The 72,089-nt window shown below is 46.0% G+C and overlaps 1 protein-coding gene across 2 annotated transcripts; it reads left to right on the top strand.

Annotated features, from left to right (window-relative positions):
* The first annotated feature begins 21,982 nt into the window (after positions 1–21,982).
* On the top strand, positions 21,983–49,477 carry LOC138663394 (zinc finger protein 773-like). 2 transcript variants are annotated; one of them, XM_069749571.1, is made up of 7 exons: positions 21,983–22,028; positions 38,358–38,508; positions 38,640–38,816; positions 38,899–39,022; positions 39,102–39,199; positions 39,395–39,485; positions 47,175–49,477. In XM_069749571.1, exons 2-7 carry the CDS (start codon positions 38,431–38,433, stop codon positions 48,101–48,103), a joined length of 1,497 nt encoding a protein of 498 aa, XP_069605672.1. In that variant the 5' UTR covers positions 21,983–22,028; positions 38,358–38,430; the 3' UTR covers positions 48,104–49,477. The 2 variants fall into 2 exon arrangements, with proteins under 2 accessions (XP_069605672.1, XP_069605671.1); XM_069749570.1 differs by lacking the exon at positions 21,983–22,028 and having other exon boundaries at positions 38,432–38,816; positions 47,175–48,238.
* The last annotated feature ends 22,612 nt before the right edge of the window (positions 49,478–72,089 follow it).

Here is a 72,089-nt window from a genome sequence, read left to right as displayed (position 1 = left end):
TCACACATAGCGACGCTTGAGCGATTCCGACAACGATACGACCTGTCAGGGATCGTTGCTGCGTCGCTATGTGGTCGCTGGTGAGATGTCAAACAGTGAGATCTCCCCAACGACGCAGCAGCGATGCGGCGACCTGTACAACGATGCTATTTCATGACGATTCAATGGGACGTCCTGTCAACGAGGTCGTTGGTAAGGTGTCAAACACAGCGATGTGTGCTACCCAGCGGGACCTCAACGATCAAAAAACGGTCCAGGCCATTCCGACACGACCAGCGATCTCACAGCAGGGGCCTGGTCGCTGCTACGTGTCACACATAGCGAGATCGCTACTGAGGTCGCTGTTGCATCACAAAACTTGTGACTCAGCAGCGATCTCGCTATGTGTGACGGGGGCTTTATTCGCTCCTCACCCAACCGCCTCCAAGACTTCTCCGGAATATCCCCCATCCTCTGGAATTCTTTGCCCCAACATGTCCGACTATCAACCACTTTCGGATCCTTCAGATGGAACCTGAAAACCCACCTCGTCAGGAAAGCTTACAGCCTGCACTGACCCCGCTGCCTCACCACTACTGCAGCTACCGCCTCACCACTACCGGAGCTCCTGCAACCCTCGTCCTATTGTCTCAATCCCCACCATCCTGTAGAATGTAAGCCAGCAAAGGCAGGGTCCTCGCCCCTCTGTATCAGTCTGTAATTGTTAGTTTGTTTACTGTAATTTGTATGTATCCCCTTCTCATGTACAGCACCATGGAATCAATGGTGCTATATAAATAAATAATAATAATAATAATAATGAATAGCTCCTATGTTGTTAGATCATTGACAGATTACTTGCCAGTTTGGGAAAAAAGAGGCTATGTAGATTCTTCTAATAAGACTTTTGTACATAGTGATATGCTGAAAACAAGTTTTGAGATAGCATCAAAAAACCCTAATGGTTTCGCTATTGCAAAGTCCCTGCCCATAAAAAATCTGATGATGAATTATCTGTTGGAAATGCCACCACAGATATTTTTGCCAAAGAGGCAGCCTGACAGGAGAAGAAGTGTTTGAACCTGAACCTCTAGAGGTTTCAGCTGTTCAAAGAACAAACACGATTATCCCTTCTTTTGTGGAAAAACAAGAAGACACATCTCTTGTTGCTTACCGGGTTTATCCAAAACCTCCCTTTGTTTGTGAAAACGGTGTTTTGTGTCATGACTTAAATAGGGAGTTGTGTCCTGTTGTACCAAAACATCTGCAAGTTGAGTTCACAAGATATAATCATGAAAGTTTGGGTCATTTGGGCCAACAGAATTTGTTAGGCATTCTCAGAGAGAAATTTTACTGGGAAAAGATGGAAGAGACAGTACAAAGTATTGTTCAATCATGTTTCATTTGTGCCCAAATTATTCCAAGACCAAAAGGAAAGAAACTACTCTGAACTGCATCTGCAGATGGTCCACGGTCTATGTTACAAATCGACTACATTGGTCTGTTACCATCAGGTAAAAATGGTCTCGGGTATGTATTGGATGTAGTAGATATTTTTTCTAAATGGATAGAAATTTTACCTGTCAGGAAAGATGATGCTTTGTCTACAGCTAGAGCATTAGTTAATCATGTCTTTTGTACTTGGGGGATCCCAAGAATGATCTCCTCTGATCAAGGAAGTCACTTTACAGGAAAAATCATGCAAGTATGTACTATTCTAGGGGTACAACAACAGTCCCATGTACAGGGCCGCCATCAGGGCATTACAGCCGTGACTGGCGTAAGGGGCCCGGTGAGCAGAGTGGGCCCGCATCGGGCCCCCTCTTACCTGCTCACCGGGCCCCTACCGGCAGCCGCAAGCTGAACCGGGCCCTTAGCGGCGGCCGGCGCTACAGCTGTTTAACGCTATTGACGTGCGGGCCCGCGCCCGCACGTCAATAGTTAACACCAGCCGCAGAGTGCAGGTCGCCGGTGTCTGACGTCATTGTTAGTCACCGGCGAGTGCACGCTGCAGCTGCGTGGAGAGAGCAGGAGCGCGGCAGCCGGCAGGTAAGCAAAACTTCTTTTTTTTTTTTTTATTGAGAGCGGCGATCCGTGGACACAGGGGGGGGGGGGGGGCGGCAGAGAGCTGGACACAGGGGGGGCAGAAAGCTGGACACAGGGGGGGCAGAAAGCTGGACACAGGGGGGACAGTAAAGCTGGACACAGGGGGGGCAGTAAAGCTGGACACGGGGGGGCAGTAAAGCTGGACACAGGGGGGGGCAGAAAGGTGGACACAGCGGAGGGGCAGAAAGCTGGACACAGGGGGGGGCAGAAAGCTGGACACGGGGGGCAGAAAGCTGGACACGGGGGGCAGAGTGCTGGACAGAGATGGGGCAGAGTGCTGGACAGAGATGGGGCAGAGTGCTGGACAGAGATGGGGCAAAGTGCTGGACAGAGATGGGGCAGAGTGCTGGACAGAGATGGGGAAGAGTGCTGGGCACTGATGGGGCAGAGTGCTGGACACAGATGGGGCAGGATTGGACAGAGATGGGGCAGAGTGCTGGACAGAGATGGGGCAGAGTGCTGGACAGAGATGGGGCAGAGTGCTGGACAGAGATGAGGCAGGATTGGAAACAGATGGGGCAGAGTGCTGGACAACGACGGGGCAGGATTGGACACAGACGGGGCAGAGTACTGGACACAGACGGGGCAGAGTGCTGCACACAGATGGGGCAGAGTGCTGGACACAGATAGGGCAGAGTGCTGGACACAGATGGGGCAGAGTGCTGGACACAGATGGGCCAGAGTGCTGGACACAGATGGTACAGGATTGGACACAGATGGGGCAGAGTGCTGGACACAGATGGGGCAGGATTGGACACAGATGGGGCAGAGTGCTGGACACAGATGGGGCAGAGTGCTGGACACAGATGGGGCAGAGTGCTGGACACAGATGGGGCAGGATTGGACACAGATGGGGCAGAGTGCTGGACACAGATGGGGCAGAGTGCTGGACACAGATGGGGCAGGATTGGACACAGATGGGGCAGAGTGCTGGACACAGATGGGGCAGGATTGGACACAGATGGGGCAGGATTGGACACAGATGGGGCAGAGTGCTGGACACAGATGGGGCAGAGTGCTGGACACAGATGGGGCAGGATTGGACACAGATGGGGCAGAGTGCTGGACACAGATGGGGCAGAGTGCTGGACACAGATGGGGCAGAGTGCTGGACACAGATCGGGCAGGATTGGACACAGATGGGGCAGAGTGCTGGACACAGATGGGGCAGAGTGCTGGACACAGATGGGGCAGGATTGGACACAGATGGGGCAGGATTGGACACAGATGGGGCAAAGTGCTGGACACAGATGGGGCAGGATTGGACACAGATGGGGCAGGATTGGACACAGATGGGGCAAAGTGCTGGACACATGGGGCAGAGTGCTGGACACAGATGGGGCAGAGTGCTGGACACAGATGGGGCAGGATTGGAAACAGATGGGGCAGAATGGAGACAGATGGGGCAAGATTGGAGACAGATGGGGCAGGATGGGGAGATCATATGGGGCAGAATGGATACTCATGAGGGCAGGATGGGAGAACATATGGCTGGAGCCTGGAATGAGACACACGGGGGCTAGGATGGCGAATATTACCATAGGGGCTAATTAAGGGATATTATTATTGCAGTGATGTATTTATTTTATTTTTTGAGTATACTGTTTTAAATGGGGGGGCGGTCCTGTTACTGTGCAGAGTGATACTATGTTGCCTTCTTCATGTGGTGTAATGTAGAACTTGGTTAAATTAAGTAATGTGTTCTACAAGCGGAACTCGAGATAACTGTTTTATTTCCTGCACCTGCAGAGACGAGTCCTGGCTGGATGAAGTGATGGCGGTCTGTGCTGGATGAAAGATGAAGGACTTCACCTAGAGATGTCACTGGTGAGTCAGTGTTACCTATACACTGACACTATACACTTTATACTATATACAGAGGTCCTGTGTACAATGTCACCAGTGATCACTGTATTACCTATACATTATATACAGAGCTCCTGTGTGTAATGTCACCGGTGATCACTGTATTACCTGTACACAGGCACTGCTTACTAATTACAGATCTCCTGTGCATAATGGCACTGATGGTGATAGTATTGTGTTTTTTTTTATTACTGATCAGTATTGTATTATTCAGTCATTGGTGGTAATATGTGGTCTGGTCATGGTGTAGCGGTATTTGTTCCTTGTATTTTATATTATTCGATCACTGTGGTGGTAATATGTCATCTGGTCATAGTGCTGTGGTATTTGTTCCTTGTATGTAGTATTATAGGTCATTTTAAAAATTGAAAAATAAATAAAAATATACCTAAATTGTATTGCATATTTTAACAAATATTTAGTAGGTTACAGTAGAGTAGGGCCCGGCCAAAAGTGTCTACCGTGTTATGGTGGCGGCTTAAAAAATCTTTTGGCCAAAACAAAAGCTGCCGGCTATATGTGGTCTGGTGATGGGAACTGTCAATGTGTGATAGGTGAGAAGTGGAGATTTTCCAAGAGAGAGCGATGGGACTGTGGACAGTTTGTGGGGTGGAGCATGGAGGCGGAGCTGGGGTGGAGCCTGGGCGGAGTTTCAAGGGGGCCCCGAAAATTTTGCCAGTATGGGGCCCCAAAATTTCTAGTGGCAGCCCTGCCCATGTACATTACCATCCACAGTCTGCTGGTATTGTGGAAAGGATGAATAGAACAATAAAATCCAGAATTGCCCAATTGTTATTGGACAAAGGCAATACTTGGGTCGATGCCGTACCTTTTGTACTGTTGACTGTGAGAGGAACAACTTCTTCCACAACTCAATTTACTCCTTTTGAACTAATGACAGGAAGAAAAAATGCCATTGATTTTTCCACATGAACCATTTTTGTCCACACCTCAAAAAGATGCTGTTGCAAGGTCCAAATGGTTGCAATTGTTGCCGGAAAACTATTCTTCCACATGTTGCATCAAGAATGCAGAGAATGGAGCCACCATATGAATCCAAATTCAAGAAAGGGGCTCTAGTGATGACTAAAACTTTCAGGAAGAGTGGACCATGGGAAAGTAACTAAGAAGGTCCCTTTGAGATAATCGAAACCATGGAACAAGGTATGATTCTTGTACGACGATCATCTAATATGGTTAAAAATACCCGCAGACAACTAACAGTGTGGGTACATGTCGATCAATGCAAATTGTATGTTGCAAAATAATGATACTGCATTTCTTTTAGGAAGAAATGGATTCCAATAAGAGTTGGAATATGAAACACCATGTCCTTGATGGAAGGGATTCAACATCAATCCTTCAGGAGAAGAAGGCATTTCCCAGGAAAAGCTACTATCTGATGGGAATTAAATTTCTGCTTCTTTGTACTATTTCAACTGTGATCTATGCAGAAGATATTTTACATCATGGAACGAATACTAGTGAAATGAATGAACCTTTCAAAAGAACTCTACGTTTACAGAAACCAAGAGGATCTAGTCTACTAAACCTAATAGATAAAGAAATACTGGACGATTCAGTAGATATTACCGGAAACATTTGCATGGGTTATGGTGTAAAATGCTGTATTGAGCTACACTTCATACATGACACTGACATAATATTACATGCTACCACAGGACCTAAGACTGGGTTTATACAGTTACAATGAGATTATATACACAATAATAAGACAGGCACATGGGAATGTAATCCTACAGATCTGTTATTCTGGAATATAGAGGTAAGAGGTGAAGACAAAGCTGTGTGCTCAGGTAATATTACAAATAATATGATCACAAAACGGAAAGATGGAAGATCCAAAACAAATATTTGGTTAATGACTAGTGTTGAGTGATACCTTCCGATATTTGAAAGTATCGGTATCGGATTGTATCGGCCGATATCCGAAAAATATCGGATATCGCCGATACTGATATCCAATACCAATACAAGTCAATGGGACACAAATATCGGAATGTATCCTGTAATGGTTCCCAGGGTTTAAGGAGAGGAAACTCTCCTTCAGGCCCTGGGATCCATATTCATGTAAAAAAATAAAGAATAAAAATAAAAAATATCGATATACTCACCCCTCCGACGGCCCCTGGCTATAAGCGGTGTAACCGGCAGCCTCTGTTCTTAAGAATGCAGGGTGAAGGACCTTCGATGACGTCGCAGCTTGTGATTGGTCGCGTGACCGCTCATGTGACCGCTCACGCGACCAATCACAAGCCACGACGTCATCGCAGGTCCTTCACTCGCTCATTCTTAGGAAGGGAGGCTGCCGGTTACAACCAGGGCGCGTCCAAGGGTGAGTATATCAATATTTTTTATTTTTATTCTTTATTTTACACATGAATATGAATCCCAATACCGATTCCCGATATCGCAAAAATATCGGAACTCGGTATCGAAATTCCGATACCGCAAATATTGGCCGATACCCGATACTTGCGGTATCGGAATGCTCAACACTATTAACGACACAACTTTTTTGGAAGATTTTTATGCTTCATTACTTTCTGTTACAGAAGGAGATGAAGATTGGGTAAAAACATCGAAATTACAGAGAACCAGTACAAGTACAGGTATCTGTAGTTTTTACAGTAACAAATACTCTTGCTCCAGAAGTAAGGGTTACGCCACAAGCAGTACATAGTCAAGAAAATATATCTCCTTTGTTATTAAAATGCAACACAAGGTTAGAATTACCTTCAGAATCTCTGTTGACATGGACCAAAGACAGATTATTTTTGGGAAGTTTTTCAAATGGTCCAATAAATGTTATTCACAGAGGTGAATCCGGTAATGTGAGTTGGTTGAATAAGAATTTTATTTTTTCTGTAGATAATCCACCTCCTTAGGATTCTGGACTTTACCAATATTGCGTTGTCAGTAAAAATAACTACAAACAATGTAAAGTGGATGGTCAGCAGTAGACAAGGTTTCAACCATCTACTCCTTTCCAAATCAATCAATTCCAATCTAAACCTTTATTTCGAGATGGAGTGTTTATGACTATGATATGGACTTTTAACATGTCTAACTGGAAAATATCTTCTAGATATCCCCAGTGTCAATCACATCTCATTAACATGGAAATGGGAATAGAACAATGGTTGTCGGGAAGAGAAGAAACCCTGGTTCCTATAACTGTTCTGGGAATTCCTGTTAGTCCAACACAATTGCTATATTATCAATTACAGGACACAGATTTTGCATTTGATGGCACAAACACTGAACAATTAGACATTTCATCATGCTTAAATGTTGTTTCTAAGGTAATGGGTCTACCTGGACAGGATAAAGTCATTATTATTCATGTTTCCATAATCATACCTCATAACCTGCCAGAGTGGAGAATGGACACACGATCCAGGACTTGGGGACACCAGTAAGCGCTAACAAGATTTGTTTCCAAGTCATGGCAGAAAAAGTTGTTTCTGCATTCTTTTCATCTTGTGTACAAGCCGAAAGTCTGACAATAGGTTTATATTGTATTGAGGAAAATGTGAAAACTCTCAAAAAAGGAAGGAAGTTTAAATATTACATCAACAGGCACAGGAAATCTGAAAATCCTCCCGATTTTCAGTTTGTTCAGTTTGTTTCAGTTTGTTCAGTTCAGTTCAGTTTGTCACAAATAAATAATTTTCCCTGGGATATGTGGACAAATGAGATTAAGAAAGACAAGGGTTTGTTAAAGGGAACCTGTCACCCCCAAAATTGAAGGTGAGCTAAGGCCACTGGCATCAGGGGCTTATCTACAGCATTATGTAATGCTGTAGATAAGCCCCCGATTTATCCTGAAAGATAAAAAAAGAGGCTATATTATACTCACTCAGGGGCAGTCCCTCTGTGGTCCGGTCTAATGGGCGTCGCGGTCCGGGGCCTCCCATCTTCTTACGATGATGCCCTCTTCTTGTCTTCACGCTGCGGCTCCGGCGCAGGCGTACTTTGTCTTCCCTGTTGAGGGCAGAGCAAAATACTGCAGTGCCCAGGCGCCGGGAAAGGTCAGAGAGTCCTAGCATGTGGGCGCTGCAGTACTCTGCTCTGCCCTCAACAGGGAAGACAAAGTACGCCTGCGCCGGAGCCGCAGCGTGAAGACAAGAAGATGGCGTCATCGTAAGAAGATGGGAGGCCCCGGACCGCGACGCCCATCGGATCGGACCGCCCGCCCAGGTGAGTATAATCTAACCTCTTTTTCTCATCTTTCAGGATACAAAGGAGGCTTATCTACAGCATTGCAGAATGCTGTAGATAAGCCCCTGATGCCGGTGGGATTAGCTCACCTTCGATTTTGGGGTTGATACAAAGTTTTCAGAATAAAGAATGAATGTGATATGAATGGTGAGAGAATGAGTTTAGGATTGATTATAATATTTCTCAAATCATAATCAGGGGGACTTCAAAATATCTATTTCAATAATTAAAAAATATAGATTACTTAACATATGCAGTTAAGTCTAACTCTGGTTAGTGGGCGACTGAGTTATTCTGAGGACTTTGGTAGATACAGCTGTTCTCTGTCAGAACATATGTGTCTATTTGGAGATAGTAAATGGTTCCCAAAGGTCATAGGCCATAGGCTTAAGTATTTCAAAATGAAGTAATGTGCAAATAATTAAAAATCATATTCCTTAAGTTACTAGTGTTGTTCTAATATGGTAGAGGCTATGACTATAGCAGCAAATCGCCATATGTGGTTATGAGACAGGAAAAAGAGCAACCAATGTAAGTCTATGGGTCAAAATAGTACATAAGCCGACCTAACTCCTGTTCAGACAGAGCTCTCATACCTTGAGAATCTCCAACCCAGACCACAACAACCTCAAGACCATATGTAAGAACCAATGAATGCTTGTTTTCTCTTCTATAATCTAATACATATTTTTGGGTGCTATGAACTTACTTTTCTTCATTTTTCTAATCAATTTTTTGAATGAACTTTAACCCCTTTCTGCCATTAGACGTACTATTCCGTCCATGTGGGGTGGGCCCTACTTCCCAAGGACGGAAGACGGAATAGTATGTCATAGGCGATCGGCCACACTCACGGGGGGAGCGCGGCCGATCGCGGCCGGGTGTAAGCTGCTTATCGCAGCTGACATCCGGCACTATGTGCCAGGAGCGGTCACGGACCGCCCAAGGCACATTAACCCCCGGCACACCGCGATCAAACATGATCGCGATGTGCCGGCGGTGCAGGGAAGCATCGCGCAGGGAGGGGGCTCCCTGCGGGCTTCCCTGGGACCCCCACAGCAACGCGATGTGATCGCGTTGCTCCGGGGGTCTCCTACCTTCCTCTCTGCAGCAAGTCCCGGATCCAAGATGGCCGCGGATCCGGGTCCTGCAGGCAGGGCCGCCATCAGGGCATGACAGCCGTGACTGGCGCATGGGGCCCGGTGAGCAGAGGGAGCCCGCATCGAGCCCCGTCTTACCTGGTCACCGGGCCCCCCCTGCAGGCGCTGCGGCAGCAGCACACTATTGACGTGCGGGCCCGCGCCCGCACGTCAATAGTTAACAGCCGCCAGCCAGTCTGAAGCTGGCAGCTGAATAGGGCCGCAGTGCGCACTCGCCGGCGTTGCCGGCGTCTGACGTCATTGTCAGCCGCCGGGCCCGGCGAGTGCGTCTGTGTGGACCCTGGGGGGATCTTCACCCGGCGCAGGAGCATGGCCAGGTAAGAAGTCGTGTTTTGTTTTTTTTTCTTTGAGAGCTGCGATCCCGGGTGGCAGGATGATGGACACACAGGGGCAGAAATGCTGGACACAGTGGGGCAGAATGCTGGACACACAGGGGCAGAAATGCTGGACACAGTGGGGCAGAATGCTGGACACACAGGGGCAGAAATGCTGGACACAGTGGGGCAGAAATGCTGGACACAGTGGGGCAGAAATGCTGGACACAGTGGGGCAGAAATGCTGGACACAGTGGGGCAAAAATGCTAGACACAGTGGGGCAGAATGGTGGACACAAAGGGGGAGAAATGCTGGACACAGTGGGGCAGAATGCTGGACACACTGGGGCAGAATGCTGGACACAGTGGGGCAGAATGCTGGACACAGTGGGGCAGAATGCTGGACACAGTGGGGCAGAATGCTGGACACACAGGGGCAGGAATGCTGGACACAGTGGGGCAGAATGCTGGACACAGTGGGGCAGAATGCTGGACACAGTGGGGCAGAATGCTGGACACACAGGGGCAGAAATGCTGGACACACAGTGGGGCAGAATGCTGGACACAGTGGGGCAGAATGCTGGACACAGTGGGGCAGAATGCTGGACACAGTGGGGCAGAATGCTGGACACACAGGGGCAGAAATGCTGGACACAGTGGGGCAGAATGCTGGACACACAGGGGCAGAAATGCTGGACACAGTGGGGCAGAAATGCTGGACACAGTGGGGCAGAAATGCTGGACACAGTGGGGCAGAATGGTGGACACACAGGGGCAGAAATGCTGGACACAGTGGGGCAGAATGCTGGACACAGTGGGGCAGAATGCTGGACACACAGGGGCAGAAATGCTGGACACAGTGGGGCAGAATGCTGGACACACAGGGGCAGAAATGCTGGACACAGTGGGACAGAATGCTGGACACAGGGGCAGAAATGCTGGACACTGGGACAGAATGGTGGACACAGTGGGGCAGAATGCTGGACACACAGGGGCAGAAATGCTGGACACAGTGGGACAGAATGGTGGACACAGTGGGGCAGAATGCTGGACACAGTGGGGCAGAAATGCTGGACACAGTGGGGCAGAATGGTGGACACACAGGGACAGAAATGCTGGACACAGTGGGACAGAATGGTGGACACACAGGGGCAGAAATGCTGGACACAGTGGGGCAGAATGCTGGACACAGTGGGGCAGAATGCTGGACACAGTGGGGCAGAATGCTGGACACACAGTGGGGCAGAATGCTGGACACACAGTGGGGCAGAAATGCTGGACACACAGTGGGGCAGAATGCTGGACACACAGTGGGACAGAATGCTGGGCACACAGTGGGACAGAATGGTGGACACACAGTGGGGCAGAATGCTGGACACACAGGGGCAGAAATGCTGGACACAGTGGGGCAGAATGGTGGATACAGTGGGGCAGAATGCTGGACACAGTGGGGCAGAAATGCTGGACACAGTGGGGCAGAATGGTGGACACACAGGGGCAGAATGGTGGACACACAGGGGCAGAAATGCTGGACACAGTGGGGCAGAATGCTGGACACAGTAGAGCAGAATGCTGGACACAGTGGGGCAGAATGCTGGACACAGTGGGGCAGAATGCTGGACACACAGGGGCAGAAATGCTGGACACAGTGGGGCAGAATGCTGGACACACAGGGGCAGAAATGCTGGACACAGTGGGGCAGAAATGCTGGACACAGTGGGGCAGAAATGCTGGACACAGTGGGGCAGAATGGTGGACACACAGGGGCAGAAATGCTGGACACAGTGGGACAGAATGGTGGACACGCACAGGGGCAGAAATGCTGGACACAGTGGGGCAGAATGCTGGACACACAGGGGCAGAAATGCTGGACACAGTGGGGCAGAATGCTGGACACACAGGGGCAGAAATGCTGGACACAGTGGGACAGAATGCTGGACACACAGGGGCAGAAATGCTGGACACAGTGGGACAGAATGGTGGACACAGTGTGGCAGAATGCTGGACACACAGGGGCAGAAATGCTGGACACAGTGGGACAGAATGGTGGACACACAGGGGCAGAAATGCTGGACACAGTGGGACAGAATGGTGGACACACAGGGGCAGAAATGCTGGACACAGTGGGACAGAATGGTGGACACAGTGGGGCAGAATGCTGGACACAGTGGGGCAGAAATGCTGGACACAGTGGGGCAGAATGGTGGACACAGGGACAGAAATGCTGGACACAGTCGGACAGAATGGTGGACACACAGGGGCAGAAATGCTGGACACAGTGGGGCAGAATGCTGGACACAGTGGGGCAGAATGCTGGACACAGTGGGGCAGAATGCTGGACAGAGTGGGGCAGAATGCTGGACACACAGTGGGGCAGAATGCTGGACACACAGGGGCAGAAATGCTGGACACAGTGGGGCAGAATGGTGGACAGAGTGGGGCAGAATGCTGCACACAGTGGGGCAGAAATGCTGGACACAGTGGGGCAGAATGGTGGACACACAGGGGCAGAATGCTGGACACACAGGGGCAGAAATGCTGGACACAGTGGGACAGAATGGTGGACACACAGGGGCAGAAATGCTGGACACAGTGGGGCAGAATGCTGGACACAGTGGGGCAGAATGCTGGACACACAGTGGGGCAGAATGCTGGACACACAGTGGGGCAGAATGCTGGACACACAGTGGGGCAGAATGCTGGACACACAGTGGGGCAGAATGCTGGACACACAGTGGGGCAGAATGCTGGACACACAGTGGGGCAGAATGCTGGACACACAGTGGGGCAGAATGCTGGACACACAGTGGGGCAGAATGCTGGACACACAGTGGGGCTGAATGCTGGACACACAGTGGGGCAGAATGCTGGACACACAGTGGGGCAGAATGCTGGACACACAGTGGGGCAGAATGCTGGACACAGTGACTGGGGCAGAATGCTGGACACAGTGACTGGGGCAGAATGCAGGACACAGTGACTGGGGCAGAATGCTGGACACAGGGGCAGAATGCTGGACACAGTGACAGGGGCAGAATGCTGGACATTGGGGCAGAATGCGAGACACAGTGGGGCAGAATGCAGGACACAGTGGGGCAGAATGCTGGACACACAGTGGGGCAGAATGTTGGAGACAGTGGGGCAGAATGGTGGAGACAGTGGGGCAGAATGCTGGACACAGTGGGGCAGAAATGCTGGACACAGTGACAGGGGCAGAATGCTGGACACAGTGACAGGGGCAGAATGCTGGACACAGTGACAGGGGCAGAATGCTGGACATTGGGGCAGAATGCGAGACACGGGGCAGAATGGAGATACGGGGCATGATTGGAGACACGGGGCAGGATGAAAGACATGGGGGCATGACTGGAGACAGATGGGGCAGGATTGGAGACAGATGGGGCAGAATGGAGACACAGGGGGCATGATTGGAGACAAGTGTCAGGATTGCAGACATGGGGGCATGGTTGGAGACATAGGGGGCAGAATAGAGACATGGGGCATGATTGGAGACACTGGGGGCAGAATTGGAGACAGATCGTGCAGGATCATGGGGCAGGATGGATATGATGGAGACAGATGGGGCAGGATGGAGAGATCACATGGGGCGATCATATGAGGCAGGATGGGGAGATCATATGGGGCAGAATGTATACTCATGAGGGCAGGATGGGAGAACATCTGGCTGATGCCAGGAATGAGACACACGGGGCCAGGCTGGGGGATATTATTAATACCATAGGGGCTAATTTAGGGATATTATTACTGCAGTGATGTATTTATTTTATTTTTTGAGTATACTGTTTTAAATGGGGGGCGGTCCTGTTACTGTATAGAGTGATACTATGTCGCCTTCTTCATGTGGTGTAATGTAGAAGTTGTGAAAAATTAAGTAATGTGTTCTGCAAGCGGAGCTCGAGATAACTGTGTTATTTCCTGCAGAGAGAAGTCCTGGCTGGATGAAATGATGGCGGTCTGTGCTGGATGAAAGATGAAGGACTTCACCTAGAGACATCACTGGTGAGTCAGTGTGTTACCTATACACTGACACTGTACACTGTATACAGAGCTCCTGTGTATAATTTCACTAGTGATCACTATATTATCTGTACACAGACACTGCATACTAAGTACAGATCTCCTGTGTATAATGGCACTTATGGTGATAGTATGGTGCTTTTTTTAAATTACTGATCAGAATTGTAGTATTCAGTCACTATGTGGTGGTAATATGTGGTCTGGACATGGTGTTGTGGTATTTGTTCCTTGTATGTGATATTATTCGATCACTGTGGTGGTAATATGTGGTCTGGTCATGGTGTTGTGGTATTTGTTCCTTGTATGTGATATTATTCGATCACTGTGGTGGTAATATGTCATCTGGTCATGGTGTTGTGGCATTTGTTCCTTCTATGTGATATTATTGGTCATTTTAAAAATTGAAAAATAAATAAAAGTATACCTAAATTGTATTGCATATTTTAACAAATATTTAATAGGTTACAGTAGAGTAGGGCCTGGCCAAAAGTGTCTACCGTGTTATGGTGGCGGCTTAAAAAATCTTTTGGCCAAAACAAAAGCTGCCTGCTATGTATGTGATCTGGTGATGGGAACTGTTAATGTGTGATTGGTGAGAAGTGGAGTTTTTCCAAGAGAGAGCGGTGGGACTGTGGACAGTTCGAGGGGTGGAGCATGGAGGCGGGGCTGGGGTGGAGCCTGGGCGGAGTCTCAAGGGGGCCCCGAAAATTTTGCCTGTATGGGGCCCCGAAATTTCTAGTGGCAGCCCTGCCTGCAGGGAGGGAGGTGGCTTACCAAGTGCCTGCTCAGAGCAGGCACTTGGTAATGCTGCAGCGCTCTTTCACAGATCGGTGATCTGTCAGAGTGCTGTGCAAACTGGCAGATCACCGATCTGTATTGTCCCCCCCTGGGACAAAGTATAAAAGTTAAAAAAAAAATTTACAAGTGTGTAAAAAAATTTTTTTTAAAAAATCCTAAATAATGAAAAAAAAATATATATATTATTCCCATAAATACATTTCTTTATCTAAATAAAAAAAACAATAAAAGTACACATATTTAGTATCGATGCGTCCGTAACAACCCGACCTATAAAACTGTCCCACTAGTTAACCCCTTCAGTAAACACCGTAAGAAAAAAAAAAAAACGAGACAAAAAAACGCTTTATTATCATACCGCCGAACAAAAAGTGGAATAACACGCGATCAAAAAAGACGGATATAAATAACCATGGTACCGCTGAAAGCGTCATCTTGTCCTGCAAAAAACGAGCCGCCATACAGCAACATCAGCAAAAAAATAAAAAGTTATAGTCCTCAGAATAAAGCGATGCAAAAATAATTATTTTTTCTATAAAATAGTTTTTATCGTATAAAAGCGCCAAAACATAAAAAAAGATATAAATGAGGTGTCGCTGTAATCGTACTGACCCGAAGAATAAAACTGCTTTATCAATTTTACCAAACGCGGAATGGTATAAACGCCTCCCCCAAAAGAAATTCATGAATAGCTGGTTTTTGGTAATTCTGCCTCACAAAAATCGGAATAAAAAGCGATCAAAAAATGTCACGTGACCGAAAATGTTGCCAATAAAAACGTCAACTCGTCCCGCAAAAAACAAGATCTCACATGACTCTGTGGACTCAAATATGGAAAAATTATAGCTCTCAAAATGTGGTAACGCAAAAAATATTTTTTGCAATAAAAAGCGTCTTTCAGTGTGTGACGGCTGCCAATCATAAAAATCCGCTAAAAACCCGCTATAAAAGTAAATCAAACCCCCCTTCATCCCTCCCTTAGTTAAGGAAAAATAAAAAAATTAAAAAAATGTATTTATTTCCATTTTCCCATTAGGGTTAGGGCTAGGGTTAGGGCTAGGGTTAGGGTTAGGGCTAGGGTTAGGGCTAGGGTTAGGGCAAGGGTTGGGGCTAGGGTTGGGGCTAGAGTTAGGGCTAGGGTTAAGGCTACAGTTAGGGTTAAGGCTACAGTTAGGGTTGGGGCTAAAGTTAGGGTTAGGGTTTGGATTACATTTGCGGTTGGGAATAGGGTTGGGATTAGGGTTAGGGGTGTGTCAGGGTTAGAGGTGTGGTTAGGGTTACCGTTGGGATTAGGGTTAAGGGTGTGTTTGGATTAGGGTTTCAGTTATAATTGGGGGGTTTCCACTGTTTAGGCACATCAGGGGCTCTCCAAACGTGACATGGCGTCCGATCTCAATTCCAGCCAATTCTGCGTTGAAAAAGTAAAACAGTGCTCCTTCCCTTCCGAGCTCTCCCGTGTGCCCAAACAGGAGTTTACCCCAACATATGGGGTATCAGCGTACTTAGGACAAATTGGACAACAATTTTTGGGGTCCAATTTCTCCTGTTATCCTTGGGAAAATACAAAACTGGGGGCTAAAAAATAATTTTTGTGGGAAAAAAAAGATTTTTTATTTTCACGGCTCTGTGTTATAAACTGTAGTGAAACACTTGGGGGCTCAAAGTTCTCACAACACATCTAGATAAGTTCCTTGGGGGGTCTAGTTTCCAATATGAGGTCACTTGTGGGGGGTTTCTACTGTTTAGGTACATTAGGGGCTCTGCAAACGCAATGTGACGCCTGCAGACCATTCCATCTAAGTCTGTATTCCAAATGGCGCTCCTTCCCTTCCGAGCCCTCCCATGCGCCCAAACGGTGGTTCCCCCCCACATATGGGGTATCAGCGCACTCAGGACAAATTGTACAACAACTTTTGGGGTCCAATTTCTCCTGTTACCCTCGGGAAAATACAAAACTGGGGGCTAAAAAAATAATTTTTGTGGGAAAAAATGTTTGTTTTATTTTTACGGCTCTGCATTATAAACTTCTGTGAAGCTCTTGGTGGGTCAAAGTGCTCACCACACATCTAGATAAGTTCCTTAGGGGGTCTACTTTCCAAAATGGTGTCACTTGTGGGGGGTTTCAATGTTTAGGCACATCAGTGGCTCTCCAAACGCAACATGGCGTCCCATCTCAATTCCTGTGAATTTTGCATTGAAAAGTCAAACGGCGCTCCTTCCCTTCCGAGCTCTCCCATGCGCCCAAACAGTGGTTTACCCCCACATATGGGGTATCAGCGTACTCAGGACAAATTGTACAACAAGGTTTGGGGTCCATTTTCTCCTGAAACCCTTGGTAAAATAAAACAAATTGGAGCTTAAGTATATTTTTTGTGAAAAAAAGTTAAATGTTAATTTTTATTTAAACATTCCAAAAATTCCTGTGAAACACCTGAAGGGTTAATAAACTTCTTGAATATGGTTTTGAGCACCATGAGGGGTGCAGTTTTTAGAATGATGTCACACTTGGGTATTTTCTATCATATAGACCCCTCAAAATGACTTCAAATGAGATGTGGTCCCTAAAATAAAATGGTGTTGTAAAAATGAGAAATTGCTGGTCAACTTTTAACCCTTATAACTCCCTAACAAAAAAAAATTTTGGTTCCAAAAGTGTGCTGATGTAAAGTAGACATGTGGGAAATGTTACTTATTAAGTATTTTGTGTGAGATATCTCTGTGATTTAATTGCATAAAAATTCAAAGTTGGAAAATTGCGAAATTTTCAAAATTTTCGCCATATTTCCGTTTTTTTCACAAATAAACGCAGGTAATATCAAAGAAATTTTACCACTATCATGAAGTACAATATGTCATGAGAAAACAATGTCAGAATCACCGGGATCCATTGAAGCGTTCCAGAGTTATAACCTCATAAAGGGACAGTGGTCAGAATTGTAAAAATTGGCCCGGTCCATAATGTGCAAACCACCCTTGGGGGTAAAGGGGTTAAACAAGATTTGTTTTATCCACACAATTCAATATTGTTTTCATTTCTATCCTCACTGTGCTCTTAGTTAAAAAGTAAGAAATTGTTATTTTTTCTAACAGGTGCCTTTAAAGGGAACCTGTCACCTGAATTTGGCGGGACTGGTTTTGGGTCATATGGGCGGAGTTTTCGGGTGTTTGATTCACCCTTTCCTTACCCGCTGGCTGCATGCTGGCTGCAATATTGGATTGAAGTTCATTATCTGTCCTCCATAGTACACGCCTGCATAAGGCAAGATTGCTTTGCGCAGGCATGTACTATGGAGGACAGAGAATGAACTTCAATCCAATATTGCAGCCAGCATGCAGCCAGCGGGTAAGGAAAGGGCGAATCAAACACCCAAAAACTCCGCCCATATGACCCAAAACCAGTCCCGCCAAATTCAGGTGACAGAGTCCCTTTAAGAAGATCTATCAATGGCGCGGCTGTTATGGCGAAACTCAGAATGAATAGCAGATAGTACCCCACAATTCCAAGAAACGCCCTCACTTGCTTCTTGGAAAGTGGTTGCAGCCACTCTTGAATCGCCTCGATCTTGTTTATTTTTAGCTTAATTTCGCCCCTCCAAACGACATAGCCTAGGTACTTGGCATATTTTTTCAGAATTATGGTGAACCCCGCATTTCTTAAAGCATCCATAACTGTACTTTTGGCTGATGACTAGCCCAGTCAGGGCTAAAGGCCACAATGTCATCGATGTACGCTACGGCATACTTATGCAGAGTCAGGATCCGATCCATCGCCCTTTGGAAGGTTACCTTGGCCCACTGAAGACCGAAGGACATTCTGGTGTATTGAAAACATCCATCAGGCATCGAGAAGGCCATCTTCTCCTTGACACTATGGGACATGGGGATTTACCAATAGCCCTTCGTCAGGTCTAGCGTTGTAATGTACCTTGAGGGACCAAGTCTCCCAATGAGCTCGTCCACATAAGACATTGGGTATGCATCAAATCTTTAGACTTCATTCAGCTTGCGGTAGTCGTTTCAGAACCGCCACTCACCGTCAGGCTTTGGCACGAGGAAGACTGGACTCGATCATCCAATTTTTGTCTCCTCTATCTCCCTGAGATCTAGCATCCTCTTCATCTCATTTGAAATCACCTCCTGACGTGCTTCTGGAATTCTGTAGGGCTTGAGGTTCACCCTGACATGCGGTTCTGTTAACATGTCATGCTCTACCACCTGAGTATGCCCTGACAGCTCCGAGAACAGGTCATGGTTCTGCTGCAACAGCTCCCGACACCGTTGCCTCTGGGTGGGTGTTAGAGTCTATGCAACAGTGACATTGTCCACTGTGGCTTTGGGACTGGCTCCCAGGCAAGGGACGTCCAGTGATTCTCGGTCTCGCCAAGGTTTCAGCAAGTTCACATGATAAGACTTGGTGCGGCTTCCTTTGGCCCAGCTGTGTACCTTGTAATTAACGTCACCCAGTTTTTCCACCACCTCATATGGGCCTTTCCACTTAGCTAGGAACTTGCTCTCCGCCATACAGATAAGCACTATTATTATTTTATTATTATTATACATTTTTATAGCGCCATTTAATCCATGGCGCTTTACATGTGAAAGCACTAGCATGGGGTTCCCGGGCTGGAACTGCCTCAGTCTCGCTGATTGGTCATAGACACTTGCCTGTGCCTGGAGAAGATCCTACTTCATGATAGTCATTACTTTCACCATTTACTCCTGCAGCTGCGGAACACAGAATATTAGGAAGAAGGAAAAAGACGCAAGACGATAATACACAGATAGGAATAATAGAGAGGAAATATTGGAAAACAATACATGTAATATAGAGATGGATCCAATCATTCTTTTATAAAAAAAAATCTACTTATTAAACGAAAAAAGCTCCGCTCCATACACACACGGCTCCGCTCCATACACCTCATGCACACAGCTCTGCTCAGTACATGTCGTAGACACACAGCTTCGCTCTGTACAAACATGGCTCCTGTCCATACACAAACAACTCTGCTCTGTACACACAGTACACTCACAGCTCAGCACCGTACACCCTGTACACACACAGCTCCACTCAACACACCCTGTACACAGGCGGCTTCACTCCATATATCACACATGGCTCTGCTCCGTACACACATGGCTCCGCTCCGTACACACATGGCTTCGCTCCGTACAAACATGGCTCCTGTCCATACACAAACAACTCTGCTCTGTACATAGAGTACACGCACGGCTCAGCACCGTACACCCTGTACACACACAGCTCCACTCAACACACCCTGTACACAGGCGGCTTCACTCCATATATCACACATGGCTCTGCTCCGTACACACATGGCTCCGCTCCGTACAAACATGGCTCCTGTCCATACACAAACAACTCTGCTCTGTACATAGAGTACACGCACGGCTCAGCACCGTACACCCAGTACACACTAAGTATATATCACAGTATACCCACAGTTGATCATAAATCCACCATATCACATATAAATGTATAGAAAAAAATATATAGAGATAATATAAAATACTGGGTTAAAACCAATGCAATACAACATGGACCAAAATCCAGAAAAAATATATAAGCATGGGAATATTAAAATATAGCTTTATTATTAGGAATGGCAATGATTAAATAATCAAAAAATATAAGTGTATAAAAACATACAAAGGGTGTGCGCAGGTACAGGATTCAGCCCCCCAGGTACATGTAACGTATTTTTGCTGTACTATCTCACAGTTATATGTTTTCAGCATGTGTTGGCACCATCTAATAACCTCTTGGCAGGTCCCTGCACTTTACATTCTGAGTGTTATATAATAAAATCAGATACTATCTGATATTGTGCACTTGGTCACTTTATTTTGCGAAACTGGGCATATTTGTGCACTAATTTATTTGCTTTTTATATATTTTTTTTATATATATTTTTACACTATTTGTTTTTCATATGAAACCCCCCTTTTTGGTTTGGGAAAAAAAAATTCACGTACAGCATAAACTAGATAATCCTGGTATTGTGGTGGGGATTCTGTTGGGAATTATATACAATTTTATAATCCTGTTGTTGCGCAAAATTTGTATGTTTTTATACACTTCTATTTTTTGATTATGTAATCATTGCCATTCCTAATAATAAAGCTATATTTTAATATTCCCATGCTTATATATTTTTTCTGGATTTTGGTCCGTGTTGTATTGCATTGGTTTTAACCCAGTACACACGCAGCTCCACTCAACACACCCTGTACACAGGCAGCTTCACTCCATATATGACACATGGCTCTGCTCCGTACACCTCGTACACACACGGCTCTGCTCCGTACACCTTGTACACACATGGCTCTGCTCCGTACACCTCGTACACACATGGCTCTGCTCCGTACACCTTGTACACACACGGCTCTGCTCCGTACACCTCGTACACACACGGCTCTGCTCCGTACACCTTGTACACACACGGCTCTGCTCCGTACACCTTGTACACACATGGCTCTGCTCCGTACACCTTGTACACACACAGCTCTGCTCCGTACACCTTGTACACACACAGCTCTGCTCCGTACACCTTGTACACACACGGCTCTGCTCCGTGCACCTTGTACACACATGGCTCCGCTCCGTACACACATGGCCCTGCTCCGTACACCTCGTACACACATGGCTCTGCTCCGTACACCTTGTACACACACGGCTCTGCTCCGTACACCTCGTACACACACGGCTCTGCTCCGTACACCTTGTACACACACGGCTCCGCTCCGTACACCTTGTACACACATGGCTCTGCTCCGTACACCTTGTACACACATGGCTCTGCTCCGTACACCTCGTACACACACGGCTCTGCTCCGTACACCTTGTACACACATGGCTCTGCTCCATACACCTCGTACACACACGGCTCTGCTCCGTACACCTTGTACACACATGGCTCTGCTCCGTACACCTCGTACACACACGGCTCTGCTCCGTACACCTTGTACACACATGGCTCTGCTCCATACACCTCGTACACACACAGCTCTGCTCCGTACACCTTGTACACACATGGCTCTGCTCCGTACACCTTGTACACACATGGCTCTGCTCCGTACACCTTGTACACACATGGCTCTGCTCCGTACACCTTGTACACACATGGCTCCGCTCCGTACACACATGGCTCAGCTCTGTACACCTCGTACCCACACAGCTCCGCTCCATACACCTCGTACACACACGGCTCCACTCCGTACACCTCGTACACACACGGCTCCGCTCTGTACACCTCGTACACACACGGCTCCGCTCCGTACACCCTGCACACACACGGCTCAGCTACATCCACACTGTAAACCCCTCCTGACCCCACACATAAACTTCCCCTCATCCAGCACCATGACAACCAGCACAGCACAGTTCTGCATACACTGAGGCCCCTGATCATGTGACCCCTGACTCCTCCCCTCCTGTGACCTCATCACAGGTCCTGTGCGCACAGAACTGCCATATATGTGGTGTGCGGCTCTGCAGGTGAAGGTATGTGGAGATTCCCCATTACTGGCGCATTAATATTAGAAATATATTGCTTGGTCTTCCAGACCTTATCTTGACCTCCACTGTTCCTGGTAACTGCTATTTATTAATTACATTTCACCCTGAGGAAAGGGCAACTTGTAAACACTTTGTTATCTTCTTCTATCCTCCTCCTGCTTTGTGGCCTCCACCATTTTCAGAGCTCGGCAGCTGCTTAGAACCCATGGCTGCTGTTTTTTGGCACAAGGTTAGAGGAGGCTGGGTTTTTACAAAGCTGGGAAATTTGCATCACCTGACCTTTCCTAACAATGATAGCGAACAAGCGATAACCCTAACAGGTTAATTAAGGTGTGAAACCCGGGTCAAAGTTATCTGAGCGCACACCTCTCCAAGCCTGCCCAACCTTTTTCATCACGGCCTTTTCCTTTTTGTACTTTTTAAAATGTAAAAAATGCAAATATATATACCGTATGTTAGGGGTCGAGTTCCCGCTTCTGCACAGGGGGAATCTCGAGCCTCTTCCGCTGCGGTCTCCCATTCTTGTCCAGCCGCAGTGGAGCCTGCTCAGCAAGGACGTCGGTCCCAGCGTCTTGCTCATTCTCACTCTGTTCTGAGAGTTACTGCTGCTTCTCCAGTCTCTGCCATTAAAGTCAGTGCTGGTCAGCAGCGAGCGGACTTCTCTGGGACTAAGTCCTTGTCTGCATGTACTGAGCATGCCCAGCGTAAGGTCTCCCGTTGGAGATCGAGGGTCATGTGCTCAGGCTCAGCAGCACATTCCATTGGTCCTCTTGGCAGGTCCTAGAAGGGCAAAAGTGCTGTGGCCACTTCCTGTGCTGCTGCTATATAAACTGCGCATGACCGCACGGCCATGCGCTAGTATTATCTGACAATTGCTTATGTGTGTATGTTGTGAGTGCAAGTCGTCCTTGGAAACCCCTACCCTATTGAATGTCTGTTCGCGGAAGGTGTATGGCTGCTATCTAGCGCCCGACTTAGCCTACAGCACTAAACACACATCTCAGCGTCCTGTAGCTGTGCCTGCCAGTACGCGCCGTGCGCCTGCCTTGCGCTTTCCATACCCGAGTCTGGGTGGTTAGTGGCGTCCGTTAGTGCGGCATCGCTCGCACTCTTGTGCACATTTATTTCTTGAGGTTCTCTACACACCCAGTTGCGGTGTTACGCCAGCAAGGGTCTAATCGGGCTTCAATCCCTTCTGGGGTTAAGTCCGCTGACCACTTGCTCGCGCACTAGTGCGGTACTGCGGTCCTGTGAATTAACAGGATCGCTTTCTTCACGCTGGGTGAGGTTTAACCCACGCGTGTATACTTTAGTGTACCGCCATATTGTCTGCAAATTGCTAGCAGCAGGTTCTCACCTGCACGGTGGACCCCGGACTGCGAACGCACCTTTATCATCTGTCTTGGTTCGTTCCGCCAGTCCTAACACCGTATATACTCGAGTATAAGCCGAGATTTTCAGCCCAAATTTTTGGGCTGAAAGTGCCCCTCTCGGCTTATACTCGAGTCACGGTCGGCGGGTGAGGGGGAGAGAGGTCTGTTGCATACTCACCTGCTTCCGGCGCTCCTGGCGCTGTCCCTGCCTGTCCCATGGTATTCTGGTGCCGCAGCTCTTCCCATGTTCAGCGGTCACGTGGTACTGCTCATTAAAGTTATGAATATGGACTCCACTTCCATAGAGGTGGAGCCGCGTATTCATAACTGTAATGAGCGGTGCCAGTGACCGCTGACTGAGGAAGAGGCTGCAGTGCCCGGAGACCATCTGTCCGGGATAAGGTGCCAGGGACGCCGGGAGCAGGTAAGTATGTCATGTTTATTGCAGCAGCAGCATTATATATGGGGCACAGCTTTATATGGAGCATCTTATGGGGCAATAATGAACGGTACAGAGCATTGTATATGGCACAGCTTTATATGGAGCATCTTATGGGGCAATAACGCTTGTGCAGCATTATAATGGGGCAAGTGACTGTACGGAGAATCTTATGGGGCCATAAAGCTTGTGCAGCACTATATGGGGCAAGTGACTGTATGGATGATCTTATGGGGCCATAACATTTGTGCAGCACTATATAGGGCAAATATCTCTATGGAGCATCTTATGGGGCCCGTATTACCCTTTATGCAGGATTATATGGGGCATATTTTAATATGGAGCATCTATTAGTTACATAGTTATTAAGGTTGAAGGAAGACTATAAGTCCATCTAGTTTAACCCATAGCCTAACCTAACATGCCCTAACATGTTGATCCAGAGGAAGGCAAAAAAAACCCATGTGGCAAAGAGTAAGCTCCACATTGGGGAAAAAAATTCCTTCCCGACTCCACATACGGCAATCAGACTAGTTCCCTGGATCAACGCCCTATCAAGGAATCTAGTGTATATATCCTGTAACATTATACTTTTCCAGAAAGGTATCCAGTCCCCTCTTAAATTTAAGTAACGAATCACTCATTACAACATCATACGGCAGAGAGTTCCATAGTCTCACTGCTCTTACAGTAAAGAACCCGCGTCTGTTATTATGCTTAAACCTTCTTTCCTCCAGACGTAGAGGATGCCCCCTTGTCCCTGTCTCAGGTCTATGATTAAAAAGATCATCAGAAAGGTCTTTGTACTGTCCCCTCATATATTTATACATTAAAATAAGATCACCCCTTAGTCTTCGTTTTTCCAAACTAAATAGCCCCAAGTGTAATAACCTATCTTGGTATTGCAGACCCCCCAGTCCTCTAATAACCTTGGTCGCTCTTCTCTGCACCCGCTCTAGTTCAGCTATGTCTTTCTTATACACCGGAGACCAGAACTGTACACAGTATTCTAAGTGTGGTCGAACTAGTGACTTGTATAGAGGTAAAATTATGTTCTCCTCATGTGCATCTATGCCTCTTTTAATGCATCCCATTATTTTATTTGCCTTTGTAGCAGTTGCCTGACACTGGCCGCTAAATGTGAGTTTGTCATCCACCCATACACCCAGGTCTTTTTCATTGACGGTTTTGCCCAGAGTTTTAGAAATAAGCACATAGTTATACATCTTATTACTTCTACCCAAGTGCATGACCTTACATTTATCCCCATTAAAGCTCATTTGCCATTTATCAGCCCAAGCTTCTAGTTTACATAAATCATCCTGTAATATAAAATTGTCCTCCTCTATTGATTACCCTGCAGAGTTTAGTGTCATCTGCAAATATTGAAATTCTACTCTGAATGCCCCCTATAAGTTTATTAATAAATATGTTAAAAAGAAGAGGGCCCAATACTGACCCCTGTGGTACCCAACTGCTAACCGCGACCCAGTCCGAGTGTGCTCCATTAGTAACCACCCTTTGTTTCCTATCCCTGAGCCAGCTCTTAGCCCACTTACACATATTTTCCCCTATCCCCATTATTCTCATTTTATGTATCAACCTTTTGTGTGGCACTGTATCAAAAGCTTTTGAAAAGTCCATATACACTACATCCACTGGGTTCCCTTGGTCCAATCCAGAACTTACCTCTTCATAGAAACTGATCAAATTAGTCTGACATGAACGGTCCCTAGTAAACCCGTGCTGATACTGGGTCATGAGGTTATTCCTCTTCAGATACTCCAGTATAGCATCCCTTAGAATGCCCTCCAGGATTTTACCCACAGTAGAGGTTAAGCTTACTGGCCTATAATTACCGAGTTCAGTTTTTGTCCCCTTTTTGAATATTGGCACATTTGCTATACGCCAGTCCTGTGGCACAGACCCTGTTATTATGGAGTCTTTAAAGATTAAAAATAATGGTCTATCAATGACTGTACTTAATTCCTGCAGTACTCGAGGGTGTATCCCATCCGGGCCCGGAGATTTGTCAATTTTAGTGATTTTTAGACGCCGCCGCACTTCCTTCTGGGTTAAGCAGGTGACATTTAATTGGGAATTTTTATCACTAGTCATATTGTCTGCCATGGGATTTTCTTGTGTAAATACTGATGAAAAAAAGTTATTTAGCATATTGGCTTTCTCCTCATCCTCATCCACCATTTCACCCAGACTATTTTTAAGGGGGCCAACACTATCATTTTTTAGTTTCTTACTATTTATGTAGTTAAAGAATATTTTGGGATTATTTTTACTCTCTCTGGCAATGAGTCTCTCTGTCTCAATCTTTGCTGCCTTGATTTGCTTTTTACAGAATGTATTTAATTTTCTGTATTTATTTAATGCCTCATCACTACCTACTTCCTTTAATTCTCTAAATGCTTTCTTTTTGTCACTTATTGCGCCCCTTACAGCTCTATTTAGCCATATTGGTTTCCTCCTATTTCTAGTATGTTTATTCCCATACGGTATATACTGTGCACAGGTCCTATCCAGGATGCTAATAAACGTCTCCCATTTTCTTTGTGTATTTTTGTGTCTCAGGATATCGTCCCAGTTAATTGCACCAAGATCCTCTCTCATCCATTGGAAATTTGCCCTCCTGAAGTTTAGTGTCCTTGTAACCCCTCTATTACACATCTTTTTAAAGGATACATGAAAACTTATTATTTTGTGATCGCTATTACCCAAGTGACCACCAACCCTTATATTTGATATGCGGTCTGGCCTGTTGGTTAATATTAGGTCTAGCAGTGCCCCCCTTCTTGTTGGATCCTGAACCAGTTGTGAAAGGTAATTGTCTCTCATAGTTGTCAAAAACCGATTACCTTTGCTGGAACTGCAGGTTTCTGTTCCCCAATCTATTTCAGGGTAGTTGAAGTCCCCCACAATAATGACTTCTCCTTGAGTCGCAGCTTCATCTATTTGCTTTACGAGGATATTCTCCATTGCTTCCATTATTTTTGGAGATTTATAACAAACCCCTATCAGTAATTTATTATTTTTTCCCCCTCCCCTTATCTTCACCCACAAGGATTCTACATTTTCATTAGATTCACCTATATTATCACGCAGGATGGGTTTTAAGGACGAGTTTACATATAGACACACCCCAGCCCCTCGCTTATCTGTACGGTAATTTCTGAACAGGCTATAGCCCTGCAAGTTAACAGCCCAGTCAGGGCTCTCTTCCAGCCATGTCTCAGATATCCTCACCATGTCATAATTATGCTCCAACAACATTAATTCTAATTCGTCCATTTTGTTGGCGAGGCTTCTGGCATTAGTATACATACATTTTATGTATCTCTCTGTACCTCTATTCTTTCTTAAATTATTAACTGTTCTAACCCCACCCCCCATGCCACCGCCACCCCCAACTTCCTCATTTGTGCCCAGGTCTCTGTCTGCACTATCTTCCCCTCCTATAAATTGAATACCCTCTCCCCCCCAATCCCTAGTTTAAACACTCCTCCAACCTTCTAGCCATTTTCTCCCCCAGCACAGCTGCACCTTCCCCATTGAGGTGCAGCCCGTCCCTAGCATAGAGCCTGTAGCCAACTAAGAAGTCGGCCCAGTTCTGCAGGAACCCAAACCCCTCCTTCCTACACCAATTCTTGAGCCACTTATTAACCTCCCTAATCTCCCATTGCCTTTCTGGCGTGGCACGTGGTACAGACAGTATTTCGGAAAATACCACGTTGGAGGTCCTTGCTTTCAGCTTGCAGCCTAATTCCCTGAAATCATCTTTAAGGACCTTCCACCTACCTCTAACTTTGTCATTTGTGCCAATGTGCACCATGACCGCTGGGTCCTCACCAGCCCCTCCCAGTAATCTGTCAACCAGATCAGCGATGTGTCGGACTCGATCGCCAGGTAGGCAGCACACCGTTCGACGATCCCTGTCTTTGTGACAGATTTCCCTATCTGTTCCCCTAATAATTGAGTCCCCCACTACCAGCACCTGTCTGGCCTGCCCTGCTCTATTTCCCTCCTTACTGGAGCAGTCACTCCCCCGGCTTTCAGAGGACATGCCTGGCTGCAGCAGTGCTACCCCTGCACTGACACCCCCCTCATCTGCCAACTTAGCAAACTTATTGGGGTGTTCCAGATCAGGACTAGCCTCCCTAGCACTCTTCCCTCTACCCTGCTTCCTATCTGTCACCCAGCTTGCTACTTCATCGTCCTGCAGCTCCATCCTACCACCCCCCTCATCTATCCCATTGAGCGTCTGCTCTGTGAACAGAAGACTCCTCTCCATATTGTCTATGGATCTCAGTGTTGCCAGCTGCACATTTAGATTCAGAATCCGGGTTTCCAAATGCACAACGTGCTCACATCTCGCACAGCAGTATGCACCCTCGATCGGCTGATCAAGGACTGCATACATGTGGCAAGATGTGCACTGGATGGCATTAACAATAGTGGAGCACATTTCCTAATGGGGATTGCACCAGACAGAAAAGTTAAATAAAAAAATAAAAAATAAATACAAAGTATTAATAAAAAACAGACAGCAATGCCTCCCTTGGAAACTCCCTGAATCCAAAGTCACTGAATCACAAGTCCCACTTACCGCCGTCCACACTTAGGCTCAGGTCACACTCAGCTCCCTCACACTCGCTATGCTGAAGATTTATAGATTTTTTTTTTCTCTAGTTCCCCTTAACAGCAATCCACCTTGCTGTTCAAATTCACTTCCAAAAACCTCCTGTGAAGCACCTGAAGGGTTAATAAACTTCTTGAATGCAGTTTTGAGCACCTTGAGGGGTGCAGTTTTTAGAATGGGGCCATATAGACCCCTCAAACTGACTTAAAATGAGAGGTGGTCCCTAAAAAAAATGGTTTTGTAAATTTTGCTGTAAAAATGAGAAATCGCTGGTCAAATTTTAACCCTTATAACTTCCTAGCAAAAAAAAATTTTGTTTCCAAAATTGTGCTGATGTAAAGCAGATATGTGGGTAATGGTATTTATTAACTATTTTGTGTACCATAACTCTCTTGTTTAACAGAATAAAAATTCAAAATTTGAAAATTGCGAAATTTTCAAAATTTTAGCCAAGTTTCCATTTTTTTCACAAATAAACGCAAAAGTTATCGACCTAAATTTACCACTAACATGAAGCCCAATATGTCACAAAAAACAATTTCATAATAGCTAGGATCCGTTGAAGCGTTCCTAAGTTATTACCTCATAAAGGGACACTGGTCAGAATTGCAAAAAACGGCCAGGTCATTAAGGTCAAAATAGGCTGGGTCATGAAGGGTTTAAACACACGTGATAATTAGTTTTCCAGGTGATTCTAATTAAATCCCAGCCCCCCAAGGAAGACATTGCGAAACGCGCGTCGGGGCGCGTGGCTACAGATGGACATCTACAGTACAGACCAAAAGTTTGGACACACCTTCTCATTTAAAGATTTTTCTGTATTTTCATTACTATGAAAATTGTAAATTCACACTGAAGGCATCAAAACTATGAATAAACACATGTGGAATTATATACTTAACAAAAAAAGTGTGCAATAACTGAAATTATGTCTTATATTCTAGGTGGATGACTATATGAAAATAGTCGTGCGTTCAGGCTTCCACTATGTGCGCCTAATGGATCCTGTGCCTCGCGCAGGTATTGTCAATCCACAGGATATTAACTTAAATGTGACCCGACTAAGGTGCTCTGCACACTACAGGGTATGGGTGTGTGGCGTATATATGCACACATGTAAATTGTGTAAACCACATACACCGGTAGGGCCGGCTGAGGACTCAACAGGATCCAAATGAGTTGTGGATGTGGTTCTGCTTTATATGTTGCTGCCTGAAAAGATCCGTGATGGCGGTCCTGGTGTTCAGATGGCAGGAAGGCGGATTAGTGGCAGCCGCGGCACAGCAGGAATGCAAAGAAGCTGCGTAGAGCCAGGGAGAGCCCCGGCCGGTGGCGTCCGTGGATACGAGCGGGGGAAGAGTGGCCGTGGGAAAGCGTGGCGTGTGATGGAGCAGTGCTGAGGCCAAGAGGGTATCCGATGCGTTTCGAAGGAGTAGCATCCTTCTTCATCAGGGTTACCGCTAAATGACACCTCAGTCGGGTCTCATTTAGGTTAATATCCTGTGGGTTGACAATACCTGCCCGAGGCACAGGATCCACTAGGCGCACTTAGTGGAAGCCTGAACGCACGACTATATTCATACAGTCATCCACCCCTAAACTGCTAGGGTTTTTGTTACAGCCGCACCTGTTCTGTCCTTGCGGTGTACATCTATGTTCTGGGGTCCAAAAGAGTTTATTTAAAAACAAATGTTTAGCATGTTAAAAATAATAGAATGTGTCTTCTGCTTTATGTTTTTTTTTCTTCTTCCAAGAATTGTTAGTGTCTATTTTCTCGTTTTTTAAACATTTTAATATTTGCTTTTTTTTCTGGTGTCTTTCTTGTAATGTAGGAAAACCTAAGGCCAGAAATAAACCCCATAAAACACTGTATATGGAGACTTTGCTGTCAAGTACCATATTTTTTGGACAATAATATGCACTTTTTCCCTCCAATAATTTAGAGAAAAGGGTGCGTCTTATAGCCCAGATGTACTTTATAGTGGCTATGGGCAGGGGGGAAGTGGCAGAGACAGAGGAGCAGGTTACAGGAGGCAGGAGCCAGCAGCTGCGGCTAACACGTTTGCCCACTGTTAACCCCTTCATGACCCAGCGTATTTTGACCTTAAAGACCTTGCCGTTTTTTGCAATTCTGACCAGTGTCCCTTTATGAGGTAATAACTCAGGAACGCTTCAATGGATCCTAGCGGTTCTGAGATTGTTTTTTCGTGACATATTGGGCTTCATGTTAGTGGTAAATTTAGGTCAATAAATTCTGCGTTTATTTGTGATAAAAACGGAAATTTGGCGAAAATTTTGAAAATTTCGCAATTTTCACATTTTGAATTTTTATTCTGTTAAACCAGAGAGTTATGTGACACAAAATAGTTAAGAAATAACATTTCCCACATGTATACTTTACATCAGCACAATTTTGGAAACAAAATTTTTTTTTGCTAGGAAGTTATAAGGGTTAAAATTTGACCAGCGATTTCTCATTTTTACAACGAAATTTACAAAACCATTTTTTTAGGGACCACCTCACATTTGAAGTCACTTTGAGGGGTGTATATGGCTGAAAATACCCAAAAGTGACACCATTCTAAAAAATGCACCCCTCAAGGTACTCAAAACCACATTCAAGAAGTTTATTAACCCTTCAGGTACTTCACAGCAGCAGAAGCAACATGGAAGGAAAAAATGAACATTTAACTTTTTAGTCACAAAAATTATCTTTTAGCAACAATTTTTTTATTTTCCCAATGGTAAAAGGAGAAACTGAACCACGAAAGTTGTTGTCCAATTTGTCCTGAGTACACTGATACCTCATATGTTGGGGTAAACCACTGTTTGGGCGCACGGCAGGGCTTGGAAGGGAAGGAGCGCCATTTGACTTTTTGAATGAAAAATTAGCTCCAATTGTTAGCGGACACCATGTCGCGTTTGGAGAGCCCCTGTGTGCCTAAACATTGGAGCTCCCCCACAAGTGACCCCATTTTGGAAACTAGACCCCCCAAGGAACTTATCTAGATGCATATTGAGCACTTTAAACCCCCAGGTGCTTCACAGAAGTTTATAACGCAGAGCCATGAAAATAAAAAATAATTTTTCTTTCCTTAAAAATGATTTTTTTAGCCTGGAATTTCCTATTTTGCCAAGGGTAATAGGAGAAATTGGACCCCAAATGTTCTTGTCCAGTTTGTCCTGAGTATGCTGATACCCAATATGTGGTTTTAAACCACTGTTTGGGCGCACGGCAGGGCTCGGAAGGGAAGGCACGCCATTTGGCTTTTTAAATGGAAAATTAACTCCAATCATTAGCGGACACCATGTCACGTTTGGAGAGCCCCTGTATGCCTAAACATTGGAGATCCCCCACAAATGACCCCATTTTGGAAACTAGACCCCCAAAGGAACTAATCTAGATGTGTGGTGAGGACTTTGAACCCCCAAGTGCTTCACAAAAGTTTATAACGCAGAGCCATGAAAAAAAATAAAAAATTATTTTCTCAAAGATGATCTTTTAGCCTGCAATTTTTTATTTTCCCAAGGGTAACAGGAGAAATTTGACCCCAAAAGTTGTTGTCCAGTTTCTCCTGAGTACGCTGATACCCCATATGTGGGGGTAAACCACTGTTTGGACACATGCCGGGGCTCGGAAGTGAAGTAGTGACGTTTTGAAATGCAGACTTTGATGGAATGCTCTGTGGGCGTCACGTTGCGTTTGCAGAGCCCCTGATGTGGCTAAACAGTAGAAACCCCCCACAAGTGACCCCATTTTGGAAACTAGACCCCGAAAGGAACTTATCTAGATGTGTGGTGAGGACTTTGAACCCCCAAGTGCTTCACAGAAGTTTATAACGCAGAGCCATGAAAATAAAAAATAAAAATTATTTTCTCAAAAATGATCTTTTAGCCTGCAATTTTTTATTTTCCCAAGGGTAACAGGAGAAATTGGACCCCAGTAATTGTTGCGCAGTTTATCCTGAGTATGCTGGTACCCCATATGTGGGGGTAAACCACTGTTTGGGCACACGTCGGAATTGAGGGAGCACCATTTGACTTTTTGAATACAAGATTGGCTGGAATCAATGGTGGTGCCATGTTGCGTTTGGAGACCCCTGATGTGCCTAAACAGTGGAAACCCCTCAATTCCAACTCCAACCCTAACCCGTAACCCTAATCCCAACTGTAGCCATAACCCTAATCACAACCCTAACCCCAACCCTAACCCTAAGGCTATGTGCCCACGTTGCGGATTCGTGTGAGATTTTTCAGCATCATTTTTGAAAAATCCGCGGGTAAAAGGCACTGCGTTTTACCTGCGGATTTTCCGCAGATTTCCAGTGTTTTTTGTGCGGATTTCATCTGCGGATTCCGCACGGTATTTTCCGCACCATGGGCACAGCGGATTTGGTTTTCCATAGGTTTACTTGGTACTGTAAACCTGATGGAACACTGCTGCGAATCCGCAGCGGCCAATCCGCTGCGGATCCGCAGCCAAATCCGCACCGTGTGCACATGGCCTAATTCTAAAGGTATGTGCACACGCTGCGGAAAACGCTGCGGATCCGCAGCAGTTTCCCATGAGTTTACAGTTCAATGTAAACCTATGGGAAACAAAAATCGCTGTACACATGCTGCAGAAAAACTGCACGGAAACGCAGCGGTTTACATTACGCAGCATGTCTCTTCTTTCTGCGGATTCCGCAGCGGTTTTACAACTGCTCCAATAGAAAACCGCAGTTGTAAAACCGCAGTGAAATGGGCAGAAAAAACATGGTAAATCCGCCATAAATCCGCAGCGGTTTAGCACTGCGGATTTATCAAATCCGCAACGGAAAAATCCGCAGAGGACCAGAATACGTGTGCACATACCAAAACCCTAACCCTAGCCCTAACCCTAGCTCTAACCCTAGCTCTAACCCTAGCCCTAACCCTAGCTCTAACCCTAGCCCTAACCCTACCCCTAACCCTACCCCTAGCCCTAACCCTAGCCCTAACCCTAACCCTAACCCTACCCCTAACCCTATTCTAACATTAGTGGAAAAAAAAAAATTCTATATTTTTTTATTGTCCCTACCTATGGGGGTGACAAAGGGGGGGGGGTCATTTATCATTTTTTAATTTTGATCACTGGGATAGATTATATCTCAGTGATCAAAATGCACTTTGAACGAATCTGCCGGCCGGCAGATTCGGCGGGCGCACTGCGCATGCGCCCGCCATTTTGGAAGATGGCGGCGCCCAGGGAGAAGACGGACGGACCCCGGCAGGATCGGTAAGTATGATGGGGTGGGGGTGAGCACGGGGGGGGGGGGGATCAGAGCATGGGGGGGTGGATCGGAACGCGGGAGGGGTGGAACGGAGCACGGGGGGGTGGAACGGAGCACGGGGGGTGGAACGGAGCACGGGGGGGTGGATCGGAGCACGGGGGGGTGGATCGGAGCACGGGGGGGGTGATTGGAGCACGGGGGTGAGCGGACAAGAGCACGGGGGGGAGCGGAGCACAGGACGGAGGGGAGCGGGGCAGTGTACCGGGCAGATCGGAGGGCTGGGGGGGCGATCGGTGGGGTGGGGGCACATTAGTATTTCCAGCCATGGCCGATGATATTGCAGCATCGGCCATGGCTGGATTGTAATATTTCACCCGTTATAATAGGTGAAATATTACAAATCGCTCTGATTGGCAGTTTCACTTTCAACAGCCAATCAGAGCGATCGTAGCCACGGGGGGGTGAAGCCACCCCCCCTGGGCTAAACTACCACTCCCCCTGTCCCTGCAGATCGGGTGAAATGGGAGTTAACCCTTTCACCCGATCTGCAGGGACGCGATCTTTCCATGACGCCACATAGGCATCATGGGTCGGATTGGCACCGACTTTCATGACGCCTGCGTGGCGTCATGGGTCGGGAAGGGGTTAAAGAACATGAATATTCACTGCTCCCCACGCCCATAGTCCCTCTCGCCCACAATCCCTCTCACTGGGCCTGTGGAGCAGTGAATATTCATTCTCTTTAATAGCGGGCACACATGATCGCCCACCCACTATTAAAGAAAATGAATATTCACTGCTCACCACGCCCAAAAATATGGGCGTGGGGAGCATTGAATTATTCTGGAAGCTGACCTCGGCGTTTGGAGACTACTTACACGTTGTGCGCTGCTTGCACTCTGAAATCAGCTGATTGAATCGAACATGGAGCTGAGCAGAGGGAAGGTGCGTAAAATTGTTTATTTTTTGATGTGAGCAGCGTGATAGGGCCATGTTTACCAGGATTGGGTGGCATCTATACCATGATAATGATGTGAGCCATGTTTACCAAAATGGGGATAGTAGCCATGTACTGTATATGAGGTTGGGGATAGGGGCCACGTATAATATAATGATGGAGATGGGGGCCATGTATACTAGGATGGGGATGGTGGCCATGTAAACCAGGATGGGGTGCCATGTATACCAGGAAGGGGTGCTATGTATACCGGGATGGGGCCAGCCATATATACCAGGATGGTTAACCATGTAAACCAGGATGGGGGTGGGGGCCATATACACCAGGATAAGGGGCCATGTATACTCAGTGGGGGGCACGTATACTTGGATTGGTGGCCAAATATAACTAAATGAGGACATACATACCATGATAGATGTTATATATACCTGAATGGAGCCACTTATATCAGGAATAAAACATATACAGCTCTGGCAAAAATCAAGAGACCACTGCACAGTTTTCTAAAAAATCACCATCTCTACATGTCTGACAGCCATTCCATTCCAGGGTCAGTTCATTGCCAACCAAAGTACACCTCATTCTCCTTAAGGTGCTTCTGATTTGGTGATCACCTGAACCAAATCTTATTTAACGAGGGAAAGTATAAAAAAACACTGTTGTGGTCTTCACAATCCTCTTGCAATAGGACAAGCTGGATGACCAAACAAGTGCTAGAAATAGTCCAAAAGTACGGTAATTTGAATGAAAAAATAATTTGTAACCATGTCAAAGAAGTTGAAAAGAAAAGTCTTGAGTGAGGAAAAGATGGGCTCAATTCTGGCTTTACTAATAGACGGACTGTAGTCCATTACAACAAAGTCAAGCAGCAGACAGTGGAGACAACAAAGCTACAGACCGGCAGAGGGTGAAAGCGACTCTCCACTGACCGGGATGACTGTCCTCTTATTCGAATGTCACTCAGCAACCCCAGGATGACATCAAGTGACCTACAAAGGGAATGGCAAATAGCAGCTGGGGTGAAGTGTGCGGCAAGAACAGTTCATAACAGACTCCTAGAGGCAGGCCTCAAGTCATGTAAAGCTAGAAAAAAGCCTTTCATCAATGAGAAGCAAAGGAGAGCCAGGCTGAAGTTTGCCAAAGACCCTAAGGATTGGACCATAGAGGACTGGAGTAAGGTAATCTTCTCTGACGTGTCTAATTTTCAGCTTTGCCCAACACCTGGTCGTCTAATAGTTAGACTGAGACCTGGAGAGGCGTACAAACCACAGCGTATTGCACCCACTGTGACATTTGGTGGAGGATCGGTGATGATCTGGGGATGCTTCAGCAAGGCTGGAATTGGGCAGGTTAATCTTTGCGAAGGAAGTATGAATCAAGTCGCATACAAGGTTATCCTTGAAAACCACTTGCTTCCTTCTGCTCAGGCAATGCTCCCTTACTCTGGGGGCTGGTTTTTCCAGCAGGAGAATGCCCCATGCCATACAGCTAGGTCAATCAATGTGTGGATGAAGGAGCACCACATCAAGACCCTGTCATGGCCAGCCCAATCTCCAGACTTGAGCCCCATTGAAAACCTCTTGAATGTAACCAAGAGGAAGATGGATAGTCACAAACCATCAAACACAGAACTGCTTACATTTTTGTTCCAGGAGTGGTATAAGGTCACCCAAAAGCAGTGGGAAAGACTGGTGGAAAGCATGCCAAGACGCATGAAAACTGTGATTAAAAATCATGGTTATTCCACCAAATATTCATTTCTGAACTCATCCTAAGTTTTCTTTGCATTATTTGAGGTTTGAAAGCACTGTTTCTTTTTTATTATTTTGTCAATTTCTCATTTGCTGAAAATAAATACAACATTTTTAGCTTTAAATTTCGGAGACATGTTGTCAGTACTTTATAAAATTAAACAGTGTACATTTTCCTCAAAAAACATACCTATAAAGAGAAAAATCAGAGAAACTGAAAATTTTGCAGTGGTCTCGTAATTTTTGCCAGAGCTGTATATTATATAAAATTTAAAACCTGGGTGCGTCTTATGGTCCAGTGTGTCTTATAATCCAAAAAAATATGGTCATTTCTGACCATGGTGTTTTCAAAAACAATTTTTTTTTTTTTTTTATAAAAGCCTCAAACTTATGTGTGTAAATCAGGCATGAGATCTCACGTGATAAAAGATTACAGTGCAGGGAAGACTGGAAACATTCATATAGACGCCTGGTGGTGATGGAGTCATGTAGTATGTTCCTAGAGCCATAGTAGAAGATGAAGATGTCGTCCTCATCATGAAGTAGTTATTTCTCCTGTCACGTGTAATGGATATCTCCTGCAGTATTGCTAATGCCGATTTCAGGGTCTGTAAATGAGACGAGAATTAGCGTTATGGAAGATGAGTCTATGAGAAACGTATTCATCTGCCGACTCCGAGGAACAAACTATTTGTTGTCTGTGGCCTAAACTTTATAGGTTTTATTAGTAGATGTCAGAGAAAAAACAATGTTGTAAAATAATAAAAATATACCATTTTTCGGACTATAAGACGCACCGGACCATAAGACGCACCCCAAATTTACAGAAGGAAAATAGGGAAAAAAATGTGTCAAATGGTGGTCCGTCATACAGACCGAATTCAGCTTACCGTGGGAAATCGGTAGCGCTGGTGGAGGGTAGTCACAGGGGGTGTTCGGTGGTCCAGCAGTGATATGACTCCTATCGCAGACTGATGTGGTAGGTTCTGTGGTTCTCTACTGGTGCGGTAGCTCCTCCAACATTTTCTGAAAGCCCGGAGCACCCGCACATCCATTGCTGTGAAGCAGTAGCCTCTGGGAAATCCCATCCCAGGCTGACGCGGCAGGTTTGTCGGTGCTCAGGGTGGCGGGGACTATGCTGTCATTTTGTGAAAGCCCTCGAACCCCGCACACCCCCACTGCTGCAATGCAGTGGCCTCCGGGAAAATGGCCTCTGGGAAAATGATGCTGCAAACTGAGATCTCGGCTCCAAGATCTCATCTCCTGAGATCTCAATGTGTGCATGTGCCAACCCGGTGGCTTTTTTCCCAGAGGCCATTTTATCAAGGGCTACCGCATGGCAGCAGTGTGGATGAGCAGTGCTTCGGGCTTTCCAAAAATGTTGGCGGAGCCCCGCACCACTGCACACCGCCAAATACTGCCGCACCAGCCTAGGAGGGGAGTGTGATCTGCCTGCAGTGTCGGTCCGCCGTAGAATCACCCGACTCCTACTGCCGTCACACTAATTGTAAGTATATTCCGACTAGAAGACGCACACCCATTTTCCACTCAAACATTTTTTGCGAAAAAGTGCATCTTGCAGTCCGAAAAATATGGTAATTGCTGCTTGGGTCCCCGCCAGACTCTGTATTTCCTGGTCTGTCCCAACGAACTTGTGATTCCTACAGCAAATGAATTGCCAAAGCAGTGAGTAACATAGCCAGTGATTGGTTGCATGGAGAAGATGTCTTACTCAGTAACTCAGCTTATGTTCCAGTCCATACAAGACTAGAGAATACAACATCTACACGTTCTGTCTTCTGAAATGTTTCCCTTGTTATCTCCAGTAATTTTATTATTATTCATATTCTTTAGAATGATTCATCGTCTCATCGTCTTCCTATTCAGGTCCCTACAATATCCGATCCTTTCAGTAGACATCTTCTATATTAAGAGAATTTTTCCTAACTACCCATCAAGAATGGATATTAAGAGGGACAAGATGGCAGAGAGGATATTACACCTCACCCTAGAGATCCTCTTCCGTCTTACTGGAGAGGTGAGAGATTTTCATAGCGTCACATTACATAATTCTTATTTATGGCAATAAAACTGTTGGACAGAACTCAAGAGGTGAGGAATCTGGAAATGTCTGTAGAGAGATTTATTAATGTGTCTCTCCATTACCAGGATTACATAGTAGTGAAGACCTCTAGTGAACGCTGTCAGGCCCCTGTTTCTGAGGGATACGGAAGACCCCTGAGCCCAATCATGGGGCCTCCACCTCACCAACTGATACATGAGGACATCAGTGACCAAAAGATCCTAGAACTTACCTACAAGATGATTGAGCTGTTGACTGGAGAGGTGACACTGCTGGGAATGCTGGGACATTATACAGTAAAACTATGAAGGGATCGGGGGGTGACTGTATCATTGTATGTGTCAGGTTCCTATAAGGTGTCAGGATGTCGCTGTCTATTTCTCCATGGAGGAGTGGGAGTATTTAGAATTACACAATAATCTGTATGAGGACATCATGATGGAGGTTCCCCAGCCCCTTACATCACCAGGTAATAGGATTAAATACACACAGCCTATAATCATCTGTATGTAAGGAATGAATTCAGTCCCTGTGTGTGTTTCCTCCAGATCTATCCAGTAAGAGGACAACACCAGAGAGATGTCCCCGTCCTCTTCTTCCACAGGACTGTAAACAAGAAGATCCCAATGTTCCTCAGGATCATCAGGTAGATGGAGAGAAGGTGTCCTGAGATCTCTCCTATGATGTGTAGACGGTGGTGAAGGTCTTGTACTCAGTCTTGTTTTATCCACCAGTATTACATGTTTCATACTGGTTTCATGAGAACGGTGGAGATGGCAGGATTAGAGCTGATTATAGATGTGACTTTCTCCAACTGTCTGTGACTTTTACAATATTTCAGGGTGAAGAGCTGACCCATATTAATACTACAGAGACATATGTGAGGGGTGATGAGCGTTGTAAAGAGGAGACTCCTACATATGAATACCCAGGTGAGTAGTGACCACTAACTACAGAGAAGTCACAGATTCTTCTCAGTCACCGGCTGTGGCTGCTTTATCAATGGTGTAGTTCGGACGTGGCATCATGTGATCCCCATTTTGCGGGTAGAGCATAACATTCTCCTCCATCCGAAAATGTTTAAATGGCTTTGTGAAATTGTGAAAACTCTTTTGTATAGCGCTTACAACCTGCAAGTGTAAGGCGGCCAGGGTGGTAGTCGTGGCAACGAACTGTAGTGTTTCCACACCCTGGCGCCCCGCAGATGAAATACAAAATTCTTTCTGGTGTGTGTGTGTGTTTGTGTGTGTGATGTGTGCAGCAGAGTACTCATTTCAGTTCCCTCGGTTTCTTTCACTCCAGCTTCAGGATTCCAGGTTCCATAAAACACTGCAGCGTCACAGTCCTTTTCAAACAGTTCGACTTTACTGATAACATGGGCACCCATCACTTTTGCAGCACATTTCACACAAAGCATCATATCTTGCACGTTCCCTGCCTTCTGGGCAGACTCCATTTCCTCTATAACCTCTCCTTCTTCTCTCCCGGCAATCCATGCAATTTCTGTGGACAATCTGCGCCCCTTCCGTACTACCTGCATCACCAGCTCCCTGTCAGCCTCTTGTCCGATTCCATCTTGCAAAGGTGCCAGGAGTTCCATCTTACTGACTCCAGCCCCAGTCGTAGACCCCAGAACCGCCCTGAGGATGATCCTATTGAGCTAATGCCCGACTGTTCTATTCTCCAGCCTGGGGCCCCTTATTGCCATCCGCATCTTTACCCCCAAGACCTGTAGCTGTCTCATACACTGCATGCATCCTGCCCTTGGCAAGGCTGCCCGGGTGTCTGTCTCTAATCAAGAAGTATCCTGATTATACTTCCCTGCTCCTTGCTGTACCTCCCCTTTAGTTAACCCCTGTGCTGCCTATCTCCTGCTCTATTCTATGATATCATCTATCACTACTGTGCCCCCATCTATTCTAGCCCCACTACACTTCTAGCCTATCCTGTATCCTATTCTAGCCCCAATCCTATAAACACTACCCATTGAGTATATTTACATATAAATATATATACAGTACAGACCAAAAGTTTGGACACACCTTCTCATTTAAAGATTTTTCTGTATTTTCATGACTATGAAAATTGTAAATTCACACTGAAGGCATCAAAACTATGAATTAACACATGTGGAATTATATACTTAACAAAAACAAAGTGAAACAACTGAAAATATCTTATATTCTAGGTTCTTCAAAGTAGCCACCTTTTGCTTTGATGACTGCTTTGAACACTCTTGGCATTCTCTTGATGAGCTTCAAGCGGTAGTCACCGGAAATGGTCTTCCAACAATCTTGAAGGAGTTCCCAGAGATGCTTAGCACTTGTTGGCCCTTTTGCCTTCACTCTGCGGTTCAGCTCACCCCAAACCATCTTGATTGGGTTCAGGTCTGGTGATTGTGGAGGCCAGGTCATCTGGCGTAGCACCCCATCACTCTCCTTCTTGGTCAAATAGTCTTTACACAGCCTGGAGGTGTGTTTGGGGTCATTGTCCTGTTGAAAAATAAATGATGGTCCAACTAAATGCAAACCGGGTGGAATAGCATGCCTGCAGGAGATGTGTTGGCATGACTCGAGTCCTGGTTTCATAGATTCACTCCATGTCATAAATTACATTATGTTTTCAATCATAAGAAATTCAGATTACTGCACAATCTCTCCTGAAATGGGGGCGCTAATACTTTCTCTACTCTTCTGGTCAGGACTCAGTAGCTCCAATGGTCCACCATAAACGAGTGCAACTCCAGTTTAGTGTTGGAGTTCTTCCCTCGTCCATACTTTTTTGGGGGAGATGTAACTGGAGCGCCCCCAGACACAGGGCCACAGGTTACTTGGTACCGGTCCTTTCTGTCTCAGTTCTGGGGTTGTCACGGTGGCTGGACCCGGTCCGTGACCCTGCTAAGGGGCGTCCAATAGAGAGTGATGGGGCGTAGTGCGAGGAATAACGAGGACACAGGGTTCAGTTTCTTTACCTTTTACTGAAGGTTTCAGGATCCTCAATCCAGGGCACTTTCAACAGGGCTGTCTGAGACCGGCCGGTCCGAAGGCACATCCAGAGTTCCCTTTGCAGGCGGAAATCAGTGTCTACCCACTAGCGCCTGTGTGTTGTAGTGCTTCCCTGCTGAGCATTCAGGATAGTCCTCACAACTTCTGTTCTCGGTCATTCTGGATCTTTCTCTTCTCCGTCCCCCAGGTATGTTATGGCTAGGACGCACCTTTATGACAGGTAGGCCTGGAGTTATTCTGGAACCCTAGTGTCGCCCCTCTCCCACGATTGCCTCCTATGTCCTTCTTAGGTGTCGTATGGTAGACAGCCAACCTGTAATTAACTGTCTTGCCGCTGTTTGAAGTAATGCGTGGAGACTGTTACTTCTTCTGTGCTCCGGCCACCGACTATGCGCCTCAGTAAGATGTTGCCGTTCTCGGGGCACGACTCCTACTGGATCTCCTTTATGCTGATCTCGTTTCTCACTGTTCCACAATATCCTTCCTTTCTTGTCTCTTTCTTAGATTACCGCCGCAAGGTTGTGCAGGCGTGGTTCAGTAACAATCTGTCCTTTCACTAGGTACCTGCCAGATTTCCCAGTTCTGACAGGTCCTCCCTGGAGCTCTCCCAGGTCTCGTTCTCCCTAACTTCCTGTCCGACCCCTAGTTTTACCAATGTGAGAAGTGGCCCAGTAAATAAGCCTTTTGCTCCCCCTAGTGGCCGGAGAGTGAAGTGTAGTGTGTGCTTGTTGATACCTGGTCAGTAGAACTCCTTTAGTGCCATCAGACGTACCATCACTCCCCTTAGTGGCAGAGCGACGTTACTGCAACGACCAGATCTCTGGGGCGCTGCATAACATATTTTTTGTTCAATGTTTTTTTTTTTTACATGTTCATTCTGGTTGATACTTTGATTGTGGTAGGATCAGCCTGCCTCAGTTAGGTGAGTTTGTAAGTTTGGAACTCCCTGGTATCTTTTTTTTTTTTTTAAAGTCTCCATTACCTCTTCCAAATGTGCGAGATCTAAATTGAAGATGCCCCAGCTCTGCAGTATTATAAAAAGTTCTCTTTAAATGTCTAATATTTTTTTCTTGAATCTCATCTGATAGAAAATATTGGCCTTATGATAGTTTAGATTGCCAAGAGCCACCGAGCACCATACTCTAATTACTCCAGAGAGTTGATACCACTACTCATATTTTACTGATGAAGACTGTTGAGTTTGAACATTTTGAAAGATGTTATTGTCCATAGTCACAGTTTTTGACTACAGTAGTTACTGCCCAACATACTCCCATTTTTCACATCTGACATGTCGCTTTTTGTGGTGATAAGTTTAGAATTCTTCACAAAGGATAATAGGAAACAAATGGACCTTACAAATTATTTTCCAACCTCTCTTGAATCCAACAATACCCTGTATACGGTTGTACACTACTGTCTGGGCACATGGCAGGGTTAAGAAGGGAAGGAGCACCATTTAGCTATTTGAATGCATATCTTGTTGGAATAGATTCCAGACACAATGTATTGGTTACCTGGCAGCTCAAAATGTGGCTACCACAATCAGGCTTGGCACTATCTACTCAGCTTTGAAGATCCTAAGGATTGCCTTGCTCAACATTCTTTACATGGATCTGTTCTTACACAAAGATCCCTAGGCTTGGGCCATGGTGTTACCTGCTGTTCTGTGGAGTGAGGTGGGATGACGAATAGTCAAGTAGTTGGGTCAGATCCACGAGGGCAGAGAAAATACAAAATCATAAGAAGCAAGATTAAGGGGTCACAGCAGCTTAGCACAGAGAGGACTGAACCAGAGGAGAACAAGGCTGTATCTGGCATCTTCCTGCAATTTGCTTTGAGCTTTAGTAGGGTGGGGTGCTTTCCAATTGGTGAAAGCAGGAAGCAGATTACTCCAGATGGACAGCACACACACCCATAATGCCTGACTGGATGGTACTTGTCACGGGGCTACCGCAACAGAGAGGTTCCAGAGAACCGCAGCGCTCTGGGCCTCGTTCACACACAGTGAACAGAAGCTCTTCACCTGTGTTCTGACCTTTGGGCTAGCAGTGCAGGAGTTAACCTTATTGCTGAGAGCTGGGTCTCTCTCAGCTGAAGTGGATTTTGTGATCTGTTCCTCTATATAGACCCAGTCCTGACTTCAAGCTATTGTCAGTGATCAGTTCTACTGCCTGGCTTGGAGGTTGAAGGAGCGTAGTGTTGGTGTTGGAGGTTTATTTAGAGATTGGTGTCTGCTGTTTTGGTTGCATGTTAAACCTGTTTTCCTTCCTAAGTTTATTCCTTCTCTTCCCATCTCTGTGTTTCCTCTGTGGTTGTGTGAGCATTTGGTGAGTTTGAGACTTTTAGTTACCTTGTCTGTGTACCCTGTTATTTGTTGTATTATTACACTGGTGCAGTCCTCCTCTTTTGGGGGAGAGGGGGCCACTGATAGGGCCTGCACAGGAGACAGGGATACGCTGGCGGCTCGGGCCTCTTAACCATCATAGGTACCCCCGAGATAAGGGAAAGCCAGGGCCCCATTAAAGTGGTAGGGACAGGTGCGGGTCCCAGTATGCCGTCCTGCCCCTTTATCGCCGCTTACAGCGTGACAGTACTACAGTTCACAGCAACCCTAATCTAAGTGGCTGAACAGAGCCTGCACCATCCAGAGCTTCTGGTTCCGATATCTCCTCCATCCCCAGTGCTGTCTGCAGAATGAATGAGGCCATGCCTGGTGACAGAAGTAGAGGTGGCAGATGTGGATCCCAGGCGAGATGGTACACGCCATTTTCACAAGCCTTAATATGACAAAATGCAGGAAATCAGAGCAGTTTAAAACCTCATAAAGTGACTCCATTTTGGAAATGATTGAGTCACCCCCAGGGCAGTGGGGTACTCTGTATCGGGTCCGGTCTCGAGGGGGAATGTCACGGTGGCTGCGATCCGGTCCGTGGCCCTGGGCCTCAACGTTAAAGGGGAACGGTCTTTTAAAGGAAAAGTGTCTAAAGTCTGTTGTGATGCCACCTTTGGAGTTCGGTCAATAGTGGGACCGACGCTGCATTAAAGGTGTCCTCTGGGGGATGTGTTGGCAGCACTGATGTTACTCTTCCCACAGGTGAAGCAGGGTCCTAAGATGTAAGGCGTGGATGTTATGTGCCGGTGAATAAAGATAGGACATAAGTTGTAAGTCTTTATTTGGTTTACTGCAGTTGGCTGGCCACAGTCCAGGGCACCAGGCACGAGTGGTGGTATGGTCCGTCCAGCTCAGAGGCAATGGAGGGTCCCCTTCTCCAGGTGAGGTCCATGAGCCTTTCCTCTAGCGCCTCTTAAAGATGAAGTTCCTGCTGCCTGAAATTTCCTACAGGGTCCTCCACTTTCCCCTGTCCTGGGACAGGTACCTGCACGACGGGCAGTTCGAGCTATCATGCCCCGAGCTCCTTAGGTGCTGCTGCGTCTCAGGCGAGGTGTGGGCCAGTTACATACAGTTCCTGGCCTTCCGGTTCTACTCTGTGTCCTAGAGTTCCACAAAAGCCTCGGGCTCCCGGTACCTGGTTCCTGCGCTATGGCTCTGAGGGTGCCCGGTCACAGTTCCCCTCTGAGCCCTGTTCATAACCTTTGCTCCTTTCCTCTTCAGGTACTCCACATCAACCCTCCAGTTTCTTTCTACTTTCCCAGAGGCTGCAGCTTTTTTGTGGCTGTCAGATCTCTCTGCGTCTCTCCTAGACGTCCGTCCACTTCATTGTTCCTCTCCAACTAACCTAACTCCTCCTCCAGGTCAGGATACGTATAGCTGGGGAACGCTCCCCTGGATTCAGAATGTGTTGCATGTGGGTGCCTTACCTGGTGAAGAGAACTCCCTTGCCTCTGATCATGTCATTACCTTCCCCGAAGGAAAAGCAACATCACTGTAACAACCGGTTACCTGGGGTGCTACATTAACCTTCAGTGAATTAATCTATAGTAGTGACTATTTTGACTCCACAGCCACTTTCCAAAAATTAGCGCGCAGTGGATGTTGGAGAGTGAAAACTGCGAATATACCATTTTATTACTCACCACATAGTGCCCAGATTGTGCTCCAAGAGACACACACCGTAAATTAAGTGGGTTCTTCTCACAATAATAATGACAACTACATGGGTCCTAATTTTGATTTGGGCACACTGAAAGGCTCAGAAGCGATAGGAAGATTTGACTTTGTGAAAATGGATAGAGATGGATTGGTTTATAAAAGTCATATTGCTATTTGAACATTTCCATTGAAGAAGAACTCGCCACCTCTCGTGGCAGCCTGTTCCACTCATTGATCATCCTCACTGTCAAAAGGTTTTTTCGAATATCCAATCTGTGTCTCCTCCACTTCAGTTTCATCCCATTGCTTCTAGTCTTTCCTTGTGCAAATGAGAATAAATCAATAAAGCTATTTTTACATACCGCATATACTCGAGCATAAGCCGACCCGAATATAAGGCGAGTCACCTAATTTTACCTAAAAAAAGTGGGAAACTTATTGACTCGAGTATAAGCCGGGTATGCATTGTCTCCTCATCCCTATCCTTGTATGCTTGGCTCCTCATTCCTATCCTTGTATGCATGGCTCCTCATCCATATCCTTGTATGCAAGGCTCCTCATCCCTATCCTTGTATGCAAGGCTCCTTATCCCTATCCTGGTATGATTGGCCCCAGTCCTATCCTTGTATGCATGGCCCCATTCCTATCCTTGTATGCAAGGCTCCTTATCCCTATCCTGGTATGATTGGCCCCCATCCCTATGCTTGTATGCATGGCCCCATCGCTATCCTTGTATGCACGGCCCCATCCCTATCCTTGTATGCACGGCCCTATCTCTATCCTTGTATGCACGGCCCCATTCCTATCCTTGTATGCACGGCCCCATCCCTATCCTTGTATGCACGGCCTCATCCCCATCCTTATATGCACGGCCCCATCCCTATCCTTGTATGATTGGCCTCCATCAAAAAACATTAAAAAATAAACCATTACACTTACCTTCCTTCGCTCCCCCGCAGCGTCTTGTCTCGATGCCAACAGCTGCTTTACGTTTGTAAGCATTGCATGGCAGGGACGTCATGCGCTGCTCACAAGCAGAGCACGACTTCCGGAATACTCACCGCTCCCAACGCCGGAACTGTGTGTGTGGGGCAGTGAGTATTCAGTAGCGCACACAGCGTCAACCGCCAGGCGGTCATGTGTGCCACTACTTAAGAGAAATTAATTTTCAGAATAAATATTCATCTCTGTTAAGTAGCGGCACACGTGACCTTCCGGCAGCTGCAGGACCAGCTGCTGCAGCTGACACTGCACGAGCTTTTACAGAGAAATGAATATTAATTTCTTTTTAGCAGCGGGCACCGCAGTTAGCTGCAGCAGCCGGGTCCTACCTCTGTGACCCGCTGCTCTGCCGCTGCCTCTCCCCCTCCATGTTCTGGACACCTCACTCGAGTATAAGCTGAGGGGGGCGATTTCAGCACAAAAAATGTGCTGAAAACCTCTACTTATACTCGAGTATATACATCAACTTACCACTTTTACAGACAGTTTTAGGAGAAATGTTCAAAAATATAAAGTTCTAGGATATTTTATTGAAAAATAATTGGTTTTATTCTTGACAGATGACTGTACCTGGAGATCAGAGGGACAGCTGACATCTTCAATTTTAAAATCAGATGATCTTGAGATCTCACAGGATATAATTGAAGTGAATGCCATTAGTATATCTGGAGTATCATCCCTTCACAGCAAAGATCTGCCATCTGATTCACTACCTGCTACTGAGGAAAATCAAAGACCCAAAAGAGGCATTAAAAAACAAACTGCTCCTAAAGCAAGGAAGTCTTTTTCATGTTCAGAATGTGGGAAATGTTTTAACTGGAAACATCATCTTGATCGACACCAAAGAATCCACACAGGAGAAAAGCCTTTTTCCTGTTCAGAATGTGGGAAATATTTTAATAAGAAAAGGCATCTTGATAGCCACCATAGATCTCACACAGGGGAGAAGCCTTTTTCATGTTTAGAATGTGGAAAATGTTTTATGAAGAAATCAACTCTTATGGAACATCAGAGACGCCACGCAGGGGAGAAGCCTTTTTTCTGTTCAGAATGTGGAAAATGTTTTGTGACAAAATCACATCTTGTTAGACACCAGAAACTCCACACAGGGGAGAAGCCTTTTTTCTGTTCAGAATGTGGAAAATGTTTTGTGACGAAATCACATCTTGTTAGACACCAGAAACTCCACACAGGGGAGAAGCCTTTTTTCTGTTCAGAATGTGGAAAATGTTATATGACAAAATCGGATCTTGTTAGACACCAGCGAACCCACACAGGAGAGAAGCCTTTTTCATGTTCAAAATGTGGGAAATGTTTTATCCAGAAAACGCATCTTTATAACCACCAGAGACTCCACACAGGAGAGAAGCCTTTTTCATGTTCAAAATGTGAGAAATGTTTTGTCCGGAAATCGGATCTTGATAAACACCAGAGAACCCACACAGGGGAGAAGCCTTTTTTTGTTCAGAATGTGGAAAATGTTTTTTGACAAAATCAGATCTTGTTAGACACCAGAGACTCCTCACAGGGGAGAAGCCTTTTTCATGTTCAGAATGTGGAAAATATTTTGTAGCCCTGCTCTATGTAACAGAAGCAATCAGACAAGTGCAGCTTCTAGTCTCCCATGGGGACTAATGAAGCAAGTAGATACCGTATATACTCTAGTATAAGCCGAGATTTTCAGCCCATTTTTGGGGGGCTGAAAGTCCCCCTCTCGGCTTATACTCGAGTCATACCCAGGGGTCGGTAGGGGAGGGGGAGCGGGGGCTATCTAATTATACTCCCCTACTCCTGGCGCGGTCCCTGCACGTCCCTGCTTCTTCCAGCGCTGCATATTCTTCCTGTACTGAGCGGTCACATGGTACCGCTCATTACAGTAATGAATATGCGGCTCCACCTCCCATAGGGGTGGAGCCGCATATTCATTACTGTATTGAGCGGAAACGGTGACCGCTCAGTACAGGAGAGAAGCAGGGACTGCAACGCGCCAGGAGCAGGTAAGAATACGGGAAGGGGGAGCAGCACTGCGCGATATTTACCTCTCCTCGTTCCGGTGCGGCTCCGTCATCAGCGTCCTCTGGCTGTGATGCTCAGGTCAGAGGGCGCGATGACGTTGTCATTGCGCGCCCTCTGCTGAACGTCGGTGCTGAGGACGGAGTCGCACCGAACGAGGAGCAGGTGAAAGTGCCGGGGTCCTTAGCGACGGAGAGGTGAGTATGTGATTTTTTTTTTATTTTTTTTTTTTATGGCAGCCACAGCATATGGGGCAAGTGACTGTATGGAGCATCTGTATGGGGCCATAAGGATTGTGCAGCACTATATGGGGCAAGTGAATGTGTGGATCATCTTATGGGGCCATAATGATTGTGCAGCACTATAAGGGGCAGTGACTTGTATGGATCATCTTATGGGGCCATAACGTTTGTGCAGCATTATATTGGGCAAATGTGTCTATGGAGCATCTTATGGGGCCCTTATTACCCTTTATGCTGGATTATATGGGGCTTATTTTAATATGGAGCATTTAATGGGGCCCATCAAACTTTATGGAGCATTATAAGGGGCTCCTGATTCAATATGGATATTCAAAAACATAACCTACTGATGTTTCAATTAATTTTACTTTTATTGGTATCTATTTTTACTTTTGACATTTACCGGTAGCTGCTGCATTTTCCACCATAGGCTTATACTTGAGTTATTAAGTTTTCCCAGTTTTTTGTGGCAAAATTAGGGGGGTCGGCTTATACTCGAGTATATACGGTAGTTAACAAAAATGTTTTTAAAAATATTAAATAAAAAAATATAAAAGTTCATATCACCCCCCTCTCGCGCCATTCAAAAAAACAAAAAAAAAAACAAATATACACATATTTGGGATCACCGCATTCAGAATCGCCTGCTCTATCAATATATAAAAAGAATTTATCCAATCAGTAAACGGTGTAGCGAGAAAAAAATTGAAACGCTGCAACATTGCAACAAAATGCCAAAATGCAATCAAAAGATCGTATCTACACCAAAATGGTAACAATAAAAACGTCAGACCGGTGTGCAAGCAATAAGCTCTCATCCAGCCCCAGGTACCGAAAATGGAGACGCTATGGGTCTCGGAAAATGGCAACTTTTTTTTTTACAAACTTTGGAATTTTTTTTCACCACTTAAATTAAAAAGTTTAGTGTCTGTGAGCTTGTAATGACCTGGAGAATCATAATGTCAGGTCAGTTTTAGCATTTAGTGAACATGGTAAAAAAATAAATAAATAAAAAACTGTTGTGGAATTGCACTTTTCTTGCAATTTCACCGCATTTGGATTTTTTTCCCATTTTCCCTTACATGGTATGGTAAAATCAATGGTGCCTTTCAAAAGTACAATTTGTCCTGCAAAAAACAAGCCCTCACATGGATATATTGACGGAAAAATATAAAAGCTATGGCTGTGTGGATAAGGGGAGCAAAAAATGGAAACTCAAGAACAGAAATAACCCTGGTTCTTAAGGGGTTAAATAGACCAATCATGAGGAATAAGAAGGGGTTGTCCTAGTAGTGGACAACCCTTTTAAACATCTAAAATCCCACACAGATAGCCGTCATTATTAGCGATGAGCGAGCACAAAAATATTTGAGTCAACAGGTTGCATGCTCAGCAGACGTTTCCAGGAAGACTGAGGGGGCAGGAAAATCGCTGAAATGGATGAAAACGGCGCTAAATTGGAATGAGAACAGCATGGGGAAGATGGCTGGATGCATCTCTGACTCTCAGGTCGCTTTTGGGATCAATGTTGTCGGAGTAGTACGCCACTTTTAAGGAGTGACAACAAAACATCCAAAACCGAAAATAAAATGTACAGGGGGATTGGCCCCTACACACATCCGTCATTAACGGACAGGTGACGTCCCCGTTCAGTCACCCCCCCCCCCTTCCCGCTCACCACGCTACTCCTACAGCGGCGCCATCGGCTGAGGCTAACCGCTATGAACACCAGCATTTTCACGGGGTGTTGCAGCTTTGGGAGGACGCTCCCGCGTCTGATACAAGTGGACATTTGGCAGGAAACTACCACGCAAGTCCGACCACCCTTTACAGGACCACACGTGCACCTGTAAGTGCCTCTCAGCGCAGCAATCTAACTTTTACTGTTCATTTATTTCTCGGTTTTAAGGCAGTTTTACACACCACACCTGTCGGATTGCCTGCTGCTTTGGCTTCAGGCACATTGTGACTAGCGCCATTGTGATTTGCTGGTTCAGCATTTGCATTATGAAAATAAAATGTGTTTTACAAGTAAAAACATTTGTTCTTGTATATAAGGCAATTTAAAAAAGAGAAAAAATAAGCTTCCTTCACCCTGTAGTTTGTGTTTACACGTAGCCTCTTTGCTGCATTTTTCCATTTTCTCATTGCTTTCAATGGTGAAAAAAACATTCATTGTAAATGTAATTTTAATATTTTAATACCTTATCTGGACATGTGGTGTGTGACATAGTGAGACACATCCTCTTTACTTTTTAAAGGTACTCTGAAAATCCAAAATCATATGCGGACAATGCAAGAACTTCCAAAAATTAGTAGGAAGAGGGACTCTGATACACCCTGTATTAGACATAAAGGAGGGTCTCATAAACATTCTTTTAAAATTGTTAGATAGTGGGACTTCTAGACTCATAAAGTTTATGCACTAAGTGCAAGGTCTAGCAAAAATTTAAATGAGGGTGAGATGACACAGCATTTTATTTTAGTTAACCAGATGTCTATTTTCAGTAAGCCAGGAGGAATAGACTGTTATCTATATGACGACTTTTGAATTTATGCAATTGTTCTTCAGTTGGTCAAAAACCATACACTGTTGTCATGAGTCTTAAATGTTGATTTTTGATCATTTTAAATGGCTAATGTTTGCCTCTTACATCAGCTCCTACAACTTATTGTCTGCTTTCTGTGCAAGACACTGATGCAGGGTCATTGAACAATGGATGTTTGCTTAATTTATTGAATGACCATTGTGTGGGTCTTGTGGCTTGTTGACTTACAAAACAAAGGAATAAGAACTATGCAAATAGATTAGTCAAACTATACAAGATAACCTCATCAAGTCTTCCTCTTGACCTCTGGATGCTGGCTTGAAAGACAACAATTGTGAGCTATATACGTGGGATATGCCTCTAACAATATGCATTCTGACAGCCAAGAGATCCAAAGAACCAGAGACTCTTTACATAACCACAGCTAGGAACACTTTACAGGATAGACAAAGAAACTGTATATTACAGTATTTGTACCTGCGCTTAGCCTAATAGGATACTATAGTACACATACACGGTGGGTAATTACCTTGTAGGTGGAGAGAAAGTAGTAAGTCGGTCTGGGGCGTGTATGACGAGACTGGGATTGCTGGTGTGCAGGGACTAGAGTGGGAGAGCAGTAACGATATCAAAATAAATAGATGGATAAAATCACAGATAGTGGGCCACTGAGAATAGAATAAAACACAAGCGAGAAAATGTGAGCTATACGGGACTAATAAGTACCTTTATAGCAAGTCACTCATATAGAGCTAAAAAACAATAAAAAGGGGGGGTGGCTAGTGAACTAACACCCCGGACAGTGCACAACCTGACATAGATAGTATGTGTGTATATGTAACTCCAGTTGGTGCTTCAGGTATATAACAAGTGGAGATCCAGTACCTGTCATATGAATAACCACAGGGAGGAAGTAGGTAAAATTGCACTTAAGGAGTCCATAACTTGTTAGTGATGGTAGCAAATAGAAGCGTTGTACTTAGCTCGATTAGGCGTTATCTTTGAGAAGTCCTCAGGCAGCTAATGCAGGCGCCGTCCCGGCCGGTGACGGGCGCTCGCGCGGCCTGTGTAGAGTCCTGTACGATGCTGTGCAGGACCTGCGGTGATGTTCGGGTCACGTGCTCGGGAGTCACGTGGTGCCCTTGGTGATGCTACAGTGCGCTGTGGGAGCCAAAACCAACTCGTTTCGGAAAATCTTCGGTTTCCTTCATCAGGGTAGGCTCCCCCTGCGCGTGCTGGCTATTTATAGCGATGGTCTCCTCTCCCATAGGTTCAATTGAAAGCAAAGAGTTCCACCTCATTATTCAGGCCCCTTGGCTTTAATGTATCCAGTTCAAAGATGTGCCATCCATCTCACAAGCGCCGCTAGTATATATACTATTGTATCTTAAACTTTACAGGATAGATCCACGATCTGGCAGCTATCACAGGATGCCAGCCAGGCCCCAGCTGAAAGAATATACATCTGCTTCATTGACCATCACTGAACCCATGAATACATTTGAGGTAGTCAGGATTTGGACTCACCGGAGGCCCATGTATACATTTGTGAAAGCCAGGAATGGGACTCACCAGTCACCTGGCTCCATGGAGATGTTCGGAGAAGCCAGGTTGTGACCTTCCTGGCACCTGGCCTTGTACTTCAATGGACTGTCAGCTTCCTATTCTTGACGTTACGGGAGATGTCGAGGTAGTTGGCCCTGGAAGCTCTGAAGTCACAGCTGCTCTTATCCCAGCGAGTCAGTGGGTGAGACTGTAATTTGCACCATCTTGGGTATTTTGCTGGTACTGTTCTATGTGTTATTTAGAAGTATAAAATGAAAATAGTGGCGCAAGTGTTAAGGTTTTATTTGCAGTGAATAAGACAATTACCGGAAAACTAAATAAGTATTATGAATATTCGCGCTGATAAGCCTTGGCAAAAAATTGAAAATTGACTGGTGAACAGTGTGAGCTAGCTTTGGGCCTTGTACCTGTTCACACCAGTCAGTACAAAGAGGACCCATAAGATAGTATAACATATAGAATGATCTGTGGGCAGTATGGATAAAGGGGGGGGGGAGGGAACAGGATTAAAATACTGTAGACCTTGTGCCTATTCACACTAGTTTAATTGAAAAGTTGTGCATATAAATGCTGGTAGGTACTGTTAGATAAAAGGGCTGTATTCATTAACCCCTATTTCCACAAGAAAAAGTTATGCAATTATACACAACTAGATGGTGGCCCGGTTCTAACGCATTGGGTATTCTAGAATATGCATATCCACGTAGTATATTGGCCAGCCACGTAGTATGTTGCCCAGCCACGTAGTATATTGCCCAGCCACATAGTATATTGCCCAGCCACGTAGTATATTGGCCAGTCGAGTATGTAACAGGTTAAAAAATAAAAAAGAAACATATACTCACCTTCCGAGGGCCCCTTGTTGTCCTGTCGCCTGTGTGCGGTGCATGCGGCAGCTTCCGTTCCCAGGGTTGGTATGAGCGCAGGACCTGTAATGACGTCACGGTCACATGACCATGACGTCATGGTAGGTCCTTTTCGCATAGCATCCTTGGCACCGGAACCTGCCGCTTGCACTACCGAGGACAGGACGTGAAGTCGGAGGGTGAGAATAACGTTTTTTTTTTCATTATTATTATTTGTAACATTAGATCTTTTTACTATTGATGCTGCATACGCAGCATCAATAGTAAAAAGTTGGTCACACAGGGTTAATAGCTGAGTAACCGGAGTGCGTTACACCGCACTCCGCTAACGCTGGCATTAACCCTGTGTGAGGGATGACTGGAGGGGAGTATGGAGCGGGCACTAACTGCGGGGAGGAAAGAGCGGCCATATTTCCGCCGGACCGTGGCCGTCGCTGATTGGTCGTGGGCGCTTTGCCACGACCAATCATCGACTTGGATTCCATGATAGAGGCCGCGACCAATGAATATTCGTGACAGACGGAAAGACAGACAGAAGGACAGACAGATGGAAGTGACCCTTAGACAATTATATAGTAGATAAAGAACAATGTAAATATATAGATCAAAGCAATAAAAGTATCGTACAAAATCTGGAAATATTGATAGGAACTCCTAATTGCATGCAAAATTCGAAAAACTACTATCTACAAAATACAAAAAGCATTTATTAAATAAATAACACCGATAAAGTCCGACCAGAGGATTCAAGTTCTTAAGGCTAATAAGCCGTATAATGAAGTATATGTATGTCTTAAAAAACCTCTAGTCAGATCAATTAGCCCAAGATTGATCCTCACCCATATTGGTCGCAGTGTGGAAGAGGGGCTGGCAGTCCACTTCCACACTGCGACCATTATGGGTGAGGATCAATCTTGGGCTCATTTATTTGACTAGCGTCAGACTTTCAGTGTGGTTTTCTGGACTCTTTACCTGTGTCCTTCTTGCTTTTGATACCCATGTGATGGTGTCTAATTGTACTTTTGTAACTTTTACTTTATTATGAGATATTGCTATTTAATAAATGCTTTTTTGAATTTTGTAGACAGTAATTTTGACTCCATATTTTTCGACTTTCACAATAAAGAACAATGCCTATTCATTATGCTGCACAGAGTGTATAAAAGGTAGATGTTGGTACGGTAAAAGCAGTATTAGGCTACGTTCACATTTGCGTTGTGCGCCGCTGCGTCGGCGACGCAACGCACAACGCAAATCAAAACGCACGCTAAAACGCTGCGTTTTGCGACGCATGCGTCCTTTTTTGCCGAAATTTGAATGCAAAAAAAATGCAACTTGTTGCGTTTTCTTTGCCCAACGCTTGCGGCAAAAAAAACGCATGCGTCGCACCACACAGCACAACGCATGTCCATGCGCCCCCCATGTTAAATATAGGGGCGCATGACACATGCGTCGCCGCTGCGACGCCCGACGCAAACACGCAAAACGCTAATGTGAACGTACACTTAGTCTGACTGCTACCGTATAGAATATGGCTCAGTCCCAGCACTGAAGGATCAAATGTCTTCCTTGGATTGTTGCCTGCCAGGCAATTGCACAAGAGAAATAGCGGAGAGCTGCCCCGGCCAGTGCCAGCAAATCTCTGTTCAGTATCTTCTAAGATCAGCGGTGGGTCTGGTCACAGTGCCTTGGTGCTGCGCCTCGATACTGCGATCGCTGTGGCTAGTGCAGGTTTCAATGACACTTCTCAGTTCCTGTGTACTCCACGTGTCGGTAAGGCAATTGCTGCGGCTGGAGCAGGGCCTGTGTGATGTGTTAGACCAGGTGATGTCCGCGTGACCTGGAAGAGGTATGGAACGTAATAATGACCATTCAAACCAATGCATTTCGGAAAACAGGCCACCCTTTCACTAAACATTTTGTTGGAAAACATGGGGGTCTGGCACGGGATATGGTGACTTGAAACATCTACCTTTAATAGACCCCGTGCATCATAATGAATATGCATTGTTCTTTATTGTGTATAATTGCATAACTTGTTCTTGTGGAAATAGGGGTTAATGAGTACAGCCCTTTCATCTAACAGTACCTACCAGTATTTATATGCATGAACAACTAACTGGGCATCTTTCACAATTAAAATAATGTGAATAGGCGCAAGGTCTACAGTATTTTAATCCTGTTCACTTCCCCCTTTATCCACACTGCCCACAGATCATTCTATATGTTATACTATCTTATGGGTCCTCTTTGTACTGACTGGTGTGAACAGGCACAAGGCCCAAAGATAGCTCTACAAGGCCCAAAGCTAGCTCACACTGTTCACCAGTCATTTTTCAATTTTACCAAGGTGTATCAGCGCGAATATTCATAATACTTATCTAATTAGTTATTTGCCAGTTTTGTGGTTCAATAAAGAATTGCCACATTGTTTTATCCTCATCCTGTGTTGTCTGAGTAGTATTGTGCACACGGTAAAAAGAGAGCGGGCATTCAGTGGGATGAGCTCTGGTCCATGCGATTTCGGCTAGCGGACTAGAGCACCCGCTGACCCCAATGTCTCTACAGAGGGACTGCAATACATACACTATGGAAGACAGTGAGGGACAAAGTAAATGTCTCTCCACTCCTGAAATTTGCCCCCACCCTTGGCATTCGTTCCCCAGGATCATTAATTACCTTTAATTAACTCAAGCTCTTTGAAGCTCTTGACACAATGGTGTGAAATCTTCTGCAGCTGCCAGCCAGCTGGCCCCTTTGTGTAACTAAAGGTACCGTCACACTAGACGATATCGCTAGCGATCCGTGACGTTGCAGCGTCCTCGCTAGCGATATCGTCCAGTGTGACAGGCAGCAGCGATCAGGCCCCTGCTGTGCTGTCGCTGGTCGGGGAAGAAAGTCCAGAACTTTATTTCGTCGCTGGACTCCCCGCAGACATCGCTGAATCGGCGTGTGTGACACCGATTCAGCGATGTCTTCACTGGTAACCAGGGTAAACATCGGGTAACTAAGCGCAGGGCCGCGCTTAGTAACCCGATGTTTACCCTGGTTACCATCCTAAAAGTAAAAAAAACAAACACTACATACTTACCTACAGCCGTCTGTCCTTCAGCGCTGTGCTCTGCTCTCCTCCTGCTCTGGCTGTGAGCGTCGGTCAGCCGGAAAGCAGAGCGGTGACGTCACCGCTCTGCTTTCCGGCCGCTGTGCTCACACAGACAGTACAGGAGGAGTGCAGAGCACAGCGCTGGAGGACAGACGGCTGTAGGTAAGTATGTAGTGTTTGTTTTTTTTACTTTTAGGATGGTAACCAGGGTAAACATCGGGTTACTAAGCGCGGCCCTGCGCTTAGTTACCCGATGTTTACCCTGGTTACCGGCATCGTTGGTCGCTGGAGAGCGGTCTGTGTGACAGCTCTCCAGCGACCAAACAGCGACGCTGCAGCGATCCGGATCGTTGTCGGTATCGCTGCAGCGTCGCTAAGTGTGACGGTACCTTAAGCACATTGACTAGCCAAGCACATATCTGAATCATCGTTCTTTTCCCCACGCGCCCATATTATTTAGCCACATGTAGCACTCTGGGTTATGGAGTTATAAAGCATAGCTAACAGGAATTACATACGGTAGGCAAATTTAGTCTCTATGCACAGATAACATCCAGCGGAATCTAGTGGCGGTACAGCCAACCCATTCAGATCTTTGGCCACAAAGTTATGGGCCAGCCACCATTCTGGACAGATAATCATGTTCTCAGAGATGGGAGGAGAGAGGCTGCACCACCCAGGGGTGGGAGCAAATGTGTGAGGTAGCAGCCTAGGAGAGATAAGGTAGCCCCTCATTTTAGGCTTAGTTTTTCTGATGGTCGGAGGATACATTAGCTGACGAAGCCCAGAAAGCCTGTTACTAAGATTTGGACCTGTGATCCATCAGCGCCTTCCTGTGGTCACATGCTACATAAAAAAAAACACCAGTATACAGGCAAAAATGCTTACCTGTTCAAGGCCTCCAACAATTGCACTAACCAGGGTGCAGCGGACCCAAGTTAAGATGGCAAATACACAGGTGCAATAATACAGATAATGCAGCCACCCTACAATGAGGAATTGGCCGCTTGGTGCACCTGTGCAAACAAATAGTCTGTATGTGGCGTGTTCACACAGGAATGCAAAGTATATGGCTCAAAGGCTATTAATGACGCCATATAGCGGGCTTACCATAATGCATCCTGTGCAAACAGAGGCCACAGTGTACAGAGCTATCTAGGGCCCAGCCGCACCCTGGAAAAAATATACAGTGCACCAAAAACATAACAATGTATGCAAGGTATTGGTCGATATTATGGCCACAATATTTAAGCTGCCAACCCACGTCAAGGGTCCTTACATATTGGCAGTTCTAATCTAAAAAAACACCATAAGAGGAAAGACCTCCACTATTCTAAACAAAAAAACACCAGTATACAGGCAAAAATGCTTACCTGTTCAAGGCCTCCAACAATTGCACTAACCAGGGTGCAGCGGACCCAAGTTAAGATGGCAAATACACAGGTGCAATAATACCGATCATGCAGCCACCCTACAATGAGGAATTGGCCGCTTGGTGCACCTGTGCAAACAAATAGTCTGTATGTGGCGTATTCACACAGGAATGCAAAGTATATGGCTCAAAGCCTATTAATGACACCATATAGCGGGCTTACCATAATGCATCCTGTGCGAACAGGGGCCACAGTGTACAGAGCCATCTAGGGCCCAGCCGCACCCTGGAAAAAATATACAGTGCTACATACATGCTACATACATGCTACATAACATGGTAATTGCAACCTATCTATACCCTATCTTTGTACTACACTCCTGACTGTATATATTTGCTCTTGTATATATAACTGTAGTTTCTAGTGCTCCTCGTCAGCGATTAAATATAAAATTAATCTTGGGCTGCTCTTTTATCTCTATCCACGAATCCCCACGTCCTCACACTCAGTTGGCCCGATATAAGCCTGCTGTCGGAAGGGGCTTACTTCAAATGAGGAACTAGTGGCAGAATACCATACTGTTTTAGTGAGGAACTCTGGCAGCGACGTCCTGGAGGTTTAGATATAGATCCCCAGCCTGGACTAGTCATATATTTCACTAACTCGTATCTATAATGGAAGCCTTTCCAGCGACTATCTGCCTTCGGTTCAGTTCCCTGACTGACCTGAGGCAGGTGGTGGCGCCAGAGACCCGATCCCTGCTGGGTCCTTCTCTCCCCTCCCCCGAGGAGAGCGAAGTTGACTCGCCCCCTTCCCCTGTGAGATCCCTTAGAAAGACACTTGGAGGATGACGTTGGGATAATTTTTTTGCCAATTTTATAAAGATTGTGATGGATCCCTCTCCCATGACTACGTCCTTGGGTCACGTTACATTTTGCTGCATTGTGAATATCTGTCTACAGATGACCACAAACAGCCTACATTTGTCCAAGAATTCATGGAAACAGCTGTCATGACTGTGGAGGAGATTTATGTGACCAGAAGGAAAACTCATTTCCATTAGATGATACTGACATGAGACAATGAGAAATAGAACAAGATGGGAAAAAGCAAGAACTTGACTTGAATGAAAGAAAGAAATTTCAAAACAGTGGGACTCGTAGACTGCTACAGCCTATGAACTATGTACAAGGGCTGCCAAAAAATAGAGGGAGAGACTGCAATATATGTATGTAATTTTATATCTGCCCTAGATTCAATCCCTCCCTTGTTATATGAACAAGTAGCAAAATAGTACTTAGTTTATAGTCAATAATGGTGATCTAGTCCTGTACAAGGATAATAGATAAGCAAGCGTGCTTCGCCTATTCAATCCCCTGCAGCTGTAGTAAAAAATATAAAAGAAATCTAATAAATATGTAAATGTCTATTAAAAAGTATCACATGAGGACCATAAAACACCTGCTTACAGTCTGACTAAGGTGAATTTACCTGATGCGCCTAGGCGTATGATTCACTCTCTTCTGATCCTTTGATGTTACCATTCCAAAAATCCGTATTAGGAGGTCATAAATATCTCCTTGCAGTGCAAGGACTGTGGGCGCTGCCCCGGCCGGAGGCAGAACACCCCTAAGTAGTTGCCAACGTGGAGTAAATGAACGCTGCGCTTGTGTAGCCGCACGGTTTACTGTAGGTACGCGGTGAGCGCGGTGGACCAATTCCTATGCGTTTCGGAATAGACGTATTCCTTCATCAGGGATGGTCCATAGAAGGATGTCTGTACCTATATCTCTAGCGGCCATCACCTGACCTATTTATGTATTGAATGCAAACAGCTCAATTTTGCTGTTGAGACCTTAAAGGTACCGTCACATTAAGCGACGCTGCAGCGATAAAGACAACGATGCCGATCGCTGCAGCATCGTTTCGTCGTTGTGTGGTCGCTGGAGAGCTGTCACACAGACAGCTCTCCAGCGACCAACGATGCCGAAGTCCCCTGGTAACCAGGGTAAACATTGGGTTACTAAGCGCAGGGCCACGCTTAGTAACCCGATGTTTACCCTGGTTACCATTGTAAATGTAAAAAAAAAACACACTACATACTTACATTCCGGTGTCTGTCGCGTCCCCTGCCTTCAGCTTCCCTGCACTGTGTAAGCGCCGGCCGTAAAACAGAGTGGTGAGGTCACCGCTGTGCTCTGCTTTACGGCCGGCCGGCACTGACACAGGATGCAGGAGGAGTGCAGGGAAGCGGACGCCGGGGGACGCGACAGACACCGGAATGTAAGTATGTAGTGTTTTTTTTTTTTTTACATTTACAATGGTAACCAGGGTAAATATCGGGTTACTAAGCGTGGCCCTGCGCTTAGTAACCCGATGTTTACCCTGGTTACAAGTGAAGACATCGCTGAATCGGCGTGTGTCGATGTCAGCGGGTGATCCAGCGACGAAATAAGGTGCTGGCCTTCTAGCTCCGACCAGAGATCTCACAGCAGGATAGAAACACAACAATATCGCTATCCAGGACGCTGCAATGTCACGGATCGCTATCGTTATCGTTCTAAAGTCGCTCAGTGTGAAGGTACCTTTAGGCATCACATAGTATATAGCAGTGTTGGCACCATATCCCTGTTAAAATAAATTAATTAATATAAAAAAGTTATATACTCACCTGCCGGGATCCAGCGAAGCTCTGGCGATGCGCGCACGGCTGTCGCCATCTTCCGTCCCCAGGATGCATTACGACATTACCCAGATGACTTAGCGGTCTCGCGAGACCACTAAGTCTTCTGGGTAATTTCACAATGCATCTCTGGGAACGGAAGATGGCGGCAGGCGCGAGCGCATCGTCGGACGACGGAGGGTGAGAATAGCAGGTTTTTTGTTTTTTTATTATTTTTAACATAACATCTTTTTACTATTGATGCTGCATAGGCAGCATCAATAGTAAAAAGTTGGGGACACACGGTTAATAGCAGCGGTAGCGGAGTGCGTTACCCGCAGCATAACGCGGTCCGTTACCGCTGGCATTAACCCTTTATGAGCGGTGACTGGAGGGGAGTATGCAAAGTATGCAAAGAACCGATACTGCGATGGGAACTCCGGTAGCATGTATGAGTCGCCCGCCAGGGCAGTGGGGTACTCGGTACTGGGTCTGGTCACAATTAAAGGGGTGGTCACGGTGGCAGCGACCCGGTCTGTGGCCCTGGGTGACCAAGTTAAGGGTATAGTTTTAAAAGGGATTATAGGAATAAAGTTTGTGTTCATGATGCCACCTGTGGTTCTCGGTCAGAAGGGACTGACGCTGCTTAAAGGGGTCGCCTGGGGCGATGTTACTGCAGCAAAGATGGGGACGCTTCCCACAGGTGAAGCGGGATCCCCAGGGTTTCCGGTGTGTTTGGCAGGGATGGTGAATGCCGGCAAATAAATGAAGGACAAAAGGTTGCAGTCTTTACCTGCTTTATTGATGTTGCAGTTAAGGTACCGTCACACATAGCGACGCTGCAGCGATACCGACAACGATCCGGATCGCTGCAGCGTCGCTGTTTGGTCGCTGGAGAGCTGTCACACAGACAGCTCTCCAGCGACCAACGATCCCGAGGTCCCCGGTAACCAGGGTAAACATCGGGTAACTAAGCGCAGGGCCGCACTTAGTAACCCGATGTTTACCCTGGTTACCATCCTAAAAAGTAAAAAAAACAAACGCTACATACTTACCTACCGCTGTCTGTCCTCGGCGCTCTGCTTCTCTGGTCTGGCTGTGAGCGCCGGGCAGCCAGAAAGCAGAGCGGTGACGTCACCGCTCTGCTTTCCGGCTGACCGACGCTCACAGCCAGAGCAAGAGGAGAGCAGAGCACAGCGCTGGAGGACAGACGGCTGTAGGTAAGTATGTACTGTTTGTTTTTTTACTTTTAGGATGGTAACCAGGGTAAACATCGGGTTACTAAGCGCGGCCCTGCGCTTAGTTACCCGATGTTTACCCTGGTTACCAGCAAAGACATCGCTGAATCGGTGTCACACACGCCGATTCAGCGATGTCTACGGGGAGTCCAGCGACGAAATAAAGTTCTGGACTTTCTTCCCCGACCAGCGATCTCCCAGCAGGGGCCTGATCGCTGCTGCCTGTCACACTGGACGATATTGCTAGCGAGGACGCTGCAACGTCACGGATCGCTAGCGATATCGTCTAGTGTGACGGTACCTTTAGCCTCAGTCCAGGGTACTGGCAACAAGTGTCAATAGAGTCCAGGCAGCCCAGAAACAAGTGGGAATCCCTTTGACAGGTCAGTTTGGGAGCCTTCCACTTTGTTCTGGTTTCTGGTCCCTTAGTAAATGTGGTTGTCTGACAAGGTACCCTTTTTCTCCTATCCTGGGACAGTACCTGCACGGTTGGCAACTTGAGCTGTTCCCTTGGGGTCTCTGTATACAGTGACTCCGGGCTCTGAATGCTGCTGTACCTCAGGTGTTATTTGGTCAAGTCTGTTGTGAATTCTGTGGCAGAGCTCCCTCCTGTGGTCACAAGTGGTACTTCGGCTGGTTCTCTCTGTGAGCTTCCGTTGGTGGAGGAAAGTGGTACTGCGGCTTCTGAGTTTCCTTCCTCAGGTGATGTGGTGAAGTCGTTAGGTGCTTCTCTATTTAACTCCACCTAGTGCTTTGATCCTGGCCTCCAGTCAATGTTCTAGTTTTGGACCTGTTTCCTCCTGGATCGTTCCTGTGGCCTGCTGCTCTGCATAGCTAAGTTCCTCTTTGCTATTTGTTTGCTGTTTTTTCTATCCAGCTTGTCAATTTGTTTTTTTCTGCTTGCTGGAAGCTCTGGGACGCAGAGGGTGTACCTCCGTGCTGTTAGTTCGGTACGGAGGGTCTTTTTGCCCCCTTTGCGTGGTTTTTGTAGGGTTTTGTGTTGACCGCAAAGTTACCTTTCCTATCCTCGCTCTGTTCAGAAAGTTGGGCCTCACTTTGCTAAATCTATTTCATCTCTACGTTTGTCTTTTCATCTTTACTCACAGTCATTATATGTGGGGGCTGCCTTTTCCTTTGGGGTATTTCTCTGAGGCAAGGTAGGCTTATTTTCTATCTTCAGGCTAGCTAGTTTCTCAGGCCGTGCCGAGTTGCATAGGCAGCGTTAGGCGCAATCCACGGCTTGCTCTAGTGTGGTTGGAGAGGATTAGGGATAGCGGTCAACAGAGTTCCCACGTCTCAGAGCTCGTTCTTGTTTTTTTGGGTTATTGCCAGGTCACTGTATGTGCGCTGACCTCTATGTCCATTGTAGTACTGAATTACCTTTCATAACAGTACTGGAGGCCTTAAGTACTAATGATTCTCAATAGAGGGAAAAAAGAAGTTCTGAGACCATTTTTTTTTCTCTGCACTGTGTTTTGCCTTTTTTTCCCCCTAGACATTTGGGTGGTTCAGGACACAGGTGTAGCAATGGACATTAAAGGTCTGTCTTCATGTGTGGATCAGCTCACGGCAAGAGTACAAAGTATTCAAGACTTTGTGGTTCAGAATTCTATGTTAGAACCGAGAATCCCTATTCCTGATTTGTTTTTTGGAGATAGAACTAAATTTCTGAGTTTCAAAAATAATTGTAGACTATTTCTGGCTTTGAAACCTCGCTCCTCTGGTGACCCAGTTCAACAAGTTAGGATCGTTATTTCTTTTTTGCGTGGCGATCCTCAGGACTGGGCATTTTCCCTTGCGCCAGGGGATCCTGCATTAAGTAGTATCGATGCATTTTTCCTGGCGCTTGGATTGCTGTACGATGAGCCTAATTCCGTGGCTTAGGCAGAGAAGAATTTGCTGGCTCTGTGTCAGGGTCAGGATGAAATAGAGGTATATTGTCAGAAATTTAGAAAGTGGTTCGTACTCACTCAGTGGAATGAAGGTGCGCTCGCAGCTATTTTCAGAAAAGGTCTCTCTGAAGCCCTTAAGGATGTCATGGTGGGATTTCCTATGCCTGCTGGTCTGAATGAGTCTATGTCTTTGGCCATTCAGATCGGTAGACGCTTGCGTGAGCGTAAATCTGTGCACCATTTGGCGGTATTACCTGAGCTTAAACCTGAGCCTATGCAGTGCGATAGGACTTTGACCAGAGTTGAACGGCAAGAACTGAGACGTCTGAATGGGCTGTGTTTCTACTGTGGTGATTCCACTCATGCTATCTCTGATTGTCCTAAGCGCACTAAGCGGTTCGCTAGGTCTGCCACCATTGGTACGGTACAGTCAAAATTTCTTCTGTCTGTTACCTTGATCTGCTCTTTGTCATCGTATTCTGTCATGGCATTTGTGGACTCAGGCGCTGCTCTGAATTTGATGGACTTGGAGTATGCTAGGCGTTGTGGGTTTTTCTTGGAGCCCTTGCAGTGTCCTATTCCATTGAGAGGAATTGATGCTACGCCTTTGGCCAAGAATAAGCCTCAGTACTGGACCCAGCTGACCATGTGCATGGCTCCTGCACATCAGGAGGTTATTCGCTTTCTGGTGTTGCATAATCTGCATGATGTGGTCGTGTTGGGGTTGCCATGGCTACAAGTCCATAATCCAGTTTTAGATTGGAAATCCATGTCTGTGTCCAGCTGGGTTGTCAGGGGGTACATGGTGATGTCCCATTTCTGACTATTTCGTCATCCACCCCTTCTGAGGTTCCTGAGTTCTTGTCTGATTACCGGGATTTATTTGATGAGCCCAAGTCCGATACCCTACCTCCGCATAGGGATTGTGATTGTGCTATCGATTTGATTCCTGGTAGTAGATTCCCAAAAGGTCGACTGTTTAATTTATCTGTGCCTGAGCACGCCGCTATGCGAAGTTATGTGAAGGAGTCTTTGGAGAAGGGGCATATTCGCCCGTCATCGTCGCCATTGGGAGCAGGGTTCTTTTTTGTAGCCAAGAAGGATGGTTCACTGAGACCTTGTATAGATTACCGCCTTCTAAATAAGATCACGGTTACATTTCAGTACCCCTTGCCATTGTTATCTGATTTGTTTGCTCGGATTAAGGGGGCTAGTCGGTTCACCAAGATAGATCTTCGTGGTGCGTATAATCTTGTGCGTATTAAGCGAGGCGATGAGTGGAAAACTGCATTTAATACGCCCGAGGGCCATTTTGAGTATCTAGTAATGCCATTCGGACTTGCCAATGCTCCATCAGTGTTTCAGTCCTTTATGCATGACATCTTCCGAGAGTACCTGGATAAATTCCTGATTGTGTACTTAGATGACATTTTGATCTTTTCGGATGATTGGGAGTCTCATGTGAAGCAGGTCAGAATGGTGTTCCAGGTCCTGCGTGCTAATTCTTTGTTTGTGAAGGGATCAAAGTGTCTCTTTGGTGTTCAGAAGGTTTCATTTTTGGGGTTCATCTTTTCCCCTTCTACTATTGAGATGGATCCTGTTAAGGTCCAAGCCATCCATAATTGGACTCAGCCGACATCTCTGAAAAGTCTGCAAAAGTTCCTGGGCTTTGCTAATTTTTATCGTCGCTTCATCTGCAATTTTTCTAGTATTGCTAAACCATTGACCGATTTGACCAAGAAAGGTGCTGATTTGGTCAATTGGTCTTCTGCTGCGGTGGAAGCTTTTCAAGAGTTGAAGCGTCGTTTTTCTTCTGCCCCTGTGTTGTGTCAACCAGATGTTTCGCTTCCGTTCCAGGTCGAGGTTGATGCTTCTGAGATTGGAGCAGGGGCTGTTTTGTCGCAGAGAAGTTCTGATTGCTCGGTGATGAAACCATGCGCCTTCTTTTCCAGGAAGTTTTCGCCTGCTGAGCGTAATTATGATGTGGGCAATCGAGAGTTGCTGGCCATGAAGTGGGCATTCGAGGAGTGGCGTCATTGGCTTGAAGGAGCTAAGCATCGCGTGGTGGTCTTGACTGATCATAAGAACTTGACTTATCTTGAGTCCGCCAAGCGGTTGAATCCTAGACAAGCTCATTGGTCGTTGTTTTTTGCCCGTTTTGACTTTGTGATTTCATACCTTCCGGGCTCTAAAAATGTGAAGGCGGATGCTCTGTCTAGGAGTTTGGTGCCCGACTCTCCGGGTGTATCTGAGCCGGCGGGTATCCTCAAAGAGGGAGTAATTATGTCTGCCATCTCCCCTGATTTGCGGCGGGTGCTGCAAAAATTTCAGGCTAATAAACCTGATCGTTGCCCAGCGGAGAAACTGTTTGTCCCTGATAGGTGGACGAATAAAGTTATCTCTGAGGTTCATTGTTCAGTGTTGGCTGGTCATCCTGGAATCTTTGGTACCAGAGAGTTAGTGGCTAGATCCTTTTGGTGGCCATCTCTGTCGCGGAATGTGCGTACTTTTGTGCAGTCCTGTGGGATTTGTGCTCGGGCTAAGCCCTGCTGTTCTCGTGCCAGTGGGTTGCTTTTGCCCTTGCCGGTCCCGAAGAGGCCTTGGACACATATCTCTATGGATTTTATTTCAGATCTTCCCGTCTCTCGAAAGATGTCAGTCATTTGGGTGGTCTGTGATCGCTTCTCTAAGATGGTCCATTTGGTACCCTTGTCTAAATTGCCTTCCTCCTCTGATTTGGTGCCATTGTTTTTCCAGCATGTGGTTCGTTTACATGGCATTCCTGAGAATATCGTTTCTGACAGAGGTTCCCAGTTTGTTTCGAGGTTTTGGCGAGCCTTTTGTGGTAGGATGGGCATTGACTTGTCTTTTTCCTCGGCTTTCCATCCTCAGACTAATGGCCAGACCGAACGAACCAATCAGACCTTGGAAACATATCTGAGATGCTTTGTTTCTGCTGATCAGGATGACTGGGTGTCCTTTTTGCCTTTGGCTGAGTTCGCCCTTAATAATCGGGCCAGCTCGGCTACCTTGGTTTCACCGTTTTTCTGCAACTCTGGGTTCCATCCTCGTTTCTCTTCAGGCCAGGTTGAGTCTTCGGACTGTCCTGGTGTGGATACTGTGGTGGACAGGTTGCAGCAGATTTGGACTCATGTAGTGGACAATTTGACTTTGTCCCAGGAGAAGGCTCAACGTTTCGCTAATCGCAGACGCTGTGTGGGTCCCCGACTTCGGGTTGGGGACTTGGTTTGGTTATCTTCTCGTCATATTCCTATGAAGGTTTCCTCTCCTAAGTTTAAACCTCGTTTTATTGGTCCGTATAGGATTTCTGAGGTTCTTAATCCTGTGTCTTTTCGTCTGACCCTTCCAGATTCATTTTCCATACATAACGTATTCCATAGGTCATTGTTGCGGAGATACGTGGCACCTATGGTTCCGTCTGTTGATCCTCCTGCCCCGGTTTTGGTGGAGGGGGAGTTGGAGTATATTGTGGAGAAGATTTTGGATTCTCGTGTTTCAAGGCGGAAACTCCAGTATCTGGTTAAGTGGAAGGGTTATGCTCAGGAAGATAATTCCTGGGTCTTTGCCTCTGATGTCCATGCTCCCGATCTTGTTCGTGCCTTTCATATGGCTCATCCTGGTCGTCCTGGGAACTCTGGTGAGGGTTCGGTAACCCCTCCTCAAGGGGGGGGTACTGTTGTGAATTCTGTGGCAGAGCTCCCTCCTGTGGTCACAAGTGGTACTTCGGCTGGTTCTCTCTGTGAGCTTCCGTTGGTGGAGGAAAGTGGTACTGCGGCTTCTGAGTTTCCTTCCTCAGGTGATGTGGTGAAGTCGTTAGGTGCTTCTCTATTTAACTCCACCTAGTGCTTTGATCCTGGCCTCCAGTCAATGTTCTAGTTTTGGACCTGTTTCCTCCTGGATCGTTCCTGTGGCCTGCTGCTCTGCATAGCTAAGTTCCTCTTTGCTATTTGTTTGCTGTTTTTTCTGTCCAGCTTGTCTATTTGTTTTTTTCTGCTTGCTGGAAGCTCTGGGACGCAGAGGGTGTACCTCCGTGCCATTAGTTCGGTACGGAGGGTCTTTTTGCCCCCTTTGCGTGGTTTTTGTAGGGTTTTGTGTTGACCGCAAAGTTACCTTTCCTATCCTCGCTCTGTTCAGAAAGTTGGGCCTCACTTTGCTAAATCTACAGGTCCTTCTCAAAAAATTAGCATATAGTGTTAAAGTTCATTATTTACCATAATGTAATGATTACAATTAAACTTTCATATATTATAGATTCATTATCCACCAACTGAAATTTGTCAGGTCTTTTATTGTTTTAATACTGATGATTTTGGCATACAACTCCTGATAACCCAAAAAACCTGTCTCAATAAATTAGCATATTTCACCCATCCAATCAAATAAAAGTGTTTTTTAATAACAAACAAAAAAACCATCAAATAATAATGTTCAGTTATGCACTCAATACTTGTTCGGGAATCCTTTGGCAGAAATGACTGCTTCAATGCGGCGTGGCATGGAGGCAATCAGCCTGTGACACTGCTGAGATGTTATGGAGGCCCAGGATGCTTCAATAGCGGCCTTAAGCTCATCCAGAGTGTTGGGTCTTGCGTCTCTCAACTTTCTCTTCACAATATCCCACAGATTCTCTATGGGGTTCAGGTCAGGAGAGTTGGCAGGCCAATTGAGCACAGTAATACCATGGTCAGTAAACCATTTACCAGTGGTTTTGGCACTGTGAGCAGGTGCCAGGTCGTGCTGAAAAATGAAATCTTCATCTCCATAAAGCATTTCAGCCGATGGAAGCATGAAGTGCTCCAAAATCTCCTGATAGCTAGCTGCATTGACCCTGCCCTTGATGAAACACAGTGGACCAACACCAGCAGCTGACATGGCACCCCACACCATCACTGACTGTGGGTACTTGACACTGGACTTCAGGCATTTTGGCATTTCCTTCTCCCCAGTCTTCCTCCAGACTCTGGCACCTTGATTTCCGAATGACATGCAAAATTTGCTTTCATCAGAAAAAAGTACTTGGGACCACTTAGCAACAGTCCAGTGCTGCTTCTCTGTAGCCCAGGTCAGGCGCCTCTGCCGCTGTTTATGGTTCAAAAGTGGCTTTACCTGGGGAATGCGGCACCTGTAGCCCATTTCCTGCACACGCCTGTGCACGGTGGCTCTGGATGTTTCCACACCAGACTCAGTCCACTGCTTCCTCAGGTTCCCCAAGGTCTGGAATCGGTCCTTCTCCACAATCTTCCTCAGGGTCCGGTCTCCTCTTCTCGTTGTACAGCGTTTTCTGCCACATTGTTTCCTTCCAACAGACTTACCATTGAGGTGCCTTGATACAGCACTCTGGGAACAGCCTATTTGTTGAGAAATTTCTTTCTGGGTCTTACCCTCTTGCTTGAGGGTGTCAATGATGGCCTTCTTGACATCTGTCAGGTCGCTAGTCTTACCCATGATGGGGGTTTTGAGTAATGAACCAGGCAGGGAGTTTATAAAAGCCTCAGGTATCTTTTGCATGTGTTTAGAGTTAATTAGTTGATTCAGAAGATTAGGGTAATAGGTCGTTTAGAGAACCTTTTCTTGATATGCTAATTTATTGAGACAGGTTTTTTGGGTTATCAGGAGTTGTATGCCAAAATCATCAGTATTAAAACAATAAAAGACCTGACAAATTTCAGTTGGTGGATAATGAATCTATAATATATGAAAGTTTAATTGTAATCATTACATTATGGTAAATAATGAAATTTAACACTATATGCTAATTTTTTGAGAAGTACCTGTATTTCATCTCTACGTTTGTCTTTTCATCTTTACTCACAGTCATTATATGTGGGGGCTGCCTTTTCCTTTGGGGTATTTCTCTGAGGCAAGGTTGGCTTATTTTCTATCTTCAGGCTAGCTAGTTTCTCAGGCCGTGCCGAGTTGCATAGGCAGCGTTAGGCGCAATCCACGGCTGCCTCTAGTGTGGTTGGAGAGGATTAGGGATTGCGGTCAACAGAGTTCCCACGTCTCAGAGCTCGTTCTTGTTTTTTGGGTTATTGCCAGGTCACTGTATGTGCGCTGACCTCTATGTCCATTGTAGTACTGAATTACCTTTCATAACACAAGTCACTGTTATCTTCTTGCCCTCAGGTTCTGCCGTGGGACTGATTTCTGTGCTCTGGCTTAGAGGAGGCCCAATCGCAGCCCTCCTCTATTTCCTGATCACTCCTCTGCTCCTTCTCTGTCTCTTGTCTGCACCAGACTGTTTAACTCCTCCTCCAGACCAGGATGTATATAGGGAAGCTCCCCTTAAACCGGCTTTAGAGCTCCCCCTTCTGGCCTGAAGTCAAAATATGTTGCATGTAAGATTACCTGCCAAAGGGATCCCTCCTGTCTCCAGGCATGACGTTACTTTCTCAGAGAGGAAGGCAGCACCACCGTGGTACATGTGGCACCCCAGGAGTTCAGATACGTTTGCTAATCTTTTTTTGGCACAAAAAAAACACCACAGAAAAACAGGCAAAGGTGCATACCTGTCTAGGCCTCAAATCAAATGCACTCTCATGGTGCAGTTAGCCCAAGTAAAGATGGCGACTACACAGGTGTGATAATACCAAATAAGACAGCCAGCCTACAATCAGGGAATGGCTGCTTGGCACACCAGTGCAAATAAATAATCTGATTTGAGGCCTAGACAGGTAAGCACCTTTGCCTGTTTTTCTGTGGTGTTTTTTCTAGTATAGTGGAGGTTTTTTCCTCCTTTTTTTTCCTCCTGTTGTAGTTTTTGCTGTTAGACTAGGACTGGCAAGCGTGAGGACCCTTGACGTGGGTTGCCAGCTTATGTATTGTGGCCATAATATTAACTAATACCTTACATATTTTGATATGTTCTAGTGCACTTTTTTTACTTTTACTTTTTGAGGTGCAGTTGGGCTCTGATGGCTTTGTAAGTTGTGGCCTCTGTTCACACGGGACGCATTACAGTTAGCGCTGGTCAGCCCGCCACATGGCGTTACTAATAGGCTAGGATCCAGTTGCTGTGCATACTCTGTGTGAACACTGCCGCAGATTATTTATTTGCACTGGTGTGCCAAGCAGCCATTCCCTGATTGTAGGCTGGCTGTCTTATTTGGTATTATCACACCTGTGTAGTCGCCATCTTTACTTGGGCCCACTGCACCATGAGAGTGCATTTGATTTGAGAACCTAATGATACAATATTGTTCTGCTCCAGGAAGACATCCAGGCCTCTCTTGAACCCCTCGACTGAGTTCGCCATCACCACCTCCTCAGGCAAGCAATTCCAGATTCTCACTGCCCTAACAGTAAAGAATCCTCTTCTATGTTGGTGGAAAAACCTTCTCTCCTCCAGACGCAAAGAATGCCCCCTTGTGCCCGTCACCTTCCTTGGTATAAACAGATCCTCAGCGAGATATTTGTATTGTCCCCATATATACTTATACATGGTTATTAGATCGCCCCTCAGTCGTCTTTTTTCTAGACTAAATAATCCTAATTTCGCTAATCTATCTGGGTATTGTAGTTCTCCCATCCCCTTTATTAATTTTGTTGCCCTCCTTTGTACTCTCTCTAGTTCCATTATATCCTTCCTGAGCAGCGGTGCCCAAAACTGGACACAGTACTCCATGTGCGGTCTAACTAGGGATTTGTACAGAGGCAGTATAATGCTCTCATCATGTGTATCCAGACCTCTTTTAATGCACCCCATGATCCTGTTTGCCTTGGCAGCTGCTGCCTGGCACTGGCTGCTCCAGGTAAGTTTATCATTAACTAGGATCCCCAAGTCCTTCTCCCTGTCAGATTTACCCAGTGGTTTCCCATTCAGTGTGTAATGGTGATATTGATTCCTTCTTCCCATGTGTATAACCTTACATTTATCATTGTTAAACCTCATCTGCCACCTTTCAGCCCAAGTTTCCAACTTATCCAGATCCATCTGTAGCAGAATACTAT

The sequence above is a fragment of the Ranitomeya imitator genome, chromosome 2 (assembly GCF_032444005.1).
Source record: "Ranitomeya imitator isolate aRanImi1 chromosome 2, aRanImi1.pri, whole genome shotgun sequence".
NCBI lineage: Eukaryota > Metazoa > Chordata > Amphibia > Anura > Dendrobatidae > Ranitomeya > Ranitomeya imitator.
The sequence above is the reverse complement of the archived record's forward strand: the minus strand, read 5'-3'. Positions and strand labels throughout refer to the sequence as shown.

Coding starts and splice junctions, on each gene's coding strand:
- LOC138663394 (XM_069749570.1), top strand. CDS start 38,550: ATGGCAATAAAACTGTTGGACAGAACTCAAGAGGTGAGGAATCTGGAA. Junction 38,817..38,898: donor TTGAGCTGTTGACTGGAGAG/GTGACACTGCTG, acceptor TGTATGTGTCAG/GTTCCTATAAGGTGTCAGGA. Junction 39,486..47,174: donor TCCTACATATGAATACCCAG/GTGAGTAGTGAC, acceptor TATTCTTGACAG/ATGACTGTACCTGGAGATCA.